The sequence below is a fragment of the Dryas octopetala genome, chromosome 2 (genome assembly GCF_963921425.1).
Source record: "Dryas octopetala chromosome 2, drDryOcto1.1, whole genome shotgun sequence".
Taxonomy (NCBI): Eukaryota; Viridiplantae; Streptophyta; class Magnoliopsida; order Rosales; family Rosaceae; genus Dryas; species Dryas octopetala.
The window spans coordinates 3,149,409-3,221,497 of NC_141367.1; the positions used below are offsets into that span (position 1 = coordinate 3,149,409).

Genomic DNA, 72,089 nt, shown 5'->3' on the forward strand with positions numbered 1-72,089 from the left:
TGCTAGATATTCAATTGGTAGGTCGGACTATAAGTTTGATTCCAAGGCCAGTATGTCCACATCCTCTTCGTTTAAAGAATTTTGGCTCACCAACTTTCTCACTTGTTGATTAAGAGAATGAATTGATGGCCGAACTTGCTCTAGAACCACATGAGAACTTTTTATTGGCGGTTGACTAATGAACCTGGGGTGAGGCTTTTGCTCCTCAGCCGGTCGGCCAATGTGTGCACAAATTTCTTTTCTTGTTATGGACATCTCACGCATTTTTTATGGCCTGAGTTAAGGCCCTCATCTCTTCTTGATGCTTTTGACGTGAGGCCTTTAATTCACTTTGAATATTTTGACTTTATAGTTTCACTTTTCTTTGAACTCTTCCAATCATTGATTGACGCCATGAACAAACCTTTCATAAAGGTTGGGATCATATTGGCCATTATAACAATTTATAGAGCCATAATTTGGCTCATCATTCAAGTTGGGCAAATTGCATTGGTTGTGGGGTTTATTGAAGGCATGTTGTCCTCCAACTACTTGGTCATAACCACCTTAGTCGTACTCGTTTTCACAATTTAGAACATATTGGTTATCAAGTCCATATTGGTCATGAAAACCATTTTGGTTGCTAAGGCCATATTGGTCTGAGCCATCTTTACCATTCAAATTGTAATGACCTCCTAGCCATATTGGATGCTATAGTAATCTTGGTCGGTAAAAATATTGTAGGAATATGTGGGCAAACATGAACTTATTAGTTCATCTTGATTATTCATTTATAGAGATCCCACTGGGCGTGCCAAAAATATGTTCACTTGTTTTTAGTCAAGGTTGGCTGGAAGCAAACTTTGGTCCGTTTGTATATGAGTGCGGAGCATGCCACCGTTAAGCCAAGTTTTGGCTCGATCGGAATAAGAATGTGGTTGGATTGAGTTATTGCACCTAAACTGATTCTTATCAAATAATTGATCGGCCGAACTAGGAACCACTCTCGGTCTAGGTTGTTTTCTACCTTGGGGGCAAGACTTTGTATCAAACAATCAAAGAGGATGGATGGAATTGAGAATGTAAATAAGGCTTTTAAATAAATTGCAAGGAAAGAAAGAACATCAAATATAAAAAGAATTGAAGAACGAAAATGTAAATCAAAGGACTTGAATGTAAAGTACAGAAAATATAAAGTCAATTGTATTGAAATTGAATTGAAAAGGAGTTGAAAGGGAGATATTGTACTATCTTGATCACACCAAGAAGGGATCATCTTTTTCAGCCAAAGCATCATCAACAACCCTATGGCATCGACGCCTAGGGCATCTATCTCATCAAAATCTACGTTCTCTTCCATTTTCCATTAAAGCATGTAATACTCTTAAGTGTTCTATTTGTCCATTAGCAAAACATACTAGATCACAATTTCCTATAAGTTCTATTTCAAGCATTGCTTCTTTTGAATTGTTGCATGTTGACATTTGGGGTGGTTACCATGTTACTCCTATTTATGGAGCTCGTTACTTTCTTACCATAATGGATGATTACACTCGTTGCACATGGATATACTTGATGAATCATAAGTTCGACACTCGTAATCTATTAATGACTTTCATTAATCTTGTTGAAACCCAATTATTCGTAGTGATAATGGACCAGAATTTACACTCGATTCTTTTTATTCTACCAAAGAAATCATTCATCAAACAAGTTGTGTTGCCACCCCTCAACAAAATGGGGTGGCAGAAAGAAAACCCCGTCATCAACTAAATATTGCATGTGCTTTACCTTTTCAAGCACATCTACCCAAATGTTTTTGGGGGGAGGCGATTTTGGCTGCTACCTACCTCATCAATAAAATAAAACACCTACGTACATCACTTTTGCAAGGAAAAACACCCTATGAACTTTTGTTTCATGTCTAACCAAGCTTTTCTCATTTGAGAGTTTTTGGATGTTTGTGTTTTGCTTCCACTCTGCACAACGTCCATCAAAATTCAACGCTTGAGCCATTCGATGTCTTTCTTGGATATTCATACGGGAAAAAGAGGTATAGTTTATGATATCGAACTTGGTAAAGTGTTATTTTGTTTCTCGTGATGTTCTTTTTTATAAAAATGAATTTCCTTATTCACATGATTACGCTGTCAATGACACAACGTTATACCTCTTGCAGTTTGGGATGACACCAGTTTTGTTCCTACTAATTAGAACAAACACAGCATTCCCAATACACCACAAACACCATTTACATACCACCGAACTAACACCACCAACAACAGCCCTTATCATCACTCCACCAACACCAAATGACACCATGGTTCCTCCTTCACCCGCACCTACTCCACGACCATACGACCATCTTCGTCGCGTCGTTCCGCTCTCGAAACTAATCCACCAACTTATCTCTAAAGCTACCTGGTTGATGTGCAGCTCCCTTCTCGTCCCAGTTCATCACATGCCTCCAACGTGGTCCACAATAAAAGTACTTCACATTCCATCTCCACCATTCTTTCATATGATCATTTATCGCTACAATATCATGCTTTTACTACCTCTTTATCTTGTGCCAAATAACCAAAAACATTTCAGCAGGCCCTTCAAGATCCTCTTTGGCGAGTTGCCATGAGAAGTGAGATTGATGCCCTTGAAGCCAATCAAAATTGGGTGCTTCAATCTCTCCCACCAGGTAAGAAACTCGTTGGCTACAAGTGGGTTTACAAAATCAAGCTTCACCCGGATGGTACAATTGAGAGGTATAAGGCAAGGTTGGTGGCGAAAAGTTACAGCCAAGTGGAGGGTCTAGACTATCGTGAAACATTTGATCTGGTTGCCAAATTGGTCATTGTCCGTCTCTTGCTGGCTGTTGCCGCCACTCAAGGTTGGCATTTACACCAACTTGATAACGCCTTCTTAATTACATGATGACCTTCACAAAGATGTACACATGTCTTTGCCACTTGGATTTGGACAAAAAGGGGAGACACAAGTTTGTAAGCTTCACAAATCCTTATATGAGCTGAAGCAAGCCTCCAGACAATGGTTCTTAAAGTTGTATACGGTTCTCAAATCTAGTGGGTATCAATAATCCAAGGCCGATTAATCTTTGTTCGTCCGATCACAAGGTAAAAGTTTTACAGTTATATTTGTATATGTTGATGAAGTTATTTTAGTAGGAAATAACATTCAACAAATTGATGCTACAAAGCGTTACTTGCTTGAAAAATTCAAGCTCAAATATCTTGGTAAATTAAAGTATTTCTTAGGGCTTAAGGTGGTGCGTTCATCCAAGGGTATTTCACTCTCACAAAGAAAGTATGCCCTTGAGATATTAGAGGATACTGGTTTTCTTGGTGTCAAGCCCAGAAAATTTCCTATGGAGCAAAACATTAATCTCGCACAATCCGATGAAGAATTATTAAAAGATGCTTCAGTGTATAGAAGACTTGTGGGAAGGTTAATATGCTTGACTATTACAAGACCAGACTTGACATATGTTCATGTTCTCAATCAGTCAGTTCATGGATAGACCACGAGTTCCACACCTTGATGCGGCACACAGAGTTTTTAGGTACATCAAGCGAACACCAGGACGAGGAATCATGTTCTCAACTACAATCTCAATTCAACTAAGAACATTGATCATGTGTTATTGTGTCATACTTGAGCAATCTCCCATTTATTGGAGAATAAAGAAGCAAGCAATTGTATCTAGATTAACAGAAGAAGCAAAATATCGCTCCATGACATCGATCGACTTGTTGTGAGGTTACTTTGTTAAAGTATGTTCTTAATGACTTGAGAATTAATCATACACAGCCTGTGAAACTTTATTGTGACAACCAGGCAGCTCTTCACATTGCTTCAAATCCGATTTTTCATGAACGTACGAAGCACATAGAGATTGATTGTCACTTAGTAATTGAAACAACACATTCGAACGCTTCACCAACCTGCTGATGTGTTCACGAAAGCATTAAGCTCGTAACAATTGGAGACTCTACTTGGCAAGTTGGGTGTAATTAACATACACTCCAACTTGAGGGGGAGTGTGAAAGAAGGAAAGAATTAGTCGAATTGATCTCGATTATCAATCCCTTGTATACAACTGTATCTATATTATTGCTTTCCTAGTTTGTTATATTTAGAGCTTAATTATAGGAGTTAACATAGGAGCATTGATTGCTATTTTCTGTATAAAGTTTGTAATTAGCCATTCATTGGAATTAGTCCAATCGATTCACCCAAACATCTTTTTCTACATTCTATCACTTGGGTAAACCATTATTGGCTAGAGAAACTCAATCAGGAGGCTTTTAGGCTTGATCAAACTCATTGAGGCTTTAAGCTTTAATTGATAAAAATCTGACCCAAATATGAAGGCCCAAAATTTGATTAAAAAAATTAAAAAATTAAATGAAACGACCCGGCCTCAAAACTAGGCCGGAACCACATCTTTTATCTTTCTTGCACAATATATAAAGCAGCCCGGCCCATTTTTATCTTCCATCGGGCCGATTTCATTACTCAGAAATCATAACTCGACCTCAAACAAGGCTAGAATTATTTCTTTGGCTTGAAATTAATACTTGAACACACTTATTGCATTTAATCGGGCCGATATATTTCATTTTGATAACGATTCCGATGGAAAAGTCAATTGAATTTATTTGAGCCAAAGTTGATCGGAAGGAATTTTATCCTATTCGATCAACATTATAAAATCAATTGGAACATGCCACCATGAGGCCGGCCATCATTTCTAAAAATCAATCTGACCAAAACAAAATTGATCAACTCAAAATCAATCGAAATTTATTTCTATCAGGCCGCTTGTCTCTTTTAATTGTCAATCGGAATTTATTTGATACCCAAGACATTGAGTGGAATAAATTCGATAGGGAGAAAATTTCTACTAAGTCGATCGGAATAAATCCTATTAGACTAAAATTGGTGAGTTTGATCAAAACGTTTCACTCACTCCATATACCCGTCGACCACTCATGTCACTTGGAATTCTCTTTACTTTAATATACACATAAGAATGTATATATTGGCTCAACACACCCACCTTTAATTTCTACATCAGCAAACCAACCAATGGATATGTACTCCAAGAACCCAATTTTCTTCCTGCCCAAGCCAACATTAGGTATTGAATGAAAACAAGCTTGATCAGTGCAGCCATCAAAAAACACAAAGCCATTATCTTGGCTATACTTTGAAGATGTTGGATTCTTTCTAGATTGAAATGAATCCACTCATCTAAAATAAATTTAAACTTGGCTGTAATCTCTCTCTGAGCAATGCATTACCCATCCTTACGAGGCTGCTGATCACATTCAAAATTTCGCCCACTAACTATTTGATTTTTTGGCTAGAGTCAAGGCTATTTAATTTTTCCAAACAACCCAATGGTAATACGGCCAATGTTGATCCTATTATTTCTATTTCGATCTATTTTTCTGCTGATATCAAAATATGGGCCAAACTGTAGTTAGGATTAGTGTGAACCGCAGATCAATTATCGATGCTGCTTTTTATCCTTGGAAGATTAGATCAAGAGCACTTGTCCTTTTGAGTAGTAAAACTTGTTATAATTAACATATCCTAATTTTGTAGCATTAAACATGCATAAAGAAATGACTTAAAGCATAAAAAATTTATATTTTGATAAGAGCCCATGGGTAGAACTTACCCTTGAAAATCGACTTGCAAGGGAATATTTGGATCCTAAAATTCCACCACGCTTCCACACCCAACATCCTCATTGGCCCACTATCGACACTAGCTTCATGGTAATCATTTCCTTAATTTAAGACTGTTTTAACTCACCTACTAGTATCCAATGACTCGATATTGATATATACATAATATTGATCTCATACTAATCTATCTTATAGATCATTGTTTTCGTGGAGTCGAGCCTAATTGTGTAGTGAGATCTACTATGATACCAATTGATAGAAGCTCATGATTGACAAAAAAATCTAGCCCTTGAAAACTTACTTGCAAAGAAAGGGTGTCCAGTAACTTATATACAATTCAAAAATATTATATTTTTCAAATGTGAGATATGTGGGTCATAACATATTTTCATATAACAAATTGACAAACTTTAATTTGTCTTTAATTATAACTATGTAGATGTAATTGAAATAACATTCAAAACATAGGACATTTTTTCAATAAGAACTATTGAGATTAAATTGGATATTTTTTCATATTATTTTCCCTGATATTTTCCCTAGCATTGTGAATTGAACACATGTTGTGGGGTGAGCTAGCTAGGTAGGTTGTGAAAGTGTGTTTTAATTGTTATTATCTAAATGTAAAGAGCGGTAACAAAGTTGCTAATTGGCTTTTGCTCACACAAAAAAAAAAGGTGGCACTATTGGCACTCCAAATATGTCATCATACACAAAAATATACAAATTTTCTCTTATGTTTGGAGTGTAGGATGACTTTTTTGGAGTGCCATTAACATTTAAAAAAAAAAAAAAGGTTTTTTACCTAACAGACCAAAATGAGAAAGAAACTTAACATACAATACACCCATTCCCAAACTTACCTTGCATGACAAAATTAGCTTCATGTGTTCGGCAATTCCCGTCGAGTGCTCGGCAACTGTAAATGCAGCTTGTATATGCAACTCAAAATGCCCTTAAAACTGCAGATGCAACTCTAAATATAAATTAAAATGCAAAAAAATAAAATAAAATTTTCTCACCATCTTAATTTGGTAGTGAGCATCACCATTCTATTATGTGTATGTTATGTGTCATGTTTACTAATAATAGGTTAAATATGGTTAATTAATATATTAAGATGTTCTTATTATGAGAGAGAAAAGTGATTTATGAGGGTGTTCCTAATTCAGATTTTAATAGATTTTAAAAGTCCAACGAAATCTAAGTCTTCTCAATTAGGATTTTAATGGATTCCATAGAAATCTAGGTGTCCCCAACTCGAATTTTAATAAATTCCTTAGAAATATAGGTGTCCTAAAAAACTCATGGATTTCATTAGGTGGTGGATTTTCATGTATTTTTTTGATATAACAAATGTCATGAGAATGCAGCCATTTCCCCTTAGATTTAAAATCCATTAAAATATGAGTCAAAGACACCCATTAAAATAGAAAATAACCCTTTAGCTCCCAATCAGATATGCAGAGGCAGAACTCCATCTCTCCCCCTCCTATTTTTTTGGCTGCCCTTCTCCCTTCGACGCCAGTGAAACCTTTCTCAACTCTGCGGTCACCACTCTTCCCTCCTCTTCCTTTCTTTGTCATTTCTTATAATTGATGAATCTTTTTCTCACTTTCACTTTACCTTTGGTTGCTGAATTTTTGGTATAAAATAAAAGACAAACATATTATAAAATAGAAAATGAAAGGAACTAACCCAACAAAAGATAAAAAACTCATATGTTAGCAAAAAAAATAAGAAAACCCAAATGGCCCTTTCTACCCAATTATCCACATGTTTTAAAATTTTGGTCAATACCAACCCAAATATAAACAATTTCACAAAGCTAGACGTCCAAAACCAACAAAGTGATAACTTGGGGAGAGAAAAGGAGAGAGAGAGAGAGAGAGAGAGAGAGAGAGAGAGAGAGAAGGAGAGAGAGAGAGGAAGGGAGAATAGTGACTTGCTGAAGTTTGGGAAGCCGTCACCGACTTGAAGGAGGGGCCGCATAAAAGATGGCAAGAAAAGGTGTGGGATTCTACATATCTGATTGGGAGCTAATAGGGGATTTTCATTTAATTTTTTTATATTCTTAAACAGTAGACAAAGAATGAGGAGGAGAAAGAGAAAGAAGGGAGTGGTGGCCAACGACGTCGACCAGAGGGGGCCACGGCTTTTAATAGAGGGGTAGGGTTACAGGTCGTGTTTATAATTGATCATGTAAACTAAATTTCATATGATCATGATTCAGATTGATATATGATACAATAAAACATGAATAACCATGGATGATTCAATTCATACCTTGTTCTCTTTATTAGAAGCCGATTAAGATCGATGTGAATCCAAATGCTCTTCACCTATTGGTTCTTCTAGTTAAACAAATGTCTAACCTCTAATTAATCCACGTTATAAGGAGGTCGAGGAACAAATTTATTGGAGAATGAGAGTGCTAGCTCTCTTCTCTCATTTTGGCTATAGAGCAAATGCAAGAAGATAGAATTAACTATACCGGGTTTTCACTAGTTATCTCTTCATGACTTGGGCCCCCTTTTATAGACTTGAGTGGAAAACTATTTTCCACTAAAAGGGGGTCATCCATCCTAGTCTCATGGGCTAAGTGGTTAGTCTATTTGACTAGGTAATTAACATTTAATTTAATTATTAATTAATTAATAAGCCCATCATTTTATTTCCTTCTATTTACTCTCAGGCTTAATTAATTAACTTTAATTAATTTTTGTTCAAGCCTAATTCTAATCCACCTGCACCTATTGGTGTGTGACCTTTTAGGTTCCAATTAAATACTACAACGGTTTTAGGACACTTTCCTAATAAGGGTTTTGGTAAACTTACTATTTTACCTTTAGTTCTTTACAAGCCATGATTGATATCTAACAACATGTCATGGCTACCTATATTAACCGGAAGAGAGAACTTATTCAGTCTTGATTGCAACACAATACAATCTTTCTGTCATTCTATGTTCCGAATTATGGCAAGTATAATATTCTGTCAACCTTAACATGATCTTTGAGGTTCAGCACTTATGTATAGATTCCATTCGATTAAGTAAGCTTGTTCCATGATCAGGTACTCTGGCTAGAGATTCCTGAATGTAAGCATATGTTGCCTCTTGGAACATCTCTCATATTACCAAGAGTGACCAATAATTTGTTGAACACAAATCTATCCTCATAACTCTATAGATATGCCCAATATGTACCTTTAACTAACTATAGGAGCTTAATTTTATAATACAGTTAAAGCATGGTGACTGAGTGCACAAGACAATCGTGGTGTCTCAAGTTTAAGGATCAATTGTATTATCAAGACTTATAAAATTTCGGATGATGGGTGATTAATACTTTATAATAAGTATTCATTTTGTTGGTCATGTTCCGTGAACCATTTATTGACACCCATGATCTTCTCTTGGTGTCTCTACACCGATAATCTGAGACCCATTGACATTAACCATGCAGGGTAGATCATGCTAGTCTTACTAGATTTTATATTGTCTATATGTCAATCCTATGACCATGAACAATTTAAGATTTAAGTACTGATGGATATAAGTTTCACTGTCCTAATTAGGACATTATTCCCTTAACTTAAAACGATGGACTTCTTTTATGTATACACATATATAAAGATATAATATGCATATGAACAATGTTACATTAAAGACATGTTTCCTTGATGTTAGAAATATACGAAAACATATAATACGTTTATCAAAACGATTGGCGTGAGGGTATATTGCAATAGGTCGGGTATGGGTTGAACGGTTTTATTTTATGTTTTTTTTTAAAAAAATTTAATAGAACTTTTTGGAAGGTAAATAAGTTTTACTATTATTTAATTGTTTTTTCCTCTCATATATGGTTAATGTAGAGGAAAGATGAGATGTGTAGACCTGGGTGGTGATGCTCACCACTAAGTTAATTAAGGTGGTGAGAAAATTTGTTGTCAAATGCAAATACAGAGGCAACCTCTTTTGATGGGATGCATGATGAATCTGCCGAGCGCTCGACACATTTTTTTTACGCTGATGGACATGTGTACACGCATACAATGTCATTTGACTTAATTTATTTTAGAAATAATTACTCTATACTACATCTTTGCTATGATTTTTAACTTCTAATACTATTATTATTAATATATAAAAATCAGGTTAGTTTTATTAACAATTAGGTTAGTTTGACTGCATGTCATTCAATTGACTCCAGCTCAGTGGGCTGCTTGCCAGCTGGCGTGTGTTAAGTGATGCACTTTTACAATTTTACCCTTATGGCAGTTCTTCTGGTTCTATCTTCATCTGGGTTGATCTTGTTGTTCTTGATCAATTGCTAATTTTACAGTTGGTTTGCTATTGATTTTGATGTTTGTTTTGTATTTTTTTTCTCCTTTTGTTTCAATTTTTGCTTGTCTACTCTCCCTCAAATTCAGTCTATGATTTGATAGTTGAAGCCTCAGTTGCGGTTTTGATTTTTTGTTTTGTTTAAATTTATAAGTATTTTTCGATTGAAGCTGAGTTGTTTAATTGATTTTCATGTTGATTTTCAGTTTAGGTATAGTTTTCGATTTTGAATTTGATTTTTGTTGACAGTATTATGTAGTTTTTGGATTTGCATGTTGATTTTTGTGTTAGGTATAGTGTTGAATTTGAATTTGTTAATAATTTATGTAGTTTCAGTTGTGCATACGTGCTTAATAGCTTGCTTTTATTCACTTTAGTGTTGAATTTTTATTTAGTAATATTATGCAGTTTTAGTTGTGCTATATGTGCTTGATAGGTTGCTTTTATTGACTTTTAATAGTTTTGGTCTTTATTGTTTAGGTTATAGGAATGGTTATGTAGTTTCTATTGCAGTTGTTAACAATTTGATTCATTTGCTCGATCTGTTTTTGTTTAGGTTATAGCAATGGAAATGTTTAAGTTTGCTAGATGCACATATGGCGATGATGGTGTTATGCTTAGTTTGCTGGAGAATACTACTTATATGGGACTGTGCCTTGAGTTGTATTCCAAATTTAAGAAACTCAAACCTAATCGGTTTGAGTTGAGGTATTCTTTTTGTGACTATAAGATGATTAAATTGGAGTCTGATTTGGACATTCGAATTATGTTGACTGTGTTTGATCTGATGAATACTAGTATTGTTGATATTTCAATCAATGATAAAATCGATTTCGATGTTGCTATTGTTGATAAAAATTGCTCTTCATCTCCATCAAATAAGCTAGAGTATGGCTGTTGATGGTAGTTTTGATGAGAGTGATTATTTAGGAAAATTTGGTTCTTGTGAGGTTCATCGGTATCTCTCTACTGATTGGGAGGGCTATATCTGTGAGATTGGCCAAAAATTTGAAAGAGGTGCTATAGAATTTTGTGAGCAGCTAATCAAATATGCTATTGAGTGCGGTTTCTGATTTGTATAGGTTAGGAATGACAAAAAGAGGGTATATGCTGTGTGTTTCAAGAAAGAATCAGATGGTTGTGAGTGGTCTGTGTATGCTTCTACATTTGGTCTGAATGGTTTCTTTTATATTAGAAAGTTAAATAATGTTCATACATGTACTGGATTGTTTCAAGAGCAAAAGAACAAGCTACTTGGAGGTCGTATTGTGTCTAGTTTGCTGAAAGAACAGGTTCAAGCTAATCCATCAATTAGGCCAATCGACATTATGAAAGATTTCAGGTAGAATTATGGTTTAGATATTTCCTACTATACAGCTTGGCATGGCAAGGACTTTCCTAGCGTGCTGTTCTTAGTGATGAAGGTGACTTTGCACCTTAGTTGGTATGTTGGTGCGTTGCGGTTGGCAAACGAAGGGTCTTTGATTGATCTTGAATGCAATGATGAGACTCGTCGTTTTGAGTGCTTGTTTGTTTGTTTCAAGGCTTATGTTGATGGCTTTTTATTCCTTCGACCTATGTTGTTTGTTGATGCAACTTTCATAAAGAAAAAGTATAAGGGAGAGATGCTTACTGCATCTGCAAAGAATGGAAATCAAGGTATCTTAATGATTTTTTTGTTTTTGTTGCTGACTGCATCTGCATTTTGATGTTTTGTGAATTATTTTTTATATGTATAGTTTTAGTTTTTGATTGCTAATACGTTTTTTTATTTTGGATCTTTGTAGAGATATTCATTTATGCTTTTGCTGTTGTTGATTTTGAGACTGAGGCTAACTGGAGTTGGTTCCTACAAAAGATTTGTGGTATTATAGAACTGCAAGGTAGGACAATGACAGTTATATTAGATCGCCACAAAGGACTTCTGCAAGGTGTTCCAAAGGTTTTCCCTCTTTCTCCACATGGATATTGTCTGTATCACTTGAAGAATAACCTACGTGGAAGGTACCCTGGGACTTTTGGTAAAATGGTTAAGGAGAAGGTTGTGCATCTATTCACTCAGCTTGCATATGCTCCTACTGTATCTACTTATGAGGAGAAGCTGGTTGAATAGTTGGGTGAGGGTGAGAAACAAGTGACAGAGTTTTTGGGTGACTTCCAAAAGAGAATTTTGCAAATGCCTATTTTCCTAGGAGAAAATATGGGGAGCTAAGCAATTCCCTTTCGGAATCATTGAATAATATGATTTAGAACATTCGGTTTCTGCCTATTTGTGAATTGGTTGATGCAATGAGGCACAAGATCATGGTAATAACGTCTGAAAAGAAGGATATTTTGACAAGGTGGCATACTATACCTTGTCCAAGAAGTGAGGATGAAATGAATTTGGAATTGAAAAAAGAAAGGCATTGGAAGGTTGCAAGGTCTAGTCCTACTGTTTTTGAAGTTGCTGTTGATTATTCATTTGTGGTTGATCTTGAAAGATGTCTATGCTCTTCTCGTTAATGGCAGCTCAAACGGTTTCCATGTATTCATGCAATGAGGGCAATTCAAAGCTGTGGTGCTTCAGTTTATGACTTTTTTGAAAACTTTTAGAAGGTTAATTACTATCGAGCTGCATACTAGAGTGCAATTTGGCCTGTGTCAATAGTTGAGAAGCCTGATGGGTCGCCTCAAGTGCTTGTGCTACCACCTCGTACAAAGAAGCAAGTTGGGAGACCGAAGGTCGGTAGGGTGTTATTGACAGGTGAAGTTCCAAAGCGGAAAATGAAGTGTAAGCGCTGTGGTCAATATGGAAGGCATAATCAGAAGACATGCATTGCTATTATTGGATAATCATAATGAAGATTGGTTAATAGAGTTTACTGTAGTTAACAATTTGATAGAGTTTACAATTAACAATTTTATAGATTTTAGTGTCTTGACATGAAAATATCATGCAATTATTTGAGTGGATCATTAAAAATTTAATAGATTTAAACTTTCTCGATTTTTCTATTATATTTGGATGCAAGTTGAAGTTTTGTTGCCTTTATATTGCTGTTATTGTCCTTGAATTTTAATATTTACGTTTAGTTTGACCCGCAATTTCAGATACTTTTTTGACATACTTGGCATTTTTTGGTTTTTAACTTGTTTCTTTTGTGTTGAGAAGGTTTACATTTGATACATTTTGCTTCGTTAGGCTCAATTTGTCTCTAATTTTCATTTTATTATGTTGCTTGCATGATTAGCCTGTTTTATTAGGCTTTTCCTTAGCATAGGTTGAGTTCAAAATGATCTTTTAGTTGGAGTAGCAGTATTGGTTGTAGTTTCATATTAAATGATTTGAAATATGTTTCATATTAAAAGAATTCTAAATATAAACAAATAAGCTAAAATTATCACTTTAATTATCAAATATATCATCTGTTCATTCCTGAAATTATTAATACAAAAAGTAATTTGTAATCATAACTAATTTCCTAAAATACATGAAACTACTAATTTTCAAAAATATATGAAACTGTTGTATCTAAAGCTATAACATGTGTGTACATTTTGAAGCCAAAATCCTTTATGAAGCATGAGACGTTCAATGATATGTGCACGGAACTTGTAAATGTCATTCTTGGTAAATTTCTCCATAATGTCATCTCCCCTTGCAGGCTGTCATGCATAGTACAAAACAAATATGCCACAATCATTTCTACAAAAATAATTAAGTTATGTTATATTAAGAGATTTGTAATTAGTAATAGATCGAATTGATTTCTTGAGAGATAAGTTACTTACGAATCATCCTTTTGTTGCGGACATTGTTGACTATTCTCGATTGGGAAGGTGCATGGACTGGTGGTGATGTATTGTGCTGTAAGATATTGACCTTTTGTCAATGGCCTTCTTGTCAGCATGTATTGTCCTGTGTTGAAATTCAATGTTTTTAGCATCCTTTATGCACAATGCTTTTGGTCTTGCAACCACTTTTCTTGTTCTCATTTCTGCATGTTACAATATAAAATAAAAAAAAGATTTGATTCTAGGATGTCAAATATGATGCAGTTACAATACAAAATAAAAAGAGGATTTGAAAATAGGATAGTGCATTACCAATGTCGTGGCTATGTCATAGTATTTATGCTTATGGTGCACACTTCGTGGTCTGATTGAGTTGTAATGAGTCCATTTTCCTTCAAGCTTGTCGAAAACCAATAAAGAGTAGTGGTCGACACTGTGTATTGGAAAGAAAATCTTATGTGCAGTTCCTATATTCTAAAATACCTTCTCATGCAGTTGACTTTGTATTGAGCTTCTGTGTCCACCTACTATGTATTTTGGCGTTCATATGCAGTTTCAAAATAAGGATAGATTACAAGTATGTATATTGGAAGTAATTAATAACCTTGGTTTTTACTTGTACTTACATGCATGTAAGTGCCTAAGTACAAATTCTACCGAATGTTTGGATCGTCCAACTCATTCCCCACAATATTTCATACTATGCATCAATGATCTAGAAGTATCTGAGTAGTTTATTTTTGACAAGTTATATAAAATTAGTATAAAAAATTTTGATATATACCTGATATGACACTGCAGTATCGAGAAGCACATCAACAATGTCAGGTCGAAAGAGTGTAGTATGTGCTAATACCCAGAAGTATGCTCTATATGTATTATGATCATATTAGAATAATTTTTTATGTTATGGATATCATAAACACATGTTTTGTTGAAGTTTAATGATAAATTTACTTACCTTTGTGATCCCTCTTTCCAATATTTTTGAATGTCTTTATTTCCATCTTTTATTAGAAATTTGAAAACCTTGAGCTTTTGCCACACTAGTTTTTTGGGGATTCTTGGATCTTTTTGTGTGTTTGTCTTTTACTCTTCTTTCGTGTCACTTAGAAAAATGTGCTCAAATTCTTGAATGTATTTGTGTTCTTCATTTCTTTCCATTTTTTCTTCTTTTTACTTGAGGGTTGTTTTCAGGATCATGATCTTTTTGTGATGTTGATGCTTTTTTCTGCAGGCTTCTTTTTCTTGATGCCTGGTCTTTTTTAGCCTTATTTTGTTTGTCATCTTCAGCTTGCCATTGAGACTTTAGTTTTGCCTTTTCATCTTTCTGCTCTCTCATTTCGTCACATTCTTTTTCATTTTTCTTTTCGATTTATTGTCTCATTTATTTTTCTCAGTTTTTCGAGCTACTTATCTTTCAGTTTATTTGCTAGCTTGTATGACTTGACTTTGCCTTGCATCATGATATATTTGCCCCACAAATTCTTGTACCTTTTTCTTTTCTCTCTAAGCTTCTTCTTGGTCTTTTCACACTTATAGAATAGTTTTATGGAGAACTTGTTTTTCCTTATGCAAGATTCTATACAGATAACAACATATCATTCAATGTGGCCATCCTTCCTTTCCACATGTACACTGCTTCATGATTTTTGCAAATTTGTTCTTGTGTGTTGTTTGTCTCCTCTTGTAATTTGCTATGGTATAGATCCTACGATGTCATCAAAGATTATATCCCAAGGTACGTTTGTTTCTTGGCTGTAATATTTTTCCCATTCATTTTTTTTCTGACTTTTGTTGGTTGCCATTTGGGATTTGACCATCACTTACTTTGTTTGCTTATTTTTCTTCATCATGTGCACTTGTTGCTTGTCCACCATCATGAGCCACGTTATCTTGAACTTCCAGATTGGTTGGTGTTGTATCACTTGCAGTTTCAGTTGGAGTTTGAGGTGTTTCCCCCTTTCCTTCATCTGTGATCACCAATACAAAATAAATATGAATAAAGACAAAATATGAAGCAGGTTGAATAAATACTGTGAAAAATAAATAACAAACCAAATAACTCATTCAAGATACCTTGATTTCCTTGATTTGTGTTAGAAGTCTAGTCAAATGAAGGTAGGTTGATGCAAGTCTTGTCAAATGATAGAAGGTTGATGGGAGTCTGGTCAAATGAAGGCAAGTTGATGAGAATCTTGTCAAATGAAAGAATGTTCATGGGAGTCTATTCAAATGAAGGCTGTTGAACTTCTTCCATTCGTGCACTTGTCAGGTCAGCTTCAGTTTCGATGAGATTGAGTTGTTGAGTTTTCACTTGACTCAGATTGAGTTGCTCAATTTCAGTTTCATTTGATGAAAGAACTACTGTTGGAGTTGATCCCTGTGGTGTCAGGCTCAACTTGTCAATTGCAGCTGAATATGAAGCACATGTTGAACTTTGTTAGGGTGGTAGAGGTTATGTCTCTGGAGGTAATTGAGCTTGAGTCTCTTCGTTGAATGGAGTTGACTCAGGTTGTGTCAGTTGAGGTGACTGAGGTTGTGTTGCTTGAGTTGTGATATCTTCAATGAATGGAGGTGATTGAGGTGCTTAAGCTTGAGTTCTTGAATTGCAATGATTGGAGTTAGAAGTGTCAAATGGGTCGGGCCGGCCCGAGCACGACACAGCACGGCACGATTAAAATAGGCACGGCACGACACGAATAAATGGGCCGGGCTGGGCCAAAGTTTTTAGCCCATCGGGCACGGCACGACACAGGCCAAGCACGGCACGAGCACGGGCCAAGCACGAGCACGAAATGAGCCCGAATTAGGCACAACTATTTTAACATTGTTTTTTACATTTTTAGAGAACTTTTCAACAAAAATATTCAATTTTTATGAAAAATAATGTTAATATTTAGTTATAAATAAGAAAAAATATCATAAGATTAGTTTTATCACCATAAAAAATAAAAATTAAAGAAGGTCCGTGGGCCGGCCCGTTTAAGGCACGGCACGAGCACGAATGGCCCGCGGGCCGTGGGCCGTGCCGGGCTTAAGTCTTAACTATATGGGCCGGCCCGTTTGACACCTCTAATTGGAGTTGCTTGAGGTGTGTCAAATTGATCCTCTTGAGTTTCTTGAGTTTGGTTTTCTAAAGGGGTCTGAAACTGTGTTAGTTGAGTGTGTTCAGTTTGTTCCACATCATGACTTTGAGCTTGTATTTGTTCTTCTTCTTGCTCCTGACTTGCAGAAAAATCAAAGTTTTCATGATCTGTGTTTTCATTGCATGGTTCATGATCGTGCACCTCAATAATGGCTAGATTCTGAATTTGTGTCTCTGTCTCCTCTTCCTCTGCACTCTCTTGTTGCTTTTCAATTTCTTGCTCAAATTCTTCATGTTGAGACTCTTGTTCTTCCTCTTCAGTGTCAATTAGTTTTCTCTTTGCACTCCAAGCTTTTGGCTATGATTGAAAGTCACTGTCATAATCCTCTTCCTTTTGTTGGTCCAGTTGTTACTCACTTCATTTTGTTCAGATACTTGATCTATGTGTTCATCATCTTCATCATCTGTTGTATCTATTTAATTGTATAAATAAATAATAAGATAAGTAGTAATGCATTTTTGTTTTGTTTTGTTCATGTACAAATGGATTTAATATAAGTTTGCCTCAATTTCATCATTCTTCATTTGTGTTAGTTTCTCTACAAGGGTTCCAAGGCACCACTTTGCTACAGGTATTATTTCATCCCCCCTCCCTTATATTGGTTGAATGAGGTTTGTTCTCTCACATATCCAATACTATCAAAATCGAAGTGATTGTTAATACATATTTGAAATTCAAAGTTTGAATTATTGTAAACTTTAGTTTCTCTTTTCATACTAGTATTATGACTGAATGTCCAGCAGTTGTAGTTGTTTTGTCTCCCTCCCATGGTCTCTACATGGAGTTGATTAGGTAGTCTTTGATTCCTTTTGCCCATTTGTAGTCTCTAATTCTATTCAAGTTTTCACATCATTGTATCAATGTCCATGAAGCTGCGCTGAACTTGAATTCCCAAAGAAACTCATACATATGAGGTGGAGACATGTAAGTATTGCATAATCTCTTGCCTCATCTTTTGTATTTTCATCAATTGTGTGCTCCATAGATCTCTATATTTGTCTTCATTACTCTGTCACAAGATAGGAAGTACTTTTCAACAAATTTGGAGTTATGCCTTCTTGCACCTTTTGTGTTGGGTATTTCATTTCTCTATTTTCCTATGGATGGGATTCCTAGGATATTTGCCACAACTTTTGTTTTAATTGTTGTAGTCTTTCTCTCCCACAAGTCCATCCATGCAAGCCTTTATCATATTCCAAAAAGGGGTTTTCTTTAACTGTTCTTAGACATCATTTATTTCTCTAATTTTTTCCATGTGTCTGCTCATAGGGCTCACCAAAAAGCCCAAGGCCCGAAGCCCACCCGAAGCCCGCCCGGCCCATTAGGCTCGAAGCCCGATTTGGCCCAAAATTTGGGCCGGCCCAGCCCGGTCTGAAAGTCTCTTGGCTTGGGCTTGGGTCATCCCCTTGAAGACCATGGGCCGCCTGAAGCCCGGCCTGTTTAGGCCTGGCCAAAGCCCAATTTGGGAATTATAACATATTTAATAGGTTTTTCGTTTGTTTACTCTAATAAATTATTAATATGCTTATTAAGTTATTATAGAATATTATAATGTTAGTAAATAGTAATAGTGTAAACTATGTAATACCATAAATAATAAAGTAATAAACTTTTAAAATTATATAAAACATTACAACTATAATAAAACATAAATGTATATGTGTATATACAACTTTTTTAATACAACTATAATTAAAGTTATTAAACCACGATCGTCAATTCATTAATTCAACGATCTGAACCGTTCATTTTCTATTTTCATAGTCAAAGATCATCCTTACAAAAAATCGGCTAAATCTGAATTCATCTATCCATTCGATAGTCATTAGAAAAACCACGATCGTTCATTAATTTGACTACCATTACGTCACTTTTACATCTTCAATTAAGCTAATTTTTTGCAAAAATTCTCTTTGAGTGAGGAACTAAAACTTGAACGGTTCGGATCGTGGAAAACACGATCGATATGTGAGCTTTTACATATAAATACACTTGAAGAGTATAATTCTAATAACTTTCCCGTTGAAATCTTGTTATTTCCATAATTATGAAGACCACAACGTGATTTCAACAATCTGACACGTTCATTTTCTATGTTCATAGTCAAAGATCATCCGTACAAAAAATCAGCTAAATCGAAATTCATCTACCCATTCGATCATCATTAGAAAAATCACGATCATTCATTAATTTGACCACTATTATGTCACTTTTACATCTCCGATTGAGCTAATTTTTTGCACAAATTATCTTTGAGTGAGGAACTAAAATTTGAACGGTTCGGATCGTTAACAACACAATTGAATCGTTTTTTTATAAAAATATGTAATAAAATATATAATAAAACATATGTACATTTATGTTTTATTATAGTTGTAATGTTGTATATAATTTTAAAAGTTTATTATTTATGGTATTACACTATTACTAACATAATAGTATTATATAATAACTTAATAAGCATATTAATAATTTATTGAAGTAAACAAACGAAAGAGCTATTAAATATATTATGATTCACAAACTTGACAAATAAACTAGTCAGCTTAGTTGGTTGAGAGTTAAAGCTTGTTATGTGAGGTTTCATGTTCAAATCACAACATAGCTAAAATCCTATATTTTTTGTTTTGAAGATATATATGTGTCTAAATAGGCTTTGGGCCCATTTTGGGCCGCTCATTCGGGCCTAGCCCTGCCTGGCCCTCCAAGCCCGCAAGTCAAAGCCCGATGGGCGAGTCTTGGGCTTGTGTATTAAAGCCCAAGCCCGGCCCGACCCGAAAGCCCTATTGGGCTTCTATAATTCAAACCCGAGCCCGGCCCGAACCCGAAAAATTTGCTCGGCCTGGCCCATTGTCAACCTATATCTACTCATTAGTTTTTGAAACGTAGTCAGGTTTGATATGTACTGGACATAATCTGGATTTTGGCTTCTTGGTACTTTTTGTGGCTTTTTGTTTTGCTTCTTTTTGGTTTTTGTTTCTTTTTTGTTTTTTTTTTTGCTCTCTTCGTTTTGTTCTGGCCTCTTCTTTGCATATTTCTTTGTTTGACTTGGAGGTTGTTGGGCCTGAGATTCTTCCTCTTGACTTTGGTTATTTTTCTTGAGTTTCTGTAGTCTTGGTAATGACCTTGTTCCCTCCCTTTGTATAGGTACTTTTTTTCTTACTCCAATTTTGAACTTTCATTTTGTTGGACTCTCATTTGATTTTATCATCTGCATAGGAATAGTTCAAATTTCAAGACACTAAACATAAGCATAGTTTATATTGAAATTGTAAGAAAAAAAGGAAAAAACCAAATTTTCTGTTACATTGAACTGTAAGTTACCTAAAGAAAATGTAAATTATCCTTTAGAGTTAAATGCACCATTGGTCTACTTACTCTCACATTTTTCCTAAATGGTCCACGATCTGTTTTTGTACCAAATTGGGCCATTTTCTTTTTGACATTTACTTACTTGGTCCATTCCATCAATTCTGTTATAAATTCTGTTAAAATAAAGGACAAAATTGTCCTTTCATATTCAATAAATTTTTAATTTTATTTCTAAAAAAATTAATTATAAAACCCAATAATTTAATTTAAAAAACAAAAAAACAAAGAAACCAAGCCCATCGTAAATCGCCAGCCACCCTTCTTCCCTCCCTCAACCTCATTTTCTCATCTCCAATGGCGGAAGCAAAAGCTCCCAGTGTCATCGCCCGAGGCACCCAGCTTCGTCGACCGAGGCTCCAATGGCGAAAGCAGAGGCAGATCGAGATGGGGTGAAGTCGACGCTCGGCAAAAGGGGCAGATCGAAAATGGATTTGGCTGCAAATGAAGAAGACGAAGCTGGATTTGCACATCCAGAGAGAGGAAAGAATAGTGAGAGGGGAAAAGAGAGGGAGAGAGAAAGAGAGAAATAGGAGAGGGGAAAATGATCAAACAAGAAATGGCTATGGGTGTGATCAAACAAGAAGAATTTGGGTTTATTGCAAATGCATTTTGGGTTTATGCAACTTTTGTTTACTGGAATTAAATGGATTTTGGGTTTACTGCATAATTTTGGATTTTTTGTGTGAATTAATGCAAGCAAAATGTATGGGGCTATTATTTTTCTTTGTTGTGTGTATGGGTTTACACACAAAGTTGTGGCTTGTGGGGGCTGTGTATGTGTATCAGTGTATGCGAATTAATGCAAGCCAAGTTGTGAATTAATACACAAGAAGAAGAAAAAAAAGTTGGGGGGCCTGTTATTTTTCTTTGTTGATCCATCTAAGGGTGTGTGATGTTTTTTTTTTCTTTGTTTATTTGGTTTTTAAATTTAATTATTGGGTTTTTATTTTTTATTTTTTTAGTTCTAATATTTTTTAAATTAGAAATAGAATTAAAAATTTATTGAATATGAAAAGACAATTTTGTCCTTCATTTTAATAGAATTTATAACAGAATTGACAAAATGGACCAAATAAGTAAATATCAAAAAGAAAATGAACCAACTTGGTGCAAAAAAAAAAATTGTGGACCAATTTGGGAAAAATGTGAGAGTAAGTGGACCAATGGTGCATTTAACTCTATCCTTTAATATTGATAGATTATACTAAAAATTAAAACTACAGCGTGTTTAATTGAAACTGCAGATTATACTACAAATTAAAACTATAACATATTATTTTAGATTGATCATTCATGTTACTTCTGAAACTATAACATAATTGATCATATCTAAAAATGAGATTAAAAAATTTAAGAACAAGACTATTTTCCTCTTGTTTTAATCTGCATAACATGCATGTTCTTTGAACTTGTTTTTTTTTTTTTTGGAATATTAGATGGGTATCTTCGTTTTTTTGAAATTGAGTATGAGTTTTTAGAATCTTACCTCGAATCTTACGTTCTTCCTCGTGTAGATTCTGAAAGGAGTTTTGGGTTTTTTTTTTCCTAAAACTGCAACTGCAGTGTACGAAATGACAGAGATTTAAATCATAATAAAAAAGATGTCATTCTAAAATATAGAATAATGTAGTTAAGGGTTTAGGCTTGCCTTTTTGCAGATTTAGTAGAGAAGATGAACAGTTGTTTGTGGTGTTCTTGATTTTTAAATTTTCTGAAACTACAACTGCAGTGTTCGAAGTGACAGAGATCAAAATCAAAATAACAATGTTGTTATTCTAAAATATAGAATGGTGAAGTTAAGGGTTTAGACTTATCTTTCTACAGATTCAGTAGAGAAAATGAACAATTGTTGTGGTGTTTTTGATTTTTAGGTTTTCTAAAACTGCAACTGCAGTGTTCGAAGTAACAGAGATCAAAATCAAAATCAAAATCAAAATGCTGTTATTCTAAAATATAGAAGGGTGTAATTAAGAGTTTAGGCTTACCTTTTTGCAAATTTAGTAGAGAAGATGAATAGTTGTTGTGGTGTTCTTCATTTTTAGTTCTTGCAATTTTTGTGTTCAGCTAATGTGATATTGGTAAAGTAGAGAAGAACAGTTTCCATTCAGTTTTTTATTTGGAAAAGGCGGTTTTTGTAATAGGGTGAGCTTTGTATTATGTTTTGGTAAAGTTGGTGTTTAGGCTCGTGTCTTGGGCTTATAATAGGTGGACCTTGTACTTTAATTTTTTTACATGTTGCAGCTTGTGAGGACACGGCTGGTATTTTCGATTTTTGTTATGTTGATTTTCGTCAAAACAATGCGCGGGGTAGATGAGATTTTGGTGGCGTGGGGATCTAGTGGTGGTGTGGTGTCTGCAAATGAAGAATGAGTTTGTGGTACTTGGCCCCCAAAGGAAGAATGAGGCTTTAAGTGGTTTTAGTTAATAAAATTGGATGCCAATACTTGTATATTAACATACTCTTTATTTTTTGTGTATTTCTAGTTAAGAAACTTACATTTTTTGTCCTTAAGATTAATTTATCTAAAAGAAATTGCTAACGGGCTTTTCTCCAAAGCGCCTTCTTTAAAGATTCATTAAGGTATAACTACACGAGTGGCAAAAAAAAAAAAAATTATAGACTCCCTAGTTAGAGATAAAATCTTTCATAACCTCCACCCAAAATCTACCTCTCCTATAAACCCCAATCTTACATTTAATTTTGTCCTAAACCCCCTAGTCAACTAATACCCAGCAAAGTTTGACTCCTCATCTTTTAATTTTCTAGTTTTACCCTTTTTTTTTTTTTCCATTTATGGGTGCTCTCTCTCTCTCTCTCTTCCATCTGCGTGCCTCTCTCCCTTCTGCGTTCTCTCTCTCCCCACTGCTGTCGACGGCGCGTGCGCCGCCGTCTGGCGACGGTTGTCGGCGATACTGGTCCCATCACACTTGCCTTTCCTTCCTCTTCCTCTCCTTGCCCTCCACTCTCCGTGAAACATAACATCAACGTCGGATCGATCTAGGCAAACCCGAGCTCCCTCGCTGGCGATTCGTCAATTCCGACGACAACAAGGTGTCAAACCGGTTGGGTTCTTCTCGTCTCTTCCTCCTCTATCTATCCATGGCCTTTTCTTTCCCATAAAATCCACAAAAACCCAAATGCAGCCCGAAGTCCGATCGTCATCTCCGGTGGTGATTTCGAGATTCCAGCGACGTCGCAGCCGCTCTCCACTTCTAGAAGCTTCCTCTCGACGTGGTGAGTGTGATGGTGGTCTCCGATTCTCCAATTGACCACCGTGGATGGCGAATCGACGCCGAGAAAGTCTTAGACTTATCGTCACCGTTGCCGGCGATTTCGGCGGCGGATTGAAGTGGTTTCGGTCTCATTCTTCTCCCCTTGACAGTCTCTCTCTACTGGTATACAAATTTTGGTTCAATTGCATTGAATTTCAAAAGCCCTAATTTGAAAACCCTAATTTGAAATTGATTTGTGAATCTGTTTATGAAATGTATAGTTTGTGAATATGTTTTAATTGAATTTTTTATTAATCGGATAAAAATGTGGGTTTTTTAATTGATTTATAAGTAAATACAAATTTACTTCATTTATTGATTAAACAGTTTCAGTTCTTGAAACATGAGTTTTAAATGAATTTTGAATGAAATTATGGTTTTGAAATATGATTAATCAAATTTGCAGGTAGAAACAGATCGAGGCAGTGGCGACTGTCGTGTACTCGTCGCGCATGAGGTGATCGAACGATCTTGTCTAGGGTTTCAGTGTAATTGAATTCTTGAAATTCAGTTTTAGTGTAATGAAATTCAATTTCAGTGTTTGATTTTAGTTTTAGTGAAATATTGAGTTTTAGCAAAAACTTCAATTAAAAAAAAAAAACTGTTTCACCAAAATTCAGTTACAGTGATGTCAGGGTGCGTCAGCACGTGTCAGCATGCGTCAGCGCGCGTCAGAAGGATAATTTAGGATTATAAGTTATAGGAGGTTTTGAAAGAGTTTCTAGATGGGTAGAGGTTTAGGCAAATTTTTTAGGTGATTAGGGAGTTTAAAATTATGGACTAAAAAAAAAAACTGATACAACTACATTAATAAATTAATACTATGGGGACTAAGAAAAATTATTATTCTAGAAGGATTATTTATATAGCGATAGATGAATAATTTATTAGTTTATTGATAAATGAATATTTATTATTTTAAAAAGGGTATTATGTTTTTTTTTTTTTTTTTTTTTACAATGATACATGTATGACTTCAAAGATACATGTATTTTAAGGATACATGAGATTCAATTCGGTTTAGGTAGAAATTAAGAAAAGGTAAACGACTTTAGAAGTATATTTTGAGAAATAGTTGAATTGAGAAAATAAAAGTTGTTAAATAAAAAGTTATTTAATGTATATGTATTATGAATTTTTATGTTCTATTTATTTTATGTATTTCATTAATTATTAATTTATATATTTGCTGGGCCCTAAAGGATTTTAAGAAAAATTATTATTTTATGCATTTAACGAGATTATTATTTTAGTACATCGACCCGGGTTGAGATTAAAAGATTTTATTATTTAATCGAGATTATTAATTTATCGAACATTCATGTATAAAGACTTTACAGTACACGAAGCATCAGTAAAAGTAGATGCACAAAAAGCACTCGCAGGTGATCCAATCTCCCACTTGACTTGTAGGTTATAAAACCCCCAACATATTTACTCGGTGTGGACCTCATTCCCTCTTGAGAGTTTTGGCCTTAAACCCTAGCCGCTTCATTTCAGTTCTTCGTCCTCATTGTCTCTCTGAGGTAAAGCCCTTTCTAAACCCTAACCCTCTCTCAGTCATTTTCTTCCATTCAATCTCTCTCTCTTAATGTATGTATTCTATCAGTGTTCATTATTTTCATGGTTTATATAATCTGTTTTTGTTTACCTTGATTTCTCTTTTGACTGATTGTTTTTCCGGGAATATGAATATGGGTGTGGTCTGGGTTTTAGGTCTTCTTCTGTGAGTGGGATGATGATCTATAGCTTCTGTTTTGTGGGTACTTTTCTGTTATATGTCGAGGTAAATGGGAAAACATGATACTCTGAGAAATGGAAAAGGGAGCACTTTTTTTCTTTGATTTTTTGGGAATTAGATAAAAGGAGGTAGCTGTGTGAAACACTTGGGCTAAAGATTTGTTTCCATTTCTTTTTTATGGAATGACTTACTAAGATCGTGTGTCCCAAATAATCTGTGTTTGTCTGATTTTGCTTGGGATGTATGAGAAATTGGAATACTGTATTCATTTTCTCGGTGGGGTTTCATACTGAAACACGTTTGGTGGCATGAAATATTTTTCCAGATTTTCTTTTTTGTTCTTCGTAATATTTAATTTACCAAAAGAAAAATAGTTTGCCAAATTTTGGTGCTTCTGTAGAATAAAAATAGAACTGGGACATTATGATAGAATTGGTTTCTTGTTCAGGCTGGATATGCTCTGTTTTGTTTGGGAATATTTGCCGGTTATTGCAGTGTGCCTTCTTGTTAATGCATTCATTATTCTAGTTTTCCTGCTACTGGTGTTAATGTTATTAATGGAATGCCAAGGTTACCTATATATGACAAGATTGCTTAGTGTGAGATAGCTTCTTTTTTTTAGTAGTCATGTGGCTTTAGTTTAGAGCGAGTTGCATGTTATGGCAGTGAGTTTTTTGTTATTGGGAAGCGGTTTTTCACATTTTGCATGTTTGCTTGGGCACATATGTTTTCGCTTTTCTATATGTATGCATGGTAATTGTTGTGTTGCTGTTTTTGTGGTGATGGTGATGGTGTTGTTGGTGCAGGTTCTAGGAAGATCAACAGTCAACATTCCAAATGGCTTTCTGTAACAAAATTGGTAGCCTCTTGAGGCACAGCATGTCCCAGAATGGGCAAGTACCCATGGCATCTATGCTTAATTCTGCTCGATTCATGTCCTCCAAGCTTTTTGTTGGAGGTAATATTATTGTACAATGTTGGTTAAAAGACTAATTACAGATTGTTTAGATTTATTTTTGACATTTTATTTGAAATTGTGGTGTGTTAGGTCTTTCATTTGGAACTGATGATGATTCTCTTAGAGACGCATTTGCTAGCTTCGGTGATGTGACTGAGGGTAAGCTATGATGTAGTTTGTTAGTTCTTATGTGTTGGTTTGCTGAAAAGCTGAACTTCTGATCATAAAGTATAAATACTTGTAGTTTCTTCCTTGTAACTATCCTTTGTTTAGATAGAAATGGAGCATTACACTAGCAACTTTTTCCCTGTATCCATGTGCACATTTATTTCATGTTTTATAACTTGTTCTCCTCCATAATAGTGGTTGTTGATTTTTGTTTCACTCTTGAAATTAAGGCCAAGAGTCAATGGAGACTCATTTGGTGCCCAATTATTGTTTTAACTGCTTGTGATAAGCCTATAATTAGGCATCAGTCAATGATCTCCAACTGAGGCTTTCTTCTGTAGTTAATGAACAGATTCAAATCTTTAGATGGTTTAATACTTTTGGTTTACTTGAAAGGTATAAGTGAATTTATTTCCTTCTGGAGGTTGACCAACTTGGGCTTGTACTTCAATAACTTATTTTGTTTAGTAAGAAGCAGTGCCTTCCCACACTAATAAATGAAATATATATGTAAATCAAAGATCTAATATCAGTCTTATGTTTCTGTTTACTTTTCATTTCATCTCTTTAAAATATGATTATCATAAGAAACTTCCTATGGAGTGTGAGCTTAATTAGATGTTGTGTGGTCTGGTGGTGGTTGCTACTCTGTGTACTTGTATTCTTAGTTGAATTTTGGTGTGCAGCAAGGGTTATCACGGATAGGAACACTGGGAAGTCTAGGGGATTTGGATTTGTTAACTATGCAAGCGATGAAGCTGCCAGTTCAGCACTTAATGCTATGGATGGCCAGGTCAGAAACTGAATTTCATCTTTGAGTGGGCATTGGAATTGCATAAATTTTAATCATCCAGAATGCTAGGGCCCTTATAGCTATTCATGTGGAACTGATATGGCCCCTGTAGAATGGATGGTCAAATCCTTGTGTTAAACTGTTTAAAGCCTACATTTGTGAGGGATGTGGTCCCCTCTAATCGATGTTAGTCTTGTCTTGTAATGATCTTGTGACTGTGGACATACTGAATTTCAGGATTTACATGGGCGGAGCATTCGAGTCAGTTTTGCTACTGAACGAACTGGCCCTCGACCATTCAGTGGTGGTGGTGGTGGAGGTTATCGTGGGGAGGGTGGTTACAACGGACCTAGTGGCTACTAAACAGTTGCTGCACGTGCTGTCTATATGATTCTCTTATCTTTATTTCTTTGGAATCGGTCTTGTTTGGTCACTTGGATTTAGTAGCTTAATTTTGGAATTGTTGGGCCGCTGGTTCTATCTAGTTATGTAAATCAGCAGCAAACCTTTGACAGTAAAGCTTTCCATTTGCATGCTATCCAGTCAGCATTATTGCTGAATGAATGATTGTGAATGATTTTAGTAAAAGATTCAGTTCTTAGTTCTTACCATTTCTTTGTTTGGATGCTGTGGAGGGTGGTTCTAGGGGCTTTGGATTTTTCCGCAAATGAAGAATAAATTATAGGAAGTCTAGGCTCTCAAAGGAACTGAATTCCAATGATCAAAATGGTTCCAAACAATATTGGTTTATTGACGTGTACTGGGTACCGAGTGATTTTAATGAATTTTTTCTTTAGATTTTTAAAAATATAAAAAAAGAATTTATGGTTCCAAACTACTAAAAGCTACAAACCTTCACCAATAGATTTGTTCTTGTGCATGTAATTTTATCTAAAGAGTGCATGAGGCATTGCGCTGTGGCTTCTTCTAAAAAGTGCTGTGATCTACTCAATTCTTCATTAGGTCATATTCCATTGTACATATATGTTTTCAAAAACTTGTGAGTTCAAATTGTGAATAAATGGTATGGTTGAAATCCGCACAATTTGCTTAGAAGTCTCCAACTGGATCATTGTTTATAGAAGCGTTCATTTTGTAACCGCATGGCTGTAAACAATAAGGCCGAGGGTTTTGCTGACGTTGGAAAGCCCAGTGTAAACAAAATAGGCCCAACATCCGATCCAAAAAGGACAGTTCATGATGTTGGATCCCATACTATAGTTAGAACCCTACCTCCTTTCAAGTAAAGAGTAGCATTTATAGCGCTTTTTTTTTTTTTTTCGTGTGTCTAAAATATGTATTCAATCTTATGGTAACCAATGATCATTTAATATAGTAAATGACATACAATCTTCCTATTAGGGGAGGAGATCCTAAGTTCAAAATTCATGGATGACATTTATTGATAAAAGAATATATGTATTCAATCTTAAAATTTGATTGTGAATCTTATGGGTTACCCAATGTTTTAAATGAGAGAGCTAGCTAGCTGTCAAAATCACTCAATTACTAAATACTATATCTTACTAAACAATAGTGTATTTTAAGAACCCATCAAAGGATCAAAAAGTGGATGTACCACAAGATTTTTGTGTAAAGTAAACTTAACAATCAAACTAATTATCGGTCCGGTGTATTCCTCTTCATTTTGTTGGAAGATGTTCAGGCTAGTGTATAGTGTATGAATCCACATGATTGTATATAAGTGTACCTAAAAAGTAATTACTAATTGGGCAAATTACATGCAAGTACCTCAAATATACACATTTTTTCACTTGAGTATCCCAATAAAAAAAAAAAAAAAAAAAAAAGTTGCTCAGAGGTACCTCAACTACTGATTTTACACATCCAGATACCTCCGGTAACTATTCTGTCAGGGAGGCCGTTAATTGTCTACGTGGCACACTGACAAACCTTGGAAAAATGCCACGTGGACAAAAAAATCATAAAAAATGAAATAAACTTTAAAATTTGAAATAATTATTAAAAAAAAACTAAAAAAATTAAAAAACACAATAATTAAATTTAAAAAAAAAGATAAAGAAAAAATGCAGCCCTCCTTCGTCCACCTCCCACCCTTCACTCCGAGACCCACCCAGCCACCCACCCCTCCGACCCCAGCCACCCTGCCGCCAACCCCACCCACCACACTGCCGACCCACCCCCTCTCTCTCCCCACCCCTCTCCTCTCTATCTGCTTCACTCTCTCTCTCTCTCCCCGCCCCTCACTTTCTCTCTCTGCCTTGCTCTCTCTCTCTCTCTCTCTCTCTCTCTCTCCCTCTCCGACTGAGCCACCCACCTTCTCTCTCTCCCCTTCCCTCTCCTCTCTCTCTGCCTCACTTTCTTTCTCTCTCCCTAAAACCCCAGGCCCGACCCGCCTCACCTTGAGCTCCACCCTCCTCGTTCAGATTTGAGAGAGAGAGAGAGAAACAGAGTGAGAGAGAGAAATAGATGGAGCTGGTGGCCGGAGATGGGAGGGAGGTGGGTGGGTCAATGGGTTGGGTGGCCGACGCAGGGGAGGAGGAGGGAGGAGGGCTCGGGGTTGGGGTTGGGCTGGGGTTTCAGAGAGAGAGAGAGAGGAGAGGGGCGGGGAAAGAGAGGGTAGGTGGCTGGGTGGGTCGGCGAAGTGGTGGCTGGGGTCGGCGACAAGGTGGCTGGGGTAGGAGGGGTGGGTGGCTGGGTTAGGTGGGTCTCAGAGGGAGGGGTGGGAGGCGAAGGGAGGGGTGAAAGGCGGAGGGAGGGGTGCTGCAACAGTGCAACTCCATTTTTTCTTTTATTTTATTTTTTCTATTTTTTAATTTAATTATTGTGTTTTTTATTTTTTTTTTAGTTTTTTTAAATAATTATTTCATTTTTTATGATTTTTTTGTCCACGTGGCATTTTTTTAAAAGTTTGTCATGTGCCGCGTAGGCAATTAACGACCTCCTTGACGGAATAGTTGACGGAGGTACTTGGGTGTGCAAAATCAGTAGTTGAGGTACCTTTGAGCAATTTTTTTTTATTAGGGTACTCAAGTGAACAAGGGTGTATATTTGAGGTACCTGCGTGTAATTTGCCCTTACTAATTCAACTTGATAAGTGATGTAGTCTTATACAATCTCTCACTCTCTCTTTATTTCTGTCTTCTTTTTTTTTTGAATTTTAACTCCATGCTCCAGATAAATTAATAAAAAGAAAAAAAAAAAAAAAAGCAAACCTAACATTAGTGTTACAAACTTACGAGTAAACTTAACAAACCTAATATTACTAACAATTTGTTTGGTCCATTGAACCTGGGAGGCCACTATACTGTTAAGTGTATAGTGCCTATATAAGTGTAAGTTGTGTAACCACTGTATTACTCATTAAGGTCAATACAATTAATGTAGCCCCTCTCTCTCTCTCTCTCTCTCTCTCTCTCTCTCTCTCTTAATTCATCTTCTTCTTCATCATAGTGATTAATTTGCTGTTGAGAATGCTGTTTACATATACCATCACGAGTGGGAATTGGGTCGATATGGAGGCTATGTGGCTAGCCATGATGGCGGTTGGTGATGGTATGCTAGGCTCTTTGGGATGCCTCAAATTGCATCATGATATTTCTCAATGCCTACACTGCAATATATGTCTCAAGATTGGTTAGGAAATGTCTCATAGTGATAGTGTAGACCAGGATAGTAATGTATAAGAGTGATAAGTTTGGTTTAAAAATAAAAGTATATTAAGTGTTTAGCACAAAAATATGTGAGCTAATTCAAACACGACACGATTCATAAACGAGTTTAAATTAGTGTTGTATTGTTTTACATGATTCATCAAATAAATCTGAATAGGGTTGATTATTATTGACATTAACAAGAAATGACATGATGCGCACACAACCATTTAACACAAATTGTTACTCTTGATTATCAATTACTCTCCCAAAACCCTATTTAAAAAGAGTGATACTACTACATGCATACAATAAAAAATGAAAAAATATTAAATTTTGAAATCCAATTCATATAGTAATATTACACATAAAAAGGGTTCTAACTCATTTTTCCACTCTTCTTTAATTACCCACTTTGTTGAGCTAATTTCAAAAGCATAATTAATTGAAATTACAATGTTTTACTTTTTTCTTTTAATCTCGTTTTTTTTATTAAATAAGATACTACCATGATCCACATCAGTTGTTTTTAATTAAATAAGATTCCAAAACAATTTTGGCGCTGTAGTATTATATTTTAAAGTAAATGATTATAAAGTCCAATTTTGGGCTCGCACTACTTTTTAAGACTCAGGTTTTTTTTTTTTTTTTTGTATTTGAAAGAAGTCCAGTTTATACCAAACCGGTCCTTCTTTTCCTTTTCCGATTCTCTCTCCGTTTATCTCTGTCTCTCTCCCACTCCCTTTTTCATTCTCTCCCCATTCTCTCTCTTCAAAGGTCGGAGAGAAAATCTTCAAGACCATTTGTGCTCAGCCTCAGTGCCACACTGTCCATAAAGGCGCTGGTCACAAGCAGGGCAATCTTCTCATCTCTCTTTCACTAAATCTAATCTTCCTTTGTTTTTTGGTAATTGATTTCCGTGATTTGTTTGTGCCTTGTTTGGATCTGAAAATCATAATGTTTTTTGGTTTTTTCTATTTTAGTTCTTGTACGTGTTCTGATTATAGCCTTATAAGTGTATGACTTTTGTTTTGAATCTTTTGATTCATTCTTTGGTATATTCATTCCTTCGGTGGGTATAATATTAGATATGATCGATTTCTTCATCTAATTTTGCATATTTTTATTTTTTTAATATAATTTTTCCCTTTTGGTTGTTGAGAAAGCATGAAAAAACTGATGAGAATATTAGGTGCTATGCTTTTAAGTTTTTATTTTTTAAATATTAAACAATAAAAAATCGAGTGATTCTGGCCTCTGGTAGTTTTAGTTATAGCCAAACTTTTTTATTTTTTAAAGGTGCAAGCTTGGTGTCAATTTTTTGACTTAGAATTGAAAATGTAAGTGAGACTTTAGTTGCTACTGTTTGTCAGTAACAACTTGTTATTGCTACTATTTGTTAATAACAATTTGTTATTGCTAGTGCTTGACAGTAACAACTTGTTATTGTTACTGCTTGGTAGTAACAACCTTAATTTTACTATGAATTTTATGTTCTTAGGACATGAAATCTCACTTATTTTGATTTTTTCATACTGAGTAGTTGAATATGTAAGGTTTGCTGTCAATTATTTACTTAAAATTAAAAATGTAAGTGAGGCTCACTTGTTATTGTTATTGCTTGTTAGTAACAATATGTAAGTGGAGCTATGGTTGTTACTGCTTGTCAGTAACAATATATAAGTGAGGCTATGATTATCAATATAAGTATAAACATAAACTTTCACACTTTCGATGATAATTGTTATTGTCAGGCAGTAGCAATAGGTAATTGTTAATTACTATTCGATAGTAACAATTATATTTACTATTAAAACGCAAAAGATTATGGATGTCTCATTTTGATTTTTTTTTGTTTTATATTAGTTATTATTTAACATGTTTATAAAATAAAAAATACTTAAATTATGATTATTTTTTTTTTGGTAGTTTATGTACCAATTGGCACTGAAATGAAAAAAATAAATAAATAAAGAAAAAAATGGCATTTTAAAAACACTATAGCGCTATAGTAATGGCGTCACTGTAGCACCGGATTTTTTTAAAAGTGGGCCACTATAGTATTTTACTGTAGCATGTGGGCCGCATGAATAGTAAATTTTTAAAAATGGACTTTAAAAAAAAATACCCTATATTTTAAGGTGGAGGGTAATTCTTTTTCGGTCAAAGGATATAAGGTGCAATTGTCAGGAAAGAAAGAAAAAAGGATATAAAGTGCAATTGTTAAAAAAATGAAAAAATATAAAGTGCACTTAACTAACTGATTAGCGAATAAACCTAACAGAGTTAATTTGTCTTGTGCAGTAAATTAGTGTCGGCTTTGAAAAAAAACAAGAGAAGTAATTAAATTAGTGTCGGTGAATATTAATATCTGAAATTGGTCAAATAATAAGACACTACATTATAAAGGCATATAGGAAAAGGTGTGTTTTGCTAATGTGGGGTCTTTGTATATGTAAGACCTAAGGAAAGTGTAGAATGCGTGATTGTGAGAACATGGGGGTGGTTGCTGAGTCATTATCCCACAAAATTATGGAGTTATTTCTGTGCAAACAAACAAAAGCTGCTTTCTCTTTCTTCTCTATTTGTTTATTATCCCTTTATTTCATGCTCTTCTTGCAGTGCATGCTAATCTGTGCATGATATGTAATTTTGTTCGGAGATAATGACATGCCCCATGCTGTTAGCTAGTTAGCTTTTTTGCTAGCTAGGTCATAGCATGCCATCGATGCATGTGATCGATGATTTTGTTTGATGATAATGACAAATATAAGGGATACATGGTCATGTCTCACTCCAAAATTAACGTGGTATAATGATTCAAAACATCCATTTTTCATGTTTTTTTTTTTGCAAAATTATCTTTACAAAAAGTTGTTGAGAGAAATTTCACATTAAATATGTGAGAGACTTACTAGTGGTTTATAAGGATTTGAGTTATTCTTCTCATTGTCAATTGATTTTGAGATGAATCTCTAGATTTCTTCATGGTATCAAAACATGTTATCCACGTGATGTGACTAACGGTCACACGTGCTCTCACGTCACCCAATATAAATTGTCCACGTGTTAGGCTTAAATAACGCCACACGTGCGGAGGCGTGTTGAGAAAAATTTCACATTAAAGATGTGAGGATCTTGCTAGTGGTTTATAAAGATTTAAGTTACTTATTCTATTACCGATTAATTTTAGAATAAATGCCTAAATTTTTTCAAAAGTCACCAAATTAAAAATTCATTTGATTGTCATCATCATCATTACAATATTCATCATTACAATATTTATCGGAAACAATATTATTGTCTATTAATTATTTAAACATGATTGAATATTTAATTTTAATTTAGTTAATTCCCTGTAAGAATAATTATTGAATGCATGAATGCATGACGTGGTGAAAAATATCATAATATACTTCAAAGGGTTATATAGTTCTTTTTCTTGGTCGAACAGAAAGGAATTTATAGTTCAGTGCATGTTAAAGGCTGTGCGCATGCTTATGCATAACATCACTACATCAGAATGTAATCACTTATTCGAAACATATTTTATTCCACGTATGTTTAATAGATAAAGTTATGAAATATAGGGTGAATATATATGTAATTATTAAATAATATATAAATCAATAATAAGCAATTGCAAGTTAATATTCTGTGAGCAATGTTTAAATATATCTATAGTGATTAAGTTAACTATACTGCAATCAAGCAAGCAATCAATCAACAACAAGACACTAAATTTTTAATATAGAATATCCAACTGATGAAACTATGGGACTAAGTCAAGAGTTCAGAAAGGGAATAATAATGATATTAATAAATTAACACAACACACGTAAATTACTTGGACTTACAAACCGATCTTCATCATTGATATATAATTTGCTAACCATCCATCGTGGGTGGGTCTAACTCGAGGAATTTGGGGCTGCTGAACTCGGGAAAAAATGCTTCCACTTTTATTTTTAACAAAAGATCTTGACTTTCTTTGGCATAGATCGATCGAAGTTTAGTTAAAGTACGTACTGCCTTCTTATTCAACGAACCCAAAGTGCCAATTAGGTAGAAAAGCAGTGAGCAATTAACCCTTCAAAATATTAGATTAATTGATCCAAGTTCTAATTGTTGGGAAAATTGGCTTAGATTACAGTTATATATGTATCATATATTGGATAAGCTGGCCATGAATCCTTCATATATAGCATATAAAGAAAGAAACTATTCACACTAATGCCGATACTTCGTGGTAAAACTCGACACTCGTTTAAATTTTGAGTGGCTAAATAAGAGGGGATGATCATAAAATATCGACGTGCATGTGTTATATATGTGAACATACACATGCATGAAAGTTCATGGTCGAACACATAAACAACTTCTTTCCCACAACAAGTTGTACTAGAGCCCAAGCAATGCTTAAGAATTAGAGTCTCTTGTGATCAAATTGGAGCTAGTTAGGAATCGAGTTTGGATCGTGATATGACATTTGAAGAAACTGAATTCGAGTCTCTTGCAATCAAGTTGGAGCTAGCGAGTTTGGATCATGAGATTGATATTTGAGAAGGGAAATTGAAACTCTTGCGATCAAGACACAGTTAGCGAGTTTGGACCATGAGATGACCTACGTAATCCCACATCGGATAAGGAGTAATAAATTTATTGGTATATTAACAAAGAAACCACACACAAATTTTGTGCTAATAATACTAGTTGTCCCACATTTTTTTCTCACATTTGTATCCCACCTGATGTGTCATTACTTTACTGGAAGGGTATTTCCTTTTTCTTTTTTAGGTTTTATTTTTTAATTTTTAGTATCCAATGTATGAATGGCATGTAAGATGATATGAAATTGTGGTATAAAAATGTAGCATTACTACACAAATGCCCATGTTTTTTTGGATAAAAGCTCATATATATCTACTTGGTGCCAAGAGTGGCAATTGCAAATTAATAGAGTAAAATATGAGCTTGTATGATATGTAAGTGGGCTAGTGAAAGTGCGTGATCGGACACATCAACTAATTTCCACATGACACTAAACATAGCATAAAAAAAAATTTAAAGATTTCTTGTTGGTTATTGGATGATACATTTTTCTTTTAACAAACTTGACTAATTCAAGCTTTAATCATGAAAATTGTATCCTATCATCGTCAATATATATATTATATCCATTTCAACTTCTTATCTCAATGATTTTAATGATAACTTAGAACACAGCTTTTCAAAACAAATCAACAACCTAATGGCAATGTCATACTGGGGAAGTCAACATGTTCCCTCATGGTTCAGCTAGCTGGACATTCCCTATGATTTTAAAGCTGCAGATTTGATCAAATTCTCCATACACTATTTCATTGACATCTTGAAAATGATAGCTAGAGATCCATACACCAAATTTTTTATTAGTTTTCAAGTGATTCTCTCTGTCTTCTCTTTTCTTTAATGCCTCTTTCTTCCTCAAACAAATCATTTCAATTAATGGCTTTGGACCAAAAATAATGAAAGAATATAAGAAAATACCAGAACCCATTAGTGGTTGTGTAACTTGTGTTGACATTGAACTCAACAACCATGGACTTAGCATTTCTTACGTGGATCCTATCTAAACCCCAAAGGCCTAATACATGACAAGTAATATCTTATGTCACCGACCATTTCTTCAACCTTGACTGTTTTTTTTTTTTTTTTTGGGGTTCAACTTCAACATTGAAATAAATTTCTTAAATTCTATCTAAACCCCAAAGGCCTAATAAATGACAACTAATCCTATGTCACCGACCATTTCTTCAACCTTGACTTTTTTTTTTTAGGGTTCAACTTCAACCTTGAAATAAATTTCTTAAATTAAATTCACATATTAAAATATTAAAGATTAGACTCCCTACACATAAATTAGCTAATTAAACAATTAGAGTCAATGACAGCCAGGATAAATTCATAAACAAATTGAGGCAAACTGATGGTACGAACTGGGAGACATTATATTCGCATATCCCATGCTATTCGAACACCTTCCATATCCTCCTCCACAACTTTCAGGCTTAAAATCAGAGTGGATAATACAATCCCAGCAAACCACAGTAATAGGATTTTCAGTTTTAACTCTTAGGTTTTAAGAGTAAGCACTGGGAACAACAACCATAGAAATTTAGATGTTAGATTTTAACTCTCGAATTTTAAGAGTAAGCAACATTGTCACAAATAAGATCCAAAAAATGAGAAAATAGTATTCCATACTTTAAGAAAAGTAAGAACATTCTCTCTCGGTACCACCAGACAGTGTAGTTTCATAATCAAAACCGTTCATATTTTAGGTCCCTTCTCAAGGTTACTCCTGTAAAAAATCAGCCAAATCAGTAATTGTTTGGTCATCAAAACTGTGCAAACAAATGCAGTCCATCAGATAAAATTGAAATGATCTTGGCTGTAATAAACTGGTTAACAGTTTCTGATTTGGCTGATTTTTTGCAAGGGTAATCTTTGAATGATGTTCTAAAATATGAATGGTTCCGATCATTAAATTGTAGGTCCGAAAATAATGTTCTTATCTTTTTTAAAATAAGGACATCTTTACTTGAAAATTTCTATATATAGGCCCATTCAGGTACGGACGTCCACACGTTTGCACCTAGCGCTAAGCACTCAGCGATAGGTTCGCATGTTTGCTCGTCCGCACCTGATTGAATCTGTATATGTGAGACTCTAGAATTTTCCGTATTTTATTTTTCTGTTGGTTTAATTAAAAATTAAGTTTTGAAAAATTTTTCTGAAGACCAAGTGACTAAGGTTAAACCTTGGTAGCGTAGAGCTCATTTTTCTGAGAATAACGACATTTGGTTTGTCTAAATTGGAGTTCGAATGAAGGAGTTACGAATTTTCAAAGTTGGATAATTATTTTAGGTTATTATTTGATTTTCAGAATTTTATTTAGAGAAGTTGGATTTTCCACAAATATTCTGGAAATCAAAATAAAGTTTTGAGGCCATAGATAATTAGTACTCAGCCTCACGAGTCCGTAGAAATTTTTGGGAGATTTTTCGGAGCTCGGATGTATTTTTGGTGATTTATTTAAGTTTGGAGAAATTAAAAAAAATAGAAAATTAAAAAGAAAACCATACATTGACATGGCGCGATCTGAGCCGTTGATCGCGTCAAATCGGACATACGAAAGGACGACAGCGTTTGACTTGGATTCAGTGCGGTGTGGCGCACAAAGCTTACCTTGGAGATGCTATCCAGACCGCAGTCGGGCAAATGACGCTAGCGACGATGGATCCTGGCTACACGCCCTGAACGACGTGCCATTTACTCCTGATCCGCCCAACCACATGCTGATCCGTCCGACCTACTCCTCCCACTCTGTTTCTTCTCAAGCAACGCGCCTCGACATGTTTAAACCCCCCAGACTCAGTTCGGTTTTTCCCTATCCCACATTGAAAATTCACTAGTTTTTCCCACTTTTTCAAACCTTTAAATAGAGAACCACCCCATCCATTTCACTTCACACCTCCAGCTGAAAGCTTTGTGAAGTTTCAAAAGTTTTCTTGAGACAAACCACTTGTTGGGAGTCTCTTAAGTTTGAAATATTTGTTTGGCTTGTCTTCTTGGGTGCCCTTAAGGATTTTGCACCTAGGTACATCTCAATCAAATAATTTTGGCAATTTGTGGGGAAACTCTGCCAAATTTTTTACTTGCCTTGGTAAGCTCTTTGGGTAAGACTCTCGAGCTAGGTTAAGTTATTTTATTTTTAGGTTAATTACTTATTAGACTTTAATTATATGTTTTAGCAATTCTATTTGTGGAGATTAAGCTAAGGAGGTCTACAACCAGGTATTTAATCTTTACTTTCTCTTTAAGGTTTTTGTGCATGATTACTTAGTTAATTTGGATTTTTTAAATTAGTTAATCATGTCTAAGGTGGATTTAAGTACATAATTAATTAATTAACTTAGATTTATTAAATTAATTAATTATATAAATCAAATTGGATTATAGAATTGCTATAACTAAAAAGAAATATATTTATTAAGAGACATGCAAATAAAGTTTAAATTGGATTAATTTACTCTGCTTGCATGACTAGTTACTCGTTAATTAATCAATCTAATATGGATTGAGGGTGACCCTATTAAAGTAAACGAACACGTGATGCCGAGGTTAGTATCGGCTGCTATTGCTCTGCCGGCTTAAGGATACTGGAACTAATATATGTACATATATATTACAAGGAGTGATAGCTTATTTGTTGAACACACATATCCCCATATGCCAATGACTATACCCAATCTTTATCTATAGCTAGACTCTAGGAGCCTAACCTTATAATTAAGCCAAAATATAATGATCGAACGCACAAGACAACTGTGTGTCTCAAGTCTGGGAACCAGTTGTATTATCATGACTTAATGAATTCATGTTGACGGATATGTAATACTCCAGTATAGGTATTCATTCTACGGTTATGTTTAGCAAACTATGTGATGGGACTCATGATCTTTCCTAATATCTCTACACTGATAATATGAGATCGATTATCCTAAACATTAAGTAGAGATAGATCATGCTGATCTTACCGGATTTGATAATGTCCAAATATCAATCATATGACCAGTAATGTTTTAGGATAAGTACTAAAGGATATAAGTCTTATGTTCATATATAACTTCTTTAGGACATCATTCCCTTCATTAAAAATTCATGGACCTCTTTTATGCATACACACACACACATATATATAGTGATATAACGTGTATATGGAGGATTTGACATAAAAGACAGGTTTGCCCGTAATTGATCGAAATATGTATAACATACATTATTCATTCAAAACAATTGGAGTTAGGGCACATATAACCAAAAATTTAAACTATGAGCTACTCCAAAAACAGGAGCTTGCTCCAAGAAAGAAAGAAAAATTTCAACTAAGGACTCCCATTGGAAGAAATTTATATAGAGAAAGAAAATCAAGAGATCGAGTTTAGAGAGATGTCTTCGTGGGTCTCTATTTATAGGCAATGTGAGTGAGAATGGATGGTTGAGATTAAAAGGTCAATGGATAGCTAGGATTAATTGGAAGGGTCTAGAATACCTTAAATAAATGCAAGAAAATGTATTTTAGGGGCTAAAAACCGAATCGTGTTTAGCGGAATTGGCCGAGTCAACACGTGGGTCGTGTTGTGTGTATAAACAAGTAAAAAAACCTAGTTAAAGGGATAAACATGCGCGGGTCAACAATCGGGTCAAATTGGATCTGGTTGGGCAAGCGGGTTACTCATAAGGAACAGATGGCACATATTTTAATGAGGTCGGATGGTTCAGATTAAAAAGTTAAGAGAGATCTGGTGTGTTGCGGTGTACCATAACGTCATGCTCCTGCATTTGAGATTTTTCCATGCAACCAAGATTTTTCTATACGTCCCGATTGCAGATCCGACGGCTGGGAATCCCAGCATTCCTCCCTTCTCTATCAGCGTCTCTGTCAATGTTGTGTCAACGCATCCAAAGAATCAAAACACAGCTCGTGTCAGGCTACGTCAACGCCTAGTCAACATTTGTAATTATTTCTAATTTCTAAAATTCCCCAAGTTTTAAAAATTCACCAAAAATAGTTCGAGACTCCAAATAATTCTTTGAGAAATTCTACGGATTCCTCTTGATTTGTTCTTTTTATCTAAAGCCTCAAAACCACAATTTGACTTCCAAAAAAATTATGAAAAATCACACTTTCAAAACTAATTGTTAGAAATTCTAAATAATCCTAATTGTCACCATCCAAACAAGGCCTCTCTTTGGTCCAAGGAAAGTTCTAGAACTTCAAAAAAAGTTCATATTTTGCAAAAAATAAATTAAGGAAATTCTAAATTTCTCAAAATAAGTTGATGAAAATTAAAGTGACTAAAATTAAATTAGGGCAAAAAATTTAGGGCTACCATATTGCAATAAGGATTTTAAATCAAACAAAATATGATGTAATATTAGTGATAGGGTGTGAAATCTCAAACTCATTCCTCGATTGGATTAACTATCTTAACCCTTTTGAGCCTTGCTCAATACACACAAATTTAGAGAGATCTTTATAAGAGTTTATAGAGAGGCAATCATTTTAAGAGCTTTTAGACTTGAGAGATTTGTAAGTTTGTAATTCTTGGGTGTAACTAGAAATTTTCTGTTGAGAATCTAGATTGAGAGGAGCGAGGTCTCAGTGTTAGGGAGATCGAGCCTTTTTTTTTTTTTTAACTGTAATCTTCATGCCTTTTAATGAATAACCATCATCGAAAAAGTAGCCTAATTTAAGATTAATAATTAAATAAATAAATTGTTGTGTTTTTGTGGTTGTGCTTACTTTTAGTGTTTTGTTTATATTTTTTTTTTCCGCATATGAGGGTTGGGGTTGTACATCTCGATAAAATTCAAGGATGTGGGTCGAGTTAATCCCACGTCAGAAAGATGACTCATCAGTTTACAATATATAAGTTAGGTATCCATCATCATATTGAGCTTGCTCTCAACCTATGATGGATCTAGGTGGTTTGCTAGCTTATTCATGTGAATGAGGCAAATATTAATCGTAGAGAACTTATATTGAGAGATCTTTTAAATAACTTTATTTTAAGGGATACATTGTAGGATCAATTCCACATTGTAGTTCAATAATCTGAACTAACTATTTTCAAGTTTCACAACATGTCCCTTAAATGAAGCTCCCTAACATTTAAGGAATTCCTCAATGGATATTCCTTGAAATTAACCATAAGACTGTCCAACTTTGTTTGTTCCTGATGGTAATCTTGTTTTTTTTTTTTTTTTTTTAATTTGAGGAATCAAATCATAAACGTATTCTAGTCCTAACCCATTAATCTACCCATACTCACCGATTGAACTGATCCTCAAGACTTGCTGGCCAATGTTGTTACTGAATCAAATGTGAATGTTAAGCATTTCTTTCGATGCCCCATGTTTTTAGTCCCATAATTTCTCATCTATTGTATTTTTGGATTTTTTTTGTAATATGGATTTTGAATTATAGATTTATAGGTTTATGTTTTTTTTTTTTTGGTTAGAGGAGAAAAATGCCAAAAAGCCAAAAACAAAAAACACACTTGGTACAGGTAGAACCGTAGAGGACACAGTCAAATGACACGTGGGCATTGTGCACTGTGCAGTAAAAGGTACTGTTTGTATCGCCGAAGGATAATGAAATATTACTTTTTTGCATCTTCTGCTATTCAATCATATGGTCAGTTTGACCTTCAAATGGACAACATTGTAGGCTTTTTCTTATGAAAATTGACTTCCAAATTAGTGCACAGCAGCCAAAAAGAGACTTCCAGAGTAGTTTTTAATCTATAAATTTTCTCTCGAAGGCATGAGAAGAAAATGTGCTGTACAAAAATTGAAAAGCATAAAGAAAAAATAAAATACTTTAAACTTGACACGTATTCAGATCAATTCAATAAATGTAATGATGCCATGTGCGTGAGGCAAGATAGAAAATAACAAAAATTAGGTTTAATTCTCTTCTTAATCAACTTCAATGGATTCGGATCCTTTTTTAATTTTTGTTTTGTTTAATTTTTCTTGACTTTTAATTGTAGTTCTGTATTTGTTATCCAAAGTGAAGAGCAAATAATGAAATAAATTCTAACTCTTTTGAGTTTGAATGAAATTATATAAATCTTGAGATTTATATTACACGGTTAAAAATTAAAATAAGCAAAAACAAAACAATCAAAGAATCTAAACATATACTTAATTCAAATACATTGTTAATGTTATTGGTTGCATTTTAATGCACGACAATGTATTTAATTAAAGGTCATTCTCCCATTTCTAAACACTTCGATTTTGTTAGACGTGTGACCTTTTAGTTTCTTCTTAATTCAACAATAGGAAATAAAATTAATTAGAATTGGTTTCTAATTATTCTCATGAAGTATCAAATTACCATTTTGTCCTTAAGTTTTCATAAGCCAAAAGTGACATCTAGCAAAATATCATTGCACTCTTCACAAGTAAAAAATGGTGTCTAGTAGAATATCATTGCTACTCGAATTAACTTAAATGAAATAGAAAATTTCCATCTCAATTTCAATATTTTATAATCCCTCGGTCATTATAAAATAACTAAAATTATCCAAAAGAATACCACTAATAACTAGGGTATTAGCAGTTGTTTCTAGTGACAATAATACTTCATGTCGACTTATGTCTTAAGCATGCTGTTAGCATTCATCTTGAGCCAAGATCGAACTCTCCATGAGATTTATAATTGTATTACTTATAACTTCCCTTCTTCGCACACAAAACAAATTCAGAATTGCTTTTCATTTCAAGGCATAACTTGTATCCATGCCCTTCATATTCATATGGAGTTCGCTCCCAAAAATATAATCATCCCTACCCCCTCACGTCAATCCCACAAACTTCTTATCTAGTCTCATTCGATCACAACGGAAAAGTAAGTAAAAATAGAAAACTCACATTAAATTTCGGAATATATAATTAGGCACAAACTGATGTATACCTTCCACCACGCATACTCTTGTTAGGCCGAGTTTAACTTTGAATAACAAATTTTAAAACCATGAGGTCCATGAGGTGAATTATGTGCAAGTTTATGCCTACGCGGCTACGCCACTTGATTATAACACTTAGATATACAAATTACTCCCATCTAGCTCTACCATGGAAAATTCTACCATTTCAATATGCAGTCATGCAAAAACACTTACAATGATTACAGGTAGTTAGGAACCTTTCCACCACTTCATTTCAGCTGTCCCAAAACCCCTTTTCCCAATTAGAAGCCTTTGTTTTCACATTTGTTTCTTCTTTTACACATATAGTCATGACTCATGACCCAAATCCATATTTGCAATAATTACAGAATATATTACCTCTCCCCCTAGCTTGTTTGTGACCCTTTGCTACAAGGGTTTCCAAATTAACAACTGTTTGCATTCATGGCCAAGCATCTATATCTATTATCTTGAAAAGCAATATTAATAAGATCTCCTCCACTTGCAACCCATAAAGCAAAACCCAATTATACATCATGATGGCCAAAGAAAGAACAAAAGAAAGAAATAGTAAACAAATTAGTTAAATGCAATAATAAACAAGTAAAGGCAAAGAAGATTCTTGATGTCATTTTTGTTGTTGTTGCAATCACAAATTTTTTTTGTTTTTTTTTATACCAATCCAATGGCTGAGATCTACATCCTTTCTAGTAGACCCCACCACACATTATTACAACCCTCCTCCTCAGATCTACACCTTGTGTCTCCCCCTTCCTGTGTCTCTTTCCTAACATTTATCTCTTTCTTCTATATGAAGTTTATATCTATATGATACATCAAGAACAGCTGCAACAATTGGACCCATTACACCAAGGACCACATGCACAACAATAACTTACAAAAACAAAAGAAAAAGAACAACAGAATTTATAATTCAACAAAAAATTAAAGGCCATGTGATCAGTGATGAGTATGATTGATGATTGATGATGATGATGATGATGATGAATCAACCGGATTCCTGGGTTTGCTGACTAATACTCTTCCTGTGGGTGTTGTCAAATTCCCTTTTTACCCTTGTCTCAATCCCATAATAACTGACATACCACTTGACAAACTTCCTCAACCCAGTGGCCAAGTCAGTGTTGGGCTTGTACCCGAAGTCCTTGTATGCCAAGCTCACATTGGCGTGCGTGAAGGGCACGTCCCCATTTCTTGGCATCTTGATCACATGCTTCTTGGCCTTGGTGGCCAAAAGCCCCTCCAAAATCGACACCAAATTCCCCACCGGCACCGGTGAAGTGTTCCCGAGATTGTAAATTCTCAGCTGGGCCGGCCCTTTCTTCTTCCCCCCGCTCCCGGTGCTCTTCTCCGCTGTGTCCAACGCGCCAACGCACCCTTTCACAACATCATCAATGTACGTGAAGTCACGCGCCACTTCCTTGTCGTCCACAGTTTTATAAACATCAATTGGCTTGCCTTGCAATATGTCCTTGGTGAAAAAAAAGTAGGCCATGTCGGGTCGGCCCCACGGTCCGTAAACCGTGAAGAATCGGAGCCCTGTAAGGGCAAGCCCGTAAATATGATTGTACGTGTGGGCGATTTCCTCACCGGCTTTTTTTGTGGCAGCATACAGGCTGGCGGGTTGGTCGGTTCTATGGAGCTCCGAAAAGGGGTTTTCGGTGTTGAGCCCGTAGACGGAGCTCGACGAGGCCCAGACTATGGAGGGCTGAGGATTGGCCTTTTTTGAGACCTCGAGAAGATTGACGAAGCCGGCAATGTTGGAGGCCACGTAGGACTGGGGGTTTTGCATGGCGTAGCGCACACCCGCCTGTGCAGCGAGGTGTAGTACGTGGGTGAAAGGTACAACATCGAACAGCTTGGTGAGCAACGGCTCGTCGTTTAGGTCCCCCTCGACGATGAAGACCTCGTGCTTGGCGAGGAGGGACTGCCGGGCCCGCTTCAACGACGGGTCGTAGTAGGAGTTGAAATTGTCGAGACCCAAAACGCCGTCGCCGCGCTTTTTTAGAGCAAGAGAGCAGTGGGACCCGATGAAGCCGGCGGCGCCGGTGACGAGCACCGACATGCCGTTGGGGCGGCGGGGAGTGGAGGAGTGGCGGACCTTCTTCTCCCAGGCGGTGCCGCCGAGTCCTCCGCCGTAGAAGGCGGAGGAGAGGAAGTTGTTTGTGTGTAAATGGTGGGCCCCACCGGCTCCGTGGTCGCCCGAGAGCGGTGGGTAGTTGAGTGTAAAAAAGAAGATGAGAACAAGAGCTACTAGCAAGGTGGCGCGGAAGAGGAGTTTGGAGGAGGCGCTGAGGAGCTTCGTGCTGTTGACGCGGCGGAGGTAGCTGTTGTAGCGCTCCAGCTTTATGGTCTTGCTTGTATCTGGTGGGGAAGCCATTACCATTTTGCTAATTCTAGACTTCTAGTAGTAGTACCAAATTGAGGCACCAGGTAGCGCCTGTAAAGATTTGCTAAAAAGACAAAGAGAAAGGAGAAAGAGGCCAAAGGGACTCGAGCTGAATTGAGATTGAGCCCTGAATTTCTAAAGAGTGTAGAAAGATTAATATAGAGAGAGAGAGAGAGAGAGAGAGAGAGAGAGAGAGGGGGTTGGTACTTGGTGTTGGTTGGCGACCACTTTCTTTTTCTTTCTTAATTACTCGCTTACAGATAGAAAGTGGAATGGAGAATTTGACTATGAGATTACCCCTCGTTTTGCTTCTTTATTACAGGAATGCCACTTCATGCCAGCTATGAAATGAAACCCAGACCATGTGAGATAGCGATCCATAAGTCCATACCACACGCATCAAGGTTTGAACACAACTCTGATGTGTCTGTAATTAATTGTTTCCAAGTAGGGAAAAAAATTGGAATTTAATTAAATTGCAAATAACTGAATTACTTACTAGAATCTCCACCTTCTTCATCTTCTTCATCTAATTTCGGGATGATAAGAGTACTAATTATAGAATAATCACGTGGGTGTGTTTCCATTATCTCATAATTAATTTCCTTCTGGAAGTCAATGAGTTCAGAGGGAATTTTTCCGTTTACATGCTTTTTTTCCCTATATGTCTCAGCAAATAGAGAAAGTAAGGAAAAAGTTGATATAATATTTTTATATTTACATGCCTGTTAGTTTGTGACCGTTTGTTACCGACAGAGTATTTGAGGTATGGACTATAGTCTATATGCATCTTTCATATTGTACATTATCATATAATACAATATAATACACATACAAAGTACTTGTACTTCGAGTGTGGACTTCATCAACTTTGAGAAATATGAAGGAATTCTCCTGACCATTTCTTTACGAGGATCTTTTTTTGAATACTGACTTATATATAAGCAGATGAAAATTAGCATTCATTCCAAAGGTATGCTTGAAGGAATCTAGGTACCTAATTCAAAATTAATTGATAACATGAGAAGTAGTCTAAAATTTTTATAAACTATTATGTAAGGCCTCACATTTTTAACGGGAGATATTTTCTCTCAACATGCATCAGCATATATGATGTTATTCAAGCTTAATACGTGGACAATTCATATTGGGTGAAATGAGAACACATGTGACATTTAGGGCAATACGTGAATAGTCTGCTCTGATACTATAAAGAAAATTGAAGCATCCAACCCAAAACTAATTTGCAATAGAAGAAATAACTCAAACCTCTTATAAACCAGTATGTAAGGCCTCACATTTTAATGTGGGGTCTTTCTTTCAACACTCTAGTTGATGGTAGAACGTTACTCGCAAGAGGGTAGACGAGTAGATAGGGGGTTCGACTACAACAATTGTGTTACGTGTTTGTGTTGGACGGGTCATGAACAAAATTCTCACATCATAGAGAAATGAGTTTGTTCAAAAGTTTATATGAGCGGGCATGCAGCATCATCTAATAGGCTAGTCTTTTGCATAAAATCACAAGAGCCGAGTCGGTGACACTAAATAGATATAAGCATATTTTGAAACTAAATTATGTAATTAAAGCTTATATGACGGGAATTAATGTTGGCTGTTGTTGCCCGGAATATCGAGTATTAATTCAAGTATTCACCATGGAAGTGGATGCATGCCAAGCGAGAGGTAAACGATAAAACAAGTCCTAGTCGGTGGTCTCAACTCTCAAGTATAAATTATCATATATATGGCTTAATGTTTTAATGGTGAGCTGGCAATCAAGACAATACAATTTTTTAAGGATATGCGATACTTCCTCAGCATCTTCACTAAATAGGAGGAAGAGGAGAGCCAGTCCTTTGAAATTAATGCTTCAAAGGATTGGCATTGGCTAGTCTTTTTCCATTTCGTTTTTAATGTTTAATTACAATAATTACAGAAAGAGAAAGGATTTTATTATTTTGTTTCATTTTCGAAAATTAATGGGAAAATTATATAATATGATAATATGAAAAATGCTTATCGCCAATCACGTTTTAAAAAATTGACCGAATTGACTTTTTTTAAAAATTTATTTCTTCAGTACATGTACGCCACGGAATCTAATTAAAGTCTCCTCCTGAATGATCAAATTGCTGGCCTATTGATTACCCATGTGCTCTCAAGACTAAGATGTCTCAACGATCAATACCGAATTAATTCAGTATTAATTTCAAATGTAATCTCTGATCTTAATCTTATTTTCTAATAGTATAATGTTGGAGATTGTTTTTCAAATTTAGGAACTAATTTATAATTATTGTTGTCTGAACTTTCGTAATTGTTTTTGGCTAATTAATTAAAAGGTCCGTTGATTTTAGATACCAAATTGTAATGTTTTTTTATTTTAACTATCAAAACGTTTATGTCATTCCACTTTAAATATTAAATTTTAATTTAGGTACTAACTTTAAAGAAACATGGTTATACGAACTGTGAGTGTTTAACAATCATAACTTTTTTATTTATTTGTTATTTTTTCAATATTTATAAGGCTTAAAATTTAATGTTTAGTCTATGGGTTATAAGACTTCATCCTCCAAATCTAAATTAAAAGCATTAAACCTTTATAAATTTTGAATTTTTATGAATTTGAAACAGACACAACTGTGAGTGACTGTTTGACAGTCACAACTGTATAGCAAACCAATTTCTGACCTAATTCAAAATGTCTTACTCTAGGTTAGTACCTAAACTAAAAAAAATTAGTGCTTTACTGATTTGTTGAAAAACTATTGATATTTGATATTTAATCCTATTTTTCTATTAATTAAATATTCTTAGTTTATCATAGATAATTCAAATTGAAATGTGATATTTAAATCCATAAGTTTTTTTATTGGGTCGGAAAATGCATAAGTTATATAGGATCACTAAATCAAAAAAAAAAAAAAAAAGTTATATGGGATCACTATTGTCATTGAAGAAGTGCAAAATAACCTGTTTTATAGGCATGATAAGTATTGTGTAGGAAAAAAAGATGAAGGTTATAATATAAAGGTCCGTTGAATTTAGGTACCAAATTGTAATGTTTTTTCATTTTAACTACCAAAATATTTATGTCATTTCATTTTAGATACTAAATTTCAGTTTAGGTACCAACTTTAAAAAGCATGATTATATCGAGCTGTAACTGTATAATAGTCATAACTTTTTTATTGATTTGTTTTTTTTTCAATATTTGCAAGGCTTCAATTTTAATATTTAGTCTTTGGGTTACAGGACTTCATCCCCCAAGCCTAAATCAAAAGTATTAAACCCTTAAAAATTTTAATTTTTTATAAATTTGAAACAATCACAACTATATAACAAACTGATTTGTGACCTAATTCAAAATGTCTTACTCTAGATTAGTACCTAAACTAAAAAAAAAATTAGTGTCTTACTGCTTTACTGAAAAACTATTGATATTTGATATTTTATCCTAATTTTCTATATAATATATTCGTTGGAGTAATTCATAAATTCTCCAGTTATGTATAGGTGAGCCAACACAATATTACCCACAAATTCTTACTAAGTATGGTCAAATAAATAAATAAACACCATATATTCGATGAAATTGAAATAGTATAATAAAAATACATGGGTAAAAGATTTACAATTTCACTGAAATTTTGTATATTAAAATGATCTTTAAAGAATAACTAAAAATGCAAAATTTCTAATCATTAAATTGTAAGATGCAGGAGTACGATGCAATGATCATAAACCCTAACTTCAACTTTCTCTCTTAGCTTTCAGAACAATTTTATTCATAAATTAACCGTAGCAAATTGATCTTGGTAGAAACCATTTTTTGTTTGTTTATTTTCCTTTTGAACAAATGATAAGACAGTGCATTGGAATTTCTTAACTTCGATAGTCTCTTCCCTCTCTGTTTATTATGGGCTAGATTATCTTGTAATATTAAAAATCTCAAGATAAATGGTGAGATTGTGTGGTTCAATATAAGTCATGAGGGGCAGACCTAGAAATTTTTCTTTGTGGGGGCAAGATAAGAGGAAGTTTTCATATAAATTTTTCTTGATAGAAAAAAACTCTCAAATATTCTGCATTTTCCTTACTTCGGCTTCTTTCGGCCATTTGTCAAGTATCTTGCCCCATACTAGAGAAATGCATTAAAAAAAAGTTGGGATGTTAGAGAAATATATATAATGTGGATATCAAATTATGAGTAGGGGCAACTCCTCACACTAGACCCTTAATTAATGTTAAAAAATGTGATACAATAATGTTAAAAAGGCTTAAATTATTTTAACTACTCTGATTTTTAATAATTTCTTCTGTTGTATTTAACTACTCTGATTTAACTCGGCACAACCTAAAAAGGCTTAAATTATTTTAAAAAACTTAAGAATATAATACATATTCAGAGGTAAGTGTATTATACTCTCGGAATCTTTAGAACAGGTGTTGTAATCTTGGAACGTAACAGTACCGAAGTATATTTTTGCGATAAAACTCCACTTCTAGATTGATCCATTAAACTTAACTCGCACTTTGTATTTGACTGAAGTGTTTAAAATGGCACAATAATGACTTAATGAGTCATTCAGTTTAACCTTACCACTCTCAATGCCACACTTCACTTAGGATATTATTATATTCATAATTGCTATATCTGTAAAAGAAAAACTATTCATGATTGCCAAAACAAGCGTGTGCTAGCTGCTACCACTAATATGATGTCACTAGGAAATCACATGTTTCTCCTTGCCAATGAGTAATAGTGTAATACTAATGACAGATCATAACACGCAGAATTCTAAAGAAAAAAAGACTTGGGGTTGTTCTGTAAATAAAAACGACACTTGGGGTAAGTTATGGAATAGAGACAAAACCAATCACTCACTCACAGTTTTTTACTTTTTTTGCACTGAGCTCACTACTTTTTCTGCTGCGAGAAGATCTATGAGCTTCTCGATCAGCTGAAAAAACCAGAAATCTATCTAGCTTCGTGCATCCAAGTTGAAAAAATTTATGTCCGTATTAAAAGAAAAGTGGAAAGGGACAAAAAAAAAAAAATAATGTATTGGATAATATCGACATTTATTATAAGGAAAATTACAATGGGCCTGATGTAAGGTTTGTCCTACCAATGGGACCCACATGGTGTCCTTTTCTACTAAATAAGACATGCTGGGAAAGAAGATATAAAGGAAGGTTCGTAGGGCACCTTGAAGTCTTGAACGGTCTTTGGCCTTGTTGGGTTATATTGATGGGTGAGGACTGAGGAGTCGGTCTCTTTATAAGACATGGGGCTGGAGGGCAGTGAGTGTGAGTGCATATGCATTCATTGCACACTGATTTGAATCTTTGTGAGATGGACTTTGCATTGCACTTGGAATTTTAGTATGGCAGGACTGACTTTAATGGAATGGTACTTTGCAACCAATTTGGTGCAATTCATTATTATTTGTAGGGCTCCCTGTGAATTATTTTTATTTCTTTGGCCAAACTCTGCACATGGATTATCTTTTTCTTTTCTTTTCTTTTCTTCTTTCCTTTTTTTTTTTTATTATTTTTTTTTTAATTATTTTTTTTTTAATGGTCTGAATGCTGCACATGGATTTGAATCTGTCATGACAATGGAGGAGCAAAATGGTGATCTGAATGAAGTACTTATTGTGTGAAAGCATTCATTTTCTTTTCCTATATGGCCTTAATTATCAGGGTGAGTTCAGAGTTTCACTTTCAGAGATGCATTACATGTTCAGGCAAAGATAGAATATTGGTTTTGGTTAATTATTCAAGGAGGGCCGTGTGCTGAAAGAATTGTCTGCTGGAAGTATAATTGGGGTGAAAGCTCACTTATTCTCAGCTGTTGAGTATGCATATTTACAGCTGAAGATTTACAAGAGTCCAGAAGAAACAAAATACATCCAAGATCTACGGCCTAAAACACAACCAGAGAGATAATTTCAATTAAATACAAATAAATTAGGAATTATGATTGGAGTAGGAAGCTTGAGTCAATCTTTATCACACCCTCGCAAGTTGACATTAGGATTGGCCATTTGACCCATGGGTGTGGGTACCCGCAACACCTATTCCATTAGGGGATGAGTTTGGGACATTATTAATGGGTTTGGACTGGGTATGAGAATTTTTATAAAACCCATATAGAGATGAAGTGGGTTTGGGTAATACCCATGGATATCCAAATATACAAAACAAAAAATCTTAACACAGAGCCACAAAGGTCTGCTATATTTTAAACGGAGATTACAAAGTAGGGATTATTTGTGAGCTCTCTCTCTCGCTCTCTCGCTTGCTTGCTCAACGTTGGTATTCATGTTCTACTGGTGGCAGTGGCACATTCACATTGGATGGGTATATAGGTGTCTTTGTGGTTTGCAGCGTTTTGGGTGCTTGGTGATTGCTTTTGGGATAATTTTTAATTCTGAGAATCATTTTTCATTTTTGTTGTTGTGGATTAATACTGAACTGGGTTTGTTAGAGCTCATTGATTGACTTTTGATTCTTTAGGATTTGATAAATTTAAAATTTAATAGTTGAAAGCCATGGAGTTATGTATAATTATAATTTGATTCATTGAGTTAATTATTGTTTGAGATGACAACAAAGATGACAACTAAGTTTGATAAGTATTGGAACACAATTCATGGGATAATGGCAATTGCCACTGTTTTTGGATCCAAGGTTCAAGATGAAATTGATTGAGTTTTATTTCCCTATAATTTATGTAGATAATGCTTCATTGGAAATTGAGATGATTCAAAAACTAGCTTATGATTTGGTCAAACAATATCAATCAAGGGCTCAATCCAATAATGAATCTTCTTCGGTTCTTTCATCTTCATCAAGTTCACATCATTTTGGAATTGTATTTACAGATTAATTGATTGGATATATGAACACAAAATTGCTAATGACCTTGATTAGGACCAATTAGTCTTATATTGTTTTTATTTTTTTGTTTAACTAACAAGATATATGAAATATGAGATGGATGGAAGAGGTGCAAAATAAATAATTTTAATTTTTGAAAATTTTCCATGCATGATCTTTGAAATTTTTTCAAAGGTGGCCATATAGAAAATAGACTAATTTTTCAAAGTTAGTCTTATACTGAGATTAATATATAGCCTTGAAAGCTAGAAGTGGAAGAAAAAAAATACCAGAGAGATAATGAAATAATAAAGTGTTTCCTCCAAAAATTGAATTATTTGATTAGAATTATATTTTATTTTAAAAAAAAATTGTGGGTTAATGGGTTGGGTTTGGGAAACCGATTAATCTGGTGGGGCAGGTATGGGTAATACCCATGAAAATAGTAATGGGTATGACATGAGCATGGGTATCAAAATTTAAATGGGATGGATGTGGGGTTGCGGGTATCTGCCTATTGGGTCAAATGTCCATCCCTAGTTGACATGCCAAGAACAAACAGAACCTTGAAAACCAAAAAATAAACTAAGCAATGAAAAGACCTTTAGATGGAATATCAACAACTTGATCAACAATTTACAAGTAACCAAGCTCTAGTTCATTGTGAACTACCTTTTTTCGGACATAATGGTAGTAGATTTCAACATGATGACTGCCGACATGGAAGACGTGATTGGGGAGGAAGAGATATAACATTGATGGTGTGATGATGTATGATTAGGTAAAACAATAGACTACTCTACTTTAAAAGAATTTTAATGCAGTGCGTAGACTAATCTTCTTCAACTACGTATGAAGTGAGGTACAAATTTGGTAATTATCGTAAGGTAGATTTTGTTGTTGATAGTTGTTTACACCCTAATTTGGATTTGGGCCTAGTCATCTGGCCAAAGCCCAAAGTTGTATAAAGTGAGGCCCAAATATCGTTTAGCCCGAGTATTGATATAAGTCAGCCCATCCAATCAAAGCCCAAGTTGAAAAGTTAGTTAGGAGAAGTCTATATGCCGTCAAGAGTCCTTGGCAGTCTAGGATTCCTAAATCATATAAGGCAAAGATAGGTTACTTTGGCGTGAAGAAAGGAAAAAGGAGTCCGAAATCAAATAGGATAGGGTTTTTCAACCCTAGGAGTGGATCATTATATAAGGAGGCATCAACATTCATAAAACTCTCTCAACACATCTCAAAAAATCAAGCACAAGCTTTTCAACAACTTTTCTCCAGAATTCTCGAAGACCCTTTTACTTGTTTTTAGTTTCTCTGTTTCTCAAGACCTAGTTCTTTATTTTTGGCTATGCTAAGATTTTTTTTTAGTATCGATTTCTTTTAATTATTTTTTCATTTCGTTGGTTGTTTTTCTCTATGAGATTTGTCATAAGAATTCTATTGTTACTCAATTCAGAGATAATCAAGTTATTCATACCTTTTTCATCAAAGTTCACTATTTTACGATACATCCAGTCACTCAAGATTCAATTTTACGTACTTACGAATTTGATCATCAAGTCAATGAAACCAATATTTAAAGTCCTTGAGGATCAAAGCAATTTGTACTAGGCGAATTTTCTGTTCCTTTTTTCGCCGTGCAATTGTTTAGTTAGGAGTTAGGTTTCATAGCGCAATACATTAATACATCAAACAAACTTTCTGCCATTGGTCTCTCGGTCGAGAAGCAGTGGCACGCCCGCATTAGCATTAAAAGGACTACTAGTGTTCTTATTAGAAATCTCGGCAATCTCTGCTGTAATTTTTTGAGGGTAACAATAGTAAAATTTTAAGTAATGTAAAGATTCTTTGAATTTAAGTCAACCACCAAATTTGATTATTGTGATTGCGAAACTTGTTATGGTGATTGCTTGGAAGTTGATGGAATTTGTGACAATAAAATTTGTAAGACTAATGAAATAGTTGGGTTTGATGAAGTTTCTAAGGAAACAGATCAAGGAAAAGTTCAACTGATGCAGGGCGTAGCGAGATTGATCGACAAGATCATTCGCAATACACGACCTTCTTTAAGTCTGTTGATTCTCTAGAATGAGAATAGCTAGAAAAATGTCTTATTCTATCAGAAAATTAAAGAAGAGAAAGCTCTCTCATATTTTTTTACTCATCAAACAAGGTTTACTATTACAGCCCTAAATTTTAGTTTATATAGAGAACATAAAACCCGAAATCAACTAGGAAACTTAAAACCCAAGAAAAATAAAATTCTAAACTAAGTAGCAATAAAAGAAAATTCTTAGTCAACAAGTAGACCCAAACATAACAGGAAAATTTAAGCCAAAACACAAATAGAAAAGTCCAAAAATTATTACTAAAAAAACTTCATAATATAAATTATTGAAAAACTAAATATTTCTCAAAATTAAATTAGAATATGTTGAATATGCTGCTGCATCATTCTCCCTTGGTTGGAGGGAATTCGTTCTCAAATTTGAATCATTTTGGTGAAGATCGTCTAAACACAAGTAATTCTAAACTTTCAGGTTTGAGATTGAATTTTTCCTGCCCAAATATAAAGATATTTGGAAGATTTGCTCATTCTTAGGAAGCTGCATTTATTCTCCATAATCAACCATCTTTTTGCTCTTGTTTTCCAAATCTAAACTTGATTGTTGATAACAATCAAATTATTAATAACCTTCTTAAGAAAAGAGTCAATCCCAATAAAATCAACATATTCACAAAAATTATTTTCCAAAGTCATTGGATCTTGAGGCTTCGGGGTTTTAGGTTCATCTTTAATAATGTCTTCAAGCAATACTTGTTCAACTTCATCTTCAATTTTTCCTTACTCTTCTTCTTTCAAAATTTTGGTAGAAATAGGTTTCTCTTTAATTACTTTCCCCAATTTCATATCGAATTTTCCTCAACCCCCAAACAATTATTACAACAAATTTCATAAGAATTCTCTGAATAAGAATCAAATACTAAAAGAAGTTCCAAATTCAAGGAATAGCTATCTTCATAATCACCACAATTTCATCAACCAGAAAACCATTTATACTTAACTAGATAATTAGTTAAAGAAGAATCAAAATTAACCTCTTCTTTTTTCTTCAATCTTGCTGAACGTCAAGGGTTAGGATTGGTTGCAGGCTCCGCTCTCTACTAGGGCCATGATCTCCATAAGGATCTTCATACTCGTCATAAACTTTCTCATCATCATCATCTTCATAATTCTTGGGTTGGTTTGGATGAAGCCTCTTCGATCTCCAAGGTTGCAACCTTTTGGGTCAACATCCCAACTTGTCACACAATACATTCCATGACAACTCACATGTATACATTATCTAACTTGGTGTTAGGGGTGGGTTTGAAAACCACCAAACTGAAAAAGTCAGTTGTTGACCAAAAACTAAACCGAACCTACCATCTCTTAGGTCTGTTTCGATTTTGATCTTCAAAAAACCGCAAGAATCGAACCAAAACTTTTTTGTTTGTTTGTTTTAACATTTAAACTTAAGCCCAAACACCAAAAAGAAAAATTATATATATATTTTAAACTTAAGCCCATGAATAAAAGGCTTAACCCATAAGTTTAAGCAAACTTAAGTGGATGTCTTAACTGCGAAGCAAGAGGCTACTTTTATAGGAGACATAAGGACTTGAATCCCTCTTATTTTCAATGTGGGATTGTGGAACCCACCCTTACTTGGTGTTACAAGGTCTCATTCAACCACTTTTAACTTGTATCAACATGATAAAAGCTCGGCACGCGCAAGCCTTTCAAAAACTCGTATGTAAAACTTCAAATCGATTTCACAAGGTTTTATTCCATCACATTCTCTACTCCTCTGCATGATGGAGACTAGGCTCTTATACCAACTGATGTAGCTTATAGCGGGATGATTGATAGGATTCGCAAAACACGACCTTCCTTAAGCTTGATTCTCTAGAAATCCAGAGAAATGACATCTATTAGACTGATAAATCTCTAACCTATCAGAGAAGTATGAAAAGAAGAGAAAACTCGATCTCTCATATTTTTATTAATCATCAAACAAGCCTAATTATTACAAACCTAAACTTTAGTTATATAGAGAACATAAAACCCTAAATCAACTAGCAAATTTAAAACCCAAGAAAACTAAAATCCTAATTAAACTAAGAAACAATAAAAGGAGATTCAAAATAGGAAAACTTAAGTCAAAAGAAATCCCCAAAACACAAATAGAAAAGTCCCAAAATTACTATAAAAAAAAACTTCCTAAACTAAATTTTTTTTAAAACTAAATATATATTTCCCAAAATTAAATATGTCTATGGTGAATATATATGCAGGATGCATCACTTTCATTCTTATTGATCGATTAGAGAACCAAACTTAAGCCTAAGTTTCTTAACATTAAATACATTTTCCTCAGCTTCAAGAAGGGTGTCAAGGGTTACAAGTTATGAGATCCAATGAACAAATTGAAAATCTTTAGTAAAATTAGACAAAAATTGGACTTTGTAACGAACATTTACCACATAGGTATTTATCACGCCCCAATCCGGGATTAAGAGTAAATCTCATATTAAGGAATGAATCACACTCTACCTATAGAATTAATTCTTATAAATAGAATGTATGTGACTCACTCCTTATTCTAAGATTTACTCTTAATCCCGGATTGAGATGTTACAGTATTACCAATTAGCTATTAATCTAATGGTATTTATCTCCACAATATTTGAGATGTCCCAATTTTTAATCCCTCCCCTAGATTAAGAAAAAAAAGGACACCACATAGGTATTATTTAAAAATAAAAATTGAAACCACATAGATAACATTGAAAGAATGACCAAACCAGAAGAACTAAACATGAAAATTGGCCTTATATTAAAACTTAGCATTAAGTTCTTATTACGCACTAATTATTCCCGCATCATCTTCTTCCTTAGGTAAACTCCCCCGTCCATGTTGCTTGAAAATGTGGCAGTGAAGGCCTTATTTTTGTGTTACTATGATTGGTTGGTGATCATTTGGGGATGAGGAACCCTCACATACATAAAATTAAGTTTTCCTTTTAAATTTGAAACTGTACATGTGAGTAAAATCTAACATATTCATTTTCTATAAAGGTCTAAACCTCAACCAGTTATTGGAGTTTATTAAGCGCATGTATGAGATCTAGAAGCCTAAAATCTCTTACATAGCTATTGTCTTAAAAAGAGTTGGCATTGTGCAAAATATTTGTAAATACCATCTATTTTGCTAGGAACTATCTGGGTACAATTTCCTTAGCTTTATACCATAAAGTATCGAGGAAAAATGTGAGGGTTGAGCTGAGTTTATCAATATTTGAGGTCTTATATCTATTTCTATTTTACATGACTTGTTTAGAATGTCCAAGTTAGTAATTTTGGTTAAAGTGTGATTTAGACCTCCATTTTAAAGATTGATTTTTTGGGATATATTTGAAGTTGTAAGCACAATTCTAATAGAAGTATGCCCTAAAGCCAATCAGAACATGGTATATTTGGTCCTTTTGTTTTATGTTGTGATAGATAATACAATTAAAAGCTTGATTAAGGTGAATAAATTGATAGGCATTGGGAAGTTTGAAAAGATATATCAAAAAGAGGTAATTTCACATTTGTTGTACTTATTATCCACTTTGTTCCATATATGTTGGTCCACGAATTTTTGTATGTGCCATATTCATCCACGAACTAGCTAATGTTTGTTACTTTGGTTCAATTCGTCAAATACCTCAAATAGACGTCAATTTTGGTCACGTGCCTCCCATATGGAAGGGCAAATCAATGATTTCATGTCCCCACCCTGACCTTCTCTCCTTTCCTCCATTTCTCTCTCTAGTGGGCACAAACGTACACCGCCGGACGGAAAAGGTGTTAGCGGCTTCACAGGCCTCCGATTTGGAGGGTTGGATGTTGATTCCACTACTTATGGTTGATGACTGAAGTTGATGCAAGAACAATTGCATTTGAGCAGTGGAGAAGGGCTTGGTTGGTCTATCTTGACGCAGACGTTGGTTGAAGGAAAATCATTCCCAACCCTAGCTTTTGAGCGCAATGCTGAAGTAGGGTTGGGGAATGATGTTGGTTTACTTGAGAGAGTTGAAGATGTTAGGCAATGTGTTGGTGTGGGTTTGGAGGGATGCAAGTTGCGGTTATGGAGTGGGTGAGAGTGAGAATAGTGGGCATGGGTATCGAATGTTGTGATGTTCCTTTTAATTTGAGTCCACTGCTTAAAAAGATCTCAACAGGTGCCGTGATGAAGTCTAATGCCGAATTACTTGAGGTTGCGGTGACTGAGGTGAAAAAGAAGATAATGGGTTCTTGGAAACAAAGAACGAGGGTGGAAGAGGTAAATTTAGGTGTGAGGGTGGGTCGCAAGGTCATGGTGGGACACGAGGAGGCGGAGGTGGGGGTGGAGGTTTCGGTCTGGACCCCTCATCAAGGGTCCTACTTTTAGGCTTTTAGGCTTATTTATGGGATCCTTTATGGAGCCCACTCCACATTGTATTTCGATAATCGGAACAGCCTAATTTTTTTGTCTCCATTAAAGAATCGTGCTTGTAAAAAATTAAGTTAATCAGAAACCATTTAATAGTTGATTAAATTATCATCATTTCAAGTGTTTATTGAAAATATTTTGTTCGTTTATTTATTTGATCAAAGTTTAATAGCTTAATAGTTTTCAATTTGCTTAATTTTTTTGCAAATATGATATTTGAATATAGACTTAAAAAATAGACGGTTGATTATTAAAATACAAACTAAATAAATATATATGTATCCTATCTAACATAAATAAGTTGAGGTATACCTCAATAGAAGGAGCCTGTATATACATATATATGTATATATATATATAATTTTTCTCTAGAGAGGATATCTGCATTTTTCAAATTTTGCAGATGCCGACACAGTACTGACATGAGATAGACAGTGTGTCAGCAAACTGTCTATACTATGTCGGCACTGTGTCAGCATCCACAAATTTTGAAAATTGCGGACATCCTCTCTAGTGAAAAATTAGGCGATTTTTGTACTCTACTTTTCTCCATTTGCACTCATTTTATTTATTTTTAAATGTTTTATTATATTTTATGACTTATATTTCCAAATATACCCTTATAGCTTTTGACTTGCATAATAATTTGTAAAAAAATTATCATTGAAGACGTTCCTGTAGCTTGTTACTAGAATGCAATGTTAGTTTAAAGAACTCAATTTTGTAATATATTTTACGTACTATTCTAATAAAGAATGCACAAATGATACAATATAAGTGAAAGAGTACATCAATCTTTTAAACAAAAAAAAAAAAAGTACAGTAGTCTCCTAATGAAAGAATAGTGAGGGCACAAAAATCACCAATTAAATTTTACCAAAAAAAGAAAATTCACCAATTAAAGGAAAAGGTTGAGAGGGAGTACAAAAGTTGTATAATTCAAAGAGTTTTCTATTGTTCATAGCAAACAAAAAAAAAAAAAAACACACACACACACACACACACAAAGAGGAGTGTAGAAGGCTATGTGTTAAAAGAGAACTTTGCTAGGAAAGACCATTTTTACGTCTTCAATGAACATAACAAGCCACATGAACGTCTAAATTAGACCACTTTCTAGTAACAAGCTACATGAACGTCTTCAATTAAAATTTTTAAAAAAATTATTTTGCAAGTCAAAAGCCATAAGGATAGATTTAGAAATATAAGTAATAATTATGATAAAATATTTATAAAAAAAAAATAAAAGGAGCGCTAATAGAGAAAAATAGAGTACGTGCCCAAATCGTCTCCCTATATATATATATATATATATTAGGGAAAATGTTAGCAAAAGGACTATAACTATACCCCTATTTTCAGTTGAGGATCCCGTTTTCACTTTGCTTCAATCAAGGACTATTATTTTTCAAGTGGTTCAATCAAGGATATTCTGTCAATTCTGTCAAAACTTCCGTTAAAATTGATCACGTGAGGGTCACGTGACCAATTTATAAGGGCAAAAAAGTCTTTTCTCATAAAAAAGAATTATAAAAAAAAATAAAACTAAATAAATTTAAACAAATTTAAAAACAAAACAAAAATTCCCTCCATCTCCCTCCATCTCCCACCTTCGCAACCCCTGCACCATGTCAACCCAACATTCCCCCCATCCAGCCTAGCCCCACCCCGCCCCTCCCCTCCCCTCCCCTCCCCTCTCTTTTCTCTCATCTTTGCCTCTCTTATCTTTCTCTTTCTCTCTGCCCCCTAGCCAGCTCCCAATCCCTGTCATAGTCACCCATCCCCGCCCCCTCCTCCCCCTATACCATCGCCATCCCTCCCCCCTCCCCCACCCGTCCCAGCCCTGGCCCCATCCTGCTCCACCACCCCAACCCAGCCCCGGCCCCGTTGCAAAACCCAGTCACACCCAGCCCCAGTCCTAAAAAACATTAAATTTTTAACAAGGAAAATATCAAAAACCCATTATGATGACAATTTCGACAAATATGGGCTAAAATACAGGCCCCTTTTTACACCATTAAAAGGAAGGAAGATAAGAAGCTTAGTCCAGGATGCAACAACCCAACAAATTCCAGCTACAATTCCTACATGGGTCCAATTGGTTCCTTAAAAATTCTAACTTTCTCTGAGTTTGATTCTTCAACATAAAGAAGTAAAAGCACAAGTTAAGACTAAAAACCTCCTTTAAGCTGAACCCCAGTACAACCATTTCTTTTCAATTGATTTACCAATTCCTAGAAACCAAAACAATAAAGAAAAAGCAAAGACCCAGAAATAAATTTCATTTCTTCTCGGCAACCAAACAGAGAACAATATTCCATTAAAGAAAAATCAATACCAAAAACAACAGAGATCAAGTGCACGCTATCAAAGGCTTCAAAACTAATGTTCAAGTATCTCATCAAAAGAACAAAAGGGGCTCTGTTTATGATAAAGACGCACCAGGGAAGCTATAAGAAATTGGATACAAGGAGCTCAAAGCCTCAAACTTGCTTGCACAAAACTAAGCCACAAAAAGAGACTAAACCCAAAAAGAGGGGAGGGGAGGGGAGGGGAGGGGAGGGGCTGGGCTGGGTGAGGGGAATGTTGGGTCGACATGGTGCAGAGGGTGGCGAGGGTGGGAGACGGAGGGAGATGGACGAGATTTTGTTTTTGTTTTTAAATTTGTTTAAATTTTTTTAGTTTTATTTTTTTTATAATTTTTTTATGAGAAAAGACTTTTTTGCCCTTATAAATTGGTCACGTGACCCTCACGTGATCAATTTTAACGGAAGTTTTGACAGAATTGACGGAATGTCCTTGATTGAAGCATTTGAAAAATAATAGTTCTTAATTGAAGCAAAGTGAAAATGGGATCCTCAACTGAAAATAGGGGTATAGTTATAGTCCTTTTGCTAACATTTTCCCTATATATTACCTAGAAGAGTGCATTGATTCGAAAGCTCTATAACATTAATTATGAGGAGAATTACAACTCGATACTTCTCATCATTTGGCGTTGGACAAGAAGAGAAAAAAACGAAATAAGGATAAACATAGCATGTGAATTGTGAAGTGAGGGTATTGTCAAAGGGAGACAAAGTCGTTTTTCAATTCAATCAGTCAACTGAAAGTGCTTGAAGAATTGGAAAAAGACAGGTAAGGATCGATTATGGATTGATGTGGAGGGAGGCTGTTTTCCATATATATATTGTCGGCAGACTAATTGTCAATGAGAAGTGAGAACCTTCCGCCATTATAATATCTTATTTATTTAATGAACTTTGTATAAAACTTAGCTCAAGTTGTGTATTCATTTTTATATTAGCGGTTTGGATCGAACTCCACTTCAACTTTCACCTGCAGATCCCTATTTACAGCAGTATCTATTTTGTTATGCGAACTCCCAATGTCATATATATTTCAAATTCTGTAATCTGTTTAGTTTAATATCTTCAGAAATAGGTACTTTGCATATTGCTTTTGATTGTTTATCTTCTATACATTTGTGTTGCTTAGTAGCTGTGTATTTTGTTGACTTTGGACTAGGACGTACCCTTCAGCCACTGATTTCCTTAGACTCTTGGACAATTTTTTTATTGCAGTTCCAAGTATAATATTATATATCCTTTGGGTGATGATTTATTAATCACTCCAAAGTATACTTCTCATTATTCTTCAAGTAGATTTCCCTTAGAGCCAAAAACCTTGTTATGTATTCGAGGATTAGAGAGAAAAAAATAAAAATAACTAAACATGAACAAAACATATATGACCCAAATTATAAGGGCTCTAAGGGATGACAACCCCAAAGGAAAGTTGTAAGACGTCCCACACAAAGTTGATCTAATTTACGACGAATATATCTTGAGGTGGCATAGATAATTCTTTCAAACATAATCAACTGATAGTGACACTATTACAAAACATCTCCTTTATGGCAGCCCCAATTCGCCAACAAAATGGGGTTCTTGACGGAAAAATTGTAAAATCCGCCAGGATTTCTTAGCACTGGCAGAAAGGGTGTCTGACGGGTTTGAAGGCGTAGAAAAAAGACTATTTCTGGCGGGACAAGTCACTAAATCCGCCATGAAATTAAATATGTGCTAACTAGGCATTAGGATTTAAATCCGACAAGAAAAGTATTCGCATCGGATGAAACCGCCAGCATATTTATGGCCGGTTTGGCACTGCTTCTTGGAAGTGCTTTTACTTAGTAACGCTTTTACTAGAAGCTCTTCTGTTAAGAAGCACAAACATATTTTTATGAAAATTCTAAGTGGTTTATGCAAAAGCACTTGAAAGTGTTTCTCAAAAAACCTCTTAAGAACCGCTTTTATAACTCAAAAGTACTTTTATTTATTTTTGTCAAACGCTACCAAAAGCGTTTTTTGCAATTCTAAAAGTAGTGTCACGACCTTTACTATTCGCATCGGAAATGAGGGAAAGCGGCACATAGTTATATGAAATTAGGTTAGGACCTATTCTGGCCGTTTGTACCGCCAAAAACAAATACAAAAATAATAAATACATATGCGCGTTGGCGGCCTAATCCGACAGGATTGAGTTTGATTGCTAGCTGGACTTCTCTTGGCGGGAATTTCCCCACTTAATTATTCATGTTGGATAGAACCGTCATGGCATCTTTTTCTGGCGGTTTAATCCGCCACATCAGAGCAAATCTGGCAGATTAAATGCTCTGCCACGACTTTTTGAGCATTTCTAGCGGGAAAAGTTAATCCGCTAGTATTGTCCGTCAAAAATAGCCCATTTTCTAGGTAGTGTGATATACATATGCATTTGCTTCACTTATTAAAGAAAACTCAACACAAATATTATGGGTGCAGTGCATGTGGGTAATCTCGCACTTTTATGGGAGTGTAAATAATTTTGTACAAGAGTGCAAGAGTGTTAAGTTTGCTTCACTTATCAATCAACTGTAAAAAATCTTTGCTTCATACAAAATATTTGACCCAACACTTATTGTGTGCGATTTACTTAATTAGTATCACATGCAACTAAAAAAAATGTTTACTATTGTTTGGTGAATAAAAAATTCCTCTTAATAATTTAATTCAAATTCTCATTAAAACTATATGTATATTTACATTTTTGAAAGAAGTTTGTTTCCCCCTCTTTTCCTGTGTTATTTTTCTTATTTGATGCTCTCATCAGTCAATAACCCTTATTTTAATGAAGCATTAGAAGAAAATTTTAAAAAATAACCATTTTTTTCACCCATTAATGATTTTTGCGTTTTTTTTTTAAGACTTAAAACTGTAACCATCATGTACGTATTCGAACTCCTATTATATGTGATTCAGCCGCTCTCATGTAGTTCTCGGACCTCATTCGTGTAGGACTTGCACCTCCTTATACAAGACTCAAATTTTTAATTTGATTAAAATTTTAAGTGTTAATTAAAAAGTAGCTAAAAATCTTTCAAGGGTATAAAAAATTTCTAGCATCATAATATCATAGGCATTAATATAAAGTTAATAGGACACAACATATATATAAAAGAGATTTACGAATAAGGATGTGCAATAGTAATCATCCATCTAAAGGATGTGCTATCATTATCATTCGTTGAATATATTGTAGAGACCGACTTGCACCGACAAATTTTTTTCCTCCTTTTGTCCGAGACAAGAAATTAAGAAATTGTTGTCTCAATTACTCCAACTTGCAGAAGAGAACATTTGGAAATTGAAAAGAAATGAGCTGAGTTGATCTGTTGGCACACTGAGAAGATCGAGCTCGGATATTAATAATATTAGATATTCTTAAAAAAAATATTAGATATTAATTAATAGTAACAGGGTCAACATTTGATTCATTTTTGTTTGGAGGGGACCTGCGGTGAATGACGGTGCATGATATTATTACACTAGTACTTCATATAAAAAAAAATATATATATATATATATAAGTGCTCTAAAGCTAACCAGTTAGTAAGATAATACGAAGCTAACCATGCTTTTGAACCCACTACATCACTAATTTCATAATCCGAACCATCAATTATTTAGACCCTACTTCAAAGATCATTATTGCAAAAAATTAACTAAATTGAAAATCATGTAGTAATCTAATTGAGACAAATAAATAGACGATTAGTATTTTCGATAAAAGCATAGAAATAGTTGTTATTATAATCAAATGGCTAAATGACTTCTGATTTTGGAGATTTTTTACAGGAATGATTTTTGAAGCAGGGCCTAAAAAATAAATGGTTCGGATTTTAAGATTACATTGTGCAGTGGGCCCAACAGGGTAATTAGATTTGTATTAACTTACTAACTAATTAGTTTTAGAGCATTTATATATATATATATATATATAAGAATGCTCTAAAACTTACTAACTAGTTATTAAGTTAATATAAAACTAACCACTCTGTTGGGCCCACTGCACAATGTAATCTCAAAATCCGAACCGTTTATTTTTCAAACCCTACTTCAAAGATCATTCCTGTAAAAAATCTCTAAAATCAGAAGTCATTTAGCCATTTGATTATAATAACAACTATTTCTATGCTTTTATCGAAAATACTGATCATCTATTTATTTGATTTTAATTAGATGACTGCATGATTTTCGATTTAGTTGATTTTTTGCAATGATGATCTTTGAAAAATGGCCTAAATAATTGATGGTTCGGATTATGAGATTAGTGATGTGGTGGGCCCAAAAGCATGGTTAGGTTCGTATTAACTTGCTAACTGATTAGTTTTAGAGTACTCCTCATATAAATATATATATACATATATATATATACAGTAATGATCACCCGTTCACCATAGAGCGGGGAATTCCCCGCTCACCTAACCACCCGCTTACCACAGCGCAGGAAATTCAATGATCAGGACCATCCATTTTTTAGGTCCATCTTCAAGCGTCGTCCCTATAAAAAATCAGCCAAATCGATAATTTTTTGGTTCTCCAAACTTTGCAGACAAATACAATTTGTCAAATAAGGTTGAAATGATGTTGACAGTAATACACTGACTAAACAGTTTCCGATTTGACTGATTTTTTGCTAGGGTGATCTTTGAATGATGCTCTAAAATATGGACGGTTCTGATAATTGAAATTCGTTGTTGGATGGAATTCCCCGCTCACCTAACCACCCGCTCACCACGGTGCGGGAAATTCAATGATCGGGACCGTCCATTTTTTAGGTTCATCCTTAAGGGTCGTTCCTGTAAAAAAATCAGCCAAATCGATAATTGTTTAGTCCTCCAAACTTTGCAAACAAATACAATTCGTCAGATAAGGTTAAAATGATGTTGACAGTAATACATTGGTTAAACAGTTTCCGATTTGACTGATTTTTTTGCAAAGGTGATCTTTGAATAATGCCCTAAAATATGGACGGTTCTGATCATTGAAATTCGTTACTGGGTGGTTAAGTGAGCGAGGATTTTTCCGCTCTATGGTGAGCGAGTAATCATTACTCTATACAGGCTCGATTAAGTGCGGACGTTTACACCGTGCGAACGTCTCCCACCGAGTCCTCAACCTATATGCACTGAGCGCTCGGTGTGAGACGTGCGATGTCCTTACCTGAATAAAATCCTACATATATAAGCAACTTTGATTAAGAGATTTTTTAAATAAGATGATATTTTGTTGAATCACTCTGCATTATTGCTTTATAATCAAAACCATATACTTTTTAGCAGGGCAGAACTAGAAATTTAAATTTTTGTTCAGAGGAGTCAAGAATATAAATTTTTAATTTGGGAGGATGGCCATTACACAATTTTTTCCCAAAATTTTCAAAAATACTATAAATATCTTTTAAATTTTCCTATAATATGTATAGAGTTACATGTGAATTAGGGGGCACCGACCACCTCAGGCTCACATGTAACTCCGTCCCTATTTTTTAAGTCTTCAATCATAAATATGATTTTCAATGTAATTCATTTTTGTATATATATATATATATATATACATTAAAAAAACAAAAATTATGAAGCTGAATGAGAGTACCTCCTGTGCATATACCACAACATATAATAGAAGTAAACTTGATCTGTAGTCTGTAGACGAACGAGGGACATGTTCATTGACATTGACAAAACAAAAATTAAGATCCTAAAAGTGAGATCCTCCAACAAGAAGTATATACTAATTTTGCTACAAATAATGCATATTAGTCGTATTCATTGTTCAATCACCACGTATGTAGGGTTTCCTCTTTTGGATATTTCCTTTTGGGCCTGGGCTGTGCCTAAGTCTTTTGTTTGATTTCTACCTTGTTGGGCTTTTTAAATCCAGTATCTGCGATGCATGCAGTCCCATTTACAATGCATTGTGTACGTTTTCTCCGAGAAAAAATGTCACCCTTAATTTAGTGATTTGCATGAAGAAGAAAAAGCCGTTGGACAACTATTAATTGGATTTCAAAAGTTTAAGCGGTTAGGGGCAACTATTATTTAAGAATAAGACAACAATGTAGATTAAGCTTACACATTTCTTAATGTGCACGCATCACATCTTACATGTAAATAGACAAATAGATAGATAGAAAAAAAAAAAAAGAAACATATAGATAATATAATAGAAAATTATGATTAAATACCAAATATCAATAATTTTTTAGTAAAGCAGCAAGATACTAATTTTTTTTAGTTTAGGTACTAACCTAGAGTAAAACATTTTGGATTAGGTCACAAATCAGTTTGTTATACAGTTGTGACTGTCGAACAGTTACAGTTGTAATTGTCGAACATTCACAGTTGTGACTATTTAAAATTTATAAAAAATCAAAATTTTTAAGGGTTTCATAATTTTGATTTAGGTTTGGGGGATGGAGTCCTATAACCCAAAGACTAAACATTAAAGTTTAAGCCTTGTAAATATTGAAAAAACAACAAATCAATAAAAAAGTTATGATTGTTAGACAGTTACAGTTCGATATAATCATGTTTTTTAAAGTTGGTACCTAAAGTGAAATGACATAAATGTTTTAGTAGTTCAAATGAAAAAATATTATAATTTGGTACCTAAAGTCAATGAACCTATAATATAAGTGTAGTCTCAGCTCTATGCCGTACAAACCAACAAAAAAGTAGATAAATTAAGATAAGAGATTTCGAACTCAAAACCTCCTACGAATAAGTTTTGGGTATCTTTTAATTAAACAACCATTTAACACAAATAATCCAAATTTATCAAAACAAACCAACAATGTGTATCAAAATTACAAAAGTCTCCTTTCAAGAAACCATAAATGAAGTGAGGTAGGGTCCAAGTTGGAACCAAATTCTCTAGTTACGTACATGTGTAGTACATATAGATGGAGTCGACTGATTTGCATATAATATTTGTGTCAGTTTATATCATTTGGCCGGGGTTTTCTTATTGTGTCCTGTCCCTTACACCTTACGTTTGAGTACAGTGCATGTCACTGTTGTAAGCACATTAGCACATGCATGGCCATTTATTCAATGAGAGCTGCATGTAAGGCTTGGCCCACTCACATGCAGTGGCTCATCAGCTGCATCTTTCTGTCGCGTTCAGATGGGAAGTATGTGAGCTTCAGACCATATATAAACTATGGGGCCACCGAATCCCACAACATCAACATGCTACGTGGTTGGAAGGGGACAAATCTAACCAAATGATAAAGTTACTGGTTTGGAAATTGAGATATTTGCAGTTACATATATGTTTCAAAAATTATACATGTATACAGCCCTTCAGGTTTCAAATGTGTTCCATATAACCCCTGCAAAAGAAAACAATAAATAAACAAGGGTGATTTTGATATTAGTCCATTAAATTTCTTTTTTTAGAGTCTAACATTATTACTTTTCTTTTAATATTTAAAGCCCATATTTAAAATCATTCCCCATATAAGATAACAATATTCTATTAGATCTCTACTATTTACAAATTGTGCCACTATTTAATTTTTTCAAATTGCATCACTCTTTAATTGCCATTAATTCTCCCATTAGAAAATGAATCTCCTTAAATTTATTAAAATACTTAATTTAAGACACTTTTAATGGTGTAATATATATATATATATATATATTCTTCAGACCATGATTAAGTCAAATAAGGAACCCACAACGAGAATTATATGTAAGTTCATTATAATGTAGGTGTTTTAATTCATATATGTTCTTTAATTTGTGTAGGTTATTTATCAATAAAAAAGAATTGTATGCAGGTTCATTAGTTATTGTAGGTAATTCATTTGTTAATGATTTAGTTTATTAGAATTGTGTGTATGTTCATTATATTTATATATAATTTTTTTTAGGTTCATTATATATTTATACATGAGAATTATTTGTAGGTTATTTATTTGTTCGTAATTATTAATATAATTCAAAAAGAGCATAAATGGGCATTCATGATTGACATTCGAAAAAAATGTCCAACAATGAATCATTAGCGCGCATTTAAAGCACAAAAAATTGTAAAGAGTAAATATAGACGTTACCAAAAATAAAAAGTCAACTAAGGAAAAAACGTCTTAAATAGGAATGAGAGCATATGAGGAATTTACAAAGTTTGAATTTTAAAAATACTGATTAAAAATCTAAAATTTGAAAGAATGATGAGTTGGCAAGTAGTCAAAGGGGATTTAGTGTAGAAAAAATGACGAAAAAATAATGTCATGGGTTTTAGTGTAGAAAAAATGAATTTGAAGGGGATTTTTCTAATTGACTAATAAACAAAGAAGAAGATATTTGTATTGAGGTTGGATCTTACACCTTAAATAATCTTATTAGACCATTCCACCGGCCCCCTTAATTAGCATGTCTTTTTGCATACCTTCTTATCATTTTTAGTCTCACGTACTGTAAAGGGTTATATGCAACAGTTTTGAAAACCTCAGGGAGTGTATGTGAATTTTTTAACTTTCAGAGGGTACGTGTATGTGAAAAGACGATAAACCTCAGGGAGTGTAAGTGCAAATAAGTCTTTGAAAATTGGTACTCTTAGTAAGACTTACTAAACTTGTTTACTAATTCATGTTGTTTATAATCACCAAAAAAAAAATTCATGTTGTTTATAACTAAAATACCTTAAAATTACTGATGTATCATGTAGTAGGTTTTCAATTATCAAGAAAGTTAGGTGTATGATATTTTTTGTATCTGTTTAATAGAGTAAATTTTTTTCTATGTAATGGTTATATGTGATTTCTTTCTCGATCATAGCACGTATGTGGACTCTATCTTTATATGATGGAATCCACATATTTTTTGTTAGAGAAAAATACATGCATTCTTAATTTGATAAGGTGAATAAATTTAGGAAGAGGTGTCATCACTAATCAGTATCGCATACGTCTTGGTTATGAAAGTATGATTAAAAGGTGTCATATCAAAGTGAGAATGATTAAGAAGCATGTCCCATAAGAAGAAAACAAGAATGATTAATTAAGAAGCACTTTATATTGAGACATACCTGTTGCCAAATATCTAGCCTTAGTCTATTGTCACTTTCAATTTGCTTACTGATCATTAAAGTACGTAAAGTACAATTACTAGGGTTTGGCTTCACTATATTTAAATTATGTGCAGTTTTTGGCGTTTGCAGATATCTTTATTGAGAGAAAGATCCTATATGAAAAAGATATAAGGAGTTTGGGCATTTTTACCAATTATCATTTGGTTTTTGGTTAGATGTTCTAATTTCCTTCATGGAATTAAAGCAAATTATATATACATTTGATAGGCCCGATGGCTATATGTACTCCCATACGTACAAGACGTGTTTTGAGAAAAATCCCACACATTAAAAAGTTATAGCATTAATAGTAGTTTTAAGGAGCTGGTCCTCTCCACCATGCCGCTGATCGCACTTAATCTAATGGCCTTCAGATTAATTTGAACTTCTCTTTTCTTCGGGAAACTTACCATCTTCAGATGTATTCCAATCCCACAATATCTGGAACCTATGCATAATATTATAAGTTACAGTCTCACGTGCAATCCTTCTACCTCAAGAACTCCAAATTTGGAAGGATTTTCTTCATCTTAGGGTTTCATTCGATCAGGATATATAATTCTACACCAGTGGCATATAATTCAAAAGTACACGTAATATTACAACACCTAACCTCTTCCTTTTCTCTTCCAAGCTGCCTAACTTGACAATTAGAAGTACCCGGCAGACATGCACCACACCATTAATGTTCCTTTAACTTATGTACGTAATCTACTTTTTGTGATTTTTGCAAGGGTTAGATAATTTATTTTTTTGTAAGGAGATAGGAAGAGTTAATTAGCTTGCTAGATCCTCATAGCTAGATGAACCTAATTAATTAGCCACAAGAATCCTATAGGCGGGAGACTAGTGATCACACTTTGAAGATTTCTAGAGCTATCCTTTGGAGGCTACTTTGGATCCCTTAGGTTGCATATATGTGACTAGTTAAATATATATCATATATGGTTCCTTTAGCCTCTTTTAGATTCAAAATCCTTGAGATACATAGATATTTCGTACTATTTTTATCTTCTTTTGTTGGGTTTGTTCACATCTTCAAACAATTTTTTAATGTGTATGTTAGCCTTGATCATATATTGTTGTTTCTAACTTAATGTGGCTTGAATTATTTCAAGACAAATATTTTCTGCAATTTGAGCTAAGTATACATCTTTAATTTAAGGGCGTAGTACTAACTCACATGACTACTTTTTTCTGCGAGATCATCAATCATCACGCTCTTTTGCATTTATTTTGGGATAGTTTTTTTTGGTTTTGAGAAATTTCATGCTCACATCTTTCACAACTGAGGACAGTTATTTGGTTTGGTAAATTTGTAAAACTTGAGTAAGGACATGTGACTTGTCGATCTAGTCCTTTATCAAT

At 34.4% G+C, this 72,089-nt stretch overlaps 3 protein-coding genes across 3 annotated transcripts; 2 read left to right on the forward strand and 1 right to left on the reverse strand.

Moving 5' to 3' along the window:
- The first annotated feature begins 10,603 nt into the window (after positions 1-10,603).
- LOC147292519 (uncharacterized) lies at positions 10,604-12,151 on the forward strand. The gene is made up of 4 exons (XM_086230872.1): positions 10,604-10,885; positions 11,121-11,380; positions 11,480-11,697; positions 11,826-12,151. Exons 1-4 carry the CDS (start codon positions 10,604-10,606, stop codon positions 12,149-12,151), a joined length of 1,086 nt encoding a protein of 361 aa, XP_086086998.1.
- A 12,848-nt stretch (positions 12,152-24,999) lies between these two features.
- GRP4 (glycine-rich RNA-binding protein 4) lies at positions 25,000-27,875 on the forward strand. The gene is made up of 5 exons (XM_086232553.1): positions 25,000-25,135; positions 26,157-26,308; positions 26,399-26,467; positions 27,163-27,269; positions 27,507-27,875. Exons 2-5 carry the CDS (start codon positions 26,188-26,190, stop codon positions 27,630-27,632), a joined length of 423 nt encoding a protein of 140 aa, XP_086088679.1. The 5' UTR covers positions 25,000-25,135; positions 26,157-26,187; the 3' UTR covers positions 27,633-27,875.
- A 16,160-nt stretch (positions 27,876-44,035) lies between these two features.
- On the reverse strand, positions 44,036-46,037 carry GAE6 (UDP-D-glucuronate 4-epimerase 6). Its single transcript, XM_086232740.1, has one exon. The coding sequence runs from the start codon at positions 45,836-45,838 to the stop codon at positions 44,441-44,443; it is 1,398 nt and encodes a 465-aa protein (XP_086088866.1). The 5' UTR covers positions 45,839-46,037; the 3' UTR covers positions 44,036-44,440.
- Between the last annotated feature and the right edge of the window lie 26,052 nt (positions 46,038-72,089).

Bases quoted from the DNA above. Each gene is read 5' to 3' on its own strand.
- LOC147292519 (XM_086230872.1), top strand. From the start codon at position 10,604: ATGGAAATGTTTAAGTTTGCTAGATGCACATATGGCGATGATGGTGTT. The intron at 10,886-11,120 runs GTTGATAAAAAT...TGATTTGTATAG, and splicing joins TCGATTTCGATGTTGCTATT to GTTAGGAATGACAAAAAGAG. The intron at 11,381-11,479 runs GTAGAATTATGG...TTTGCACCTTAG, and splicing joins GACATTATGAAAGATTTCAG to TTGGTATGTTGGTGCGTTGC.
- GRP4 (XM_086232553.1), top strand. From the start codon at position 26,188: ATGGCTTTCTGTAACAAAATTGGTAGCCTCTTGAGGCACAGCATGTCC. The intron at 26,468-27,162 runs GTAAGCTATGAT...TTTGGTGTGCAG, and splicing joins CTTCGGTGATGTGACTGAGG to CAAGGGTTATCACGGATAGG. The intron at 27,270-27,506 runs GTCAGAAACTGA...ACTGAATTTCAG, and splicing joins TTAATGCTATGGATGGCCAG to GATTTACATGGGCGGAGCAT.
- GAE6 (XM_086232740.1), bottom strand. From the start codon at position 45,838: ATGGTAATGGCTTCCCCACCAGATACAAGCAAGACCATAAAGCTGGAG.